The sequence below is a fragment of the Hordeum vulgare genome, chromosome 4H (genome assembly GCF_904849725.1).
Source record: "Hordeum vulgare subsp. vulgare chromosome 4H, MorexV3_pseudomolecules_assembly, whole genome shotgun sequence".
Lineage (NCBI taxonomy): Eukaryota > Viridiplantae > Streptophyta > Magnoliopsida > Poales > Poaceae > Hordeum > Hordeum vulgare.
This window is the reverse complement of record NC_058521.1, coordinates 572094289-572165857: the sequence shown is the minus strand read 5'-3', so window position 1 is coordinate 572165857 and position 71569 is coordinate 572094289. Positions and strand designations below refer to the sequence as shown.

Here is a 71569-nt window from a genome sequence, read left to right as displayed (position 1 = left end):
AGAAGCACTTAGTCTCGGGTTTGGGTTTAATCTTGGGTCTCTTCATTAGTGCAGCAACTGTTTTGCCGTTTCACGAAGTATCCCTTCTAGCCCTTGCCTTTCTTGAAACTTAGTGGTTTTACAAACCATCAACTATTGACACTCCTTCTTGATTTCTACTTTCGCAGTGTCAAACATCGCGAATCGCTCAAGGATCATTGTATCTATCCTTGATATGTTATAGTTCATCACGAAGCTCTCACAGCTTGGTGGCAGTGACTTTGGAGAACCATCACTATCTCATCTGGAAGATTAACTCCCACTTGATTCAAGTGATTGTCGTACTCAGACAATCTGAGCACATGCTCAACGATTGAGCTTTTCTCCTTTACTTTGTGGACAAAGAATCTTGTTGGAGGTCTCTTACCTCTTAACAAGGGCACAAGCATGAAATCACAATTTCATCTCTTTAGAACATCACTTATGTTCCGTGACGTTTTACAAAGTTTTCGGCGCCTTGCTTCTAAGCCATTAAGTATTTTGCACTGAACTATCGTGTAGTCATCAGAAACGTGTATGTCGGATGTTCATAGCATCCACAGACGACGCCCGAGGTGCAGCACACCGAGTGGTGCATTAAGGACATAAGCCTTCTACGTAGCAACGAGGACAATCCTCGTTTTTACAGACTCAGTCTGCAAAGTTTTCTACTATCAATTTTCAACTAAATTTTCTCTAGGAACATATAAAAACAGTAGAGCTATAGCGCAAGCTACATCGTAATTCGCAAAGACCATTAGACTATGTTCATGACAATTAGTTCAATTAATCATATTACTTAAGAACTCCCACTCAAAAAGTACATCTCTCCAGTCATTTGAGTGGTACATGATCCAAATCCACTATCTCAAGTCCGATCATCACGTGAGTCGAGAATAGTTTCAGTGGTAAGCATCTCTATGCTAATCATATCAACTATACGATTCATGCTCGACCTTTCGGTCTCATGTGTTCTGAGGCCATGTCTGCACATGCTAGGCTCGTCAAGCTTAACCCGAGTGTTCCGCGTGCGCAACTGTTTTGCACCCGTTGTATGTGAACGTTGAGTCTATCACACCCGATCATCACGTGGTGTCTCGAAACGACGAACTGTAGCAACGGTGCACAGTCGGGGAGAACACAATTTTGTCTTGAACTTTTAGTGAGAGATCACCTCATAATGCTACCGTCGTTCTAAGCAAAATAAGGTGCATAAAAGGATTAACATCACATGCAATTCATAAGTGACATGGTATGGCCATCATCACGTGCTTCTTGATCTCCATCACCAAAGCACCGGCACGATCTTCTTGTCACCAGCGTCACACCATGATCTCCATCATCATGATCTCCATCAACGTGTCGCCATCGGGGTTGTCGTGCTACTCATGCTATTACTACTAAAGCTACATCCTAGCAAAATAGTAAACGCATCTACAAGCACAAACGTTAGTTATAAAGACAACCCTATGGCTCCTGTCGGTTGCCGTACCATCGACGTGCAAGTCGATATTAACTATTACAACATGATCATCTCATACATCCAATATATCACATCACATCGTTGGCCATATCACATCACAAGCATACCCTGCAAAAACAAGTTAGACGTCCTCTAATTTTGTTGTTGCAAGTTTTACGTGGTGACCATGGGTATCTAGTAGGATCGCATCTTACTTACGCAAACACCACAACGGAGATATATGAGTTGCTATTTAACCTCATCCAAGGACCTCCTCGGTCAATTCCGATTCGACTAAAGTTGGAGAAACTAACACCAGCCAGTCATCTTTGAGCAACTGAGTTACTCGTAGCGATGAAACCAGTCTCTCGTAAGCGTACGAGTAATGTCGGTCCGAGCCGCTTCGATCCAACAATACCGCGGAATCAAGAAAAGACTAAGGAGGGCATCAAAACGCGCATCACCGCCCACAAAAACTTTTGTGTTCTACTTGAGAAGACATCTACGCATGAACCTAGCTCATGATGCCACTGTTGGGGAACGTCGCATGGGAAACAAAAAATTTCCTACGCGCACGAAGACCTATCATGGAGATGTCCATCTACGAGAGGGGATGAGTGATCTACGTACCCTTGTAGATCGTACAGCAGAAGCGTTAGTGAACGTGGTTGATGTAGTGGAACGTCCTCACGTCCCTCGATCCGCCCCGCGAACAATCCCGCGATCAGTCCCACGATCTAGTACCGAACGGACGGCACCTCCGCGTTCAGCACACGTATAGCTCGACGATGATCTCGGCCTTCTTGATCCAGCAAGAGAGACGGAGAGGTAGAAGAGTTCTCCGGCAGCGTGACGGCGCTCCGAAGGTTGGTGATGACCTTGTCTCAGCAGGGCTCCGCCCGAGCTCCGCAGAAACGCGATCTAGAGGAAAAATCGTGGAGGTATGTGGTCGGGCTGCCGTGGAAAAGTTGTCTCAAATCAGCCCCAATACCTCCGTATATATAGGTGGGAGGGAGGGGACCTTGCCTTGGGGCTCAAGGAGCCCCAAGGGGGTCGGCCGAATCCAAGGGGGGAAGGCTCCCCCCCCCCCCCAAACCGAGTTGGACTTGGTTTGGTGGGTGGGAGTCCTTCCCTTCCTTCCCACCTCCCTTTTTTTTCTTTCTCTTTGATTTTCCTTTGTATGGCGCATAGGGCCCTTTTGGGCTGTCCCACCAGCCCACTAAGGGCTGGTGCGCCACCCTTATGGCCTATGGGCTTCCCCGGGGTGGGTTGCCCCCCCCCCCCCCCCCCCCGGTGAACTCCCGGAACCCATTCGTCATTCCCGGTACATTCCCGGTAACTCCGAAAACCTTCCGGTAATCAAATGAGGTCATCCTATATATCAATCTTCGTTTCCGGACCATTCCCAAAACCCTCGTGACGTCTGTGATCTCATCCGGGACTCCGAACAACATTCGGTAACCAACCATATAACTCAAATACGCATAAAACAACGTCGAACCTTAAGTGTGCAAACCCTGCGGGTTCGAGAACTATGTAGACATGATCCGAGAGACTCCTCGGTCAATATCCAATAGCGGGACCTGGATGCCCATATTGGATCCTACATATTCTACGAAGATCTTATCGTTTGAACCTCAGTGCCAAGGATTCATATAATCCCGTATATCATTCCCTTTGTCCTTCGGTATGTTACTTGCCCGAGATTCGATCGTCAGTATCTGCATACCTATTCCAATCTCGTTTACCGGCAAGTCTCTTTACTCGTTCCATAATACAAGATTCCGTAACTTACACTAAGTCACATTGCTTGCAAGGCTTGTGTGTGATGTTGTATTACCGAGTGTGCCCCGAGATACCTCTCCGTCACACGGAGTGACAAATCCGAGTCTCGATCCATACTAACTCAACGAACACCTTCGGAGATACCTGTAGAGCATCTTTATAGTCACCCAGTTACGTTGCGACGTTTGATACACACAAAGCATTCCTCCGGTGTCCGTGAGTTATATGATCTCATGGTCATAGGAACAAATACTTGACACGCAGAAAACAGTAGCAACAAAATGACACGATCAACATGCTACGTCTATTAGTTTGGGTCTAGTCCATCACATGATTCTCCTAATGATGTGATCCCGTTATCAAGTGACAACACTTGCCTATGGCCAGGAAACCTTGACCATCTTTGATCAACGAGCTAGTCAACTAGAGGCTTACTAGGGACAGTGTTTTGTCTATGTATCCACACAAGTATTGTGTTTCCAATCAATACAATTATAGCATGGATAATAAACGATTATCATGAACTAAGAAATATAATAATAACTAATTTATTATTGCCTCTAGGGCATATTTCCAACAGGTGGCGGTGATGGGGCCGACGAAGGTGGCGGCAGGGCTGGCGAAGGTGGCGGTCGGGCCGACGAAGGTGGCGACGGGGCCGGTGAAGGTGGCGGTGATGCGAGAGAGGGGATCGAGCGAACCAGACCTGTCCGTGGAGGAGTTGGGCTGGGGGTGCGGTGGCATTTGCCTCGTATAACGGGAAGAAATTGGCCCAAAGTTGAGACGGGGTAAGTGGCAGCTCGGGAATCAGCAAAGTCGCTGATTCCAGCTTCCGGGCATGTCTAGTGCATTTTGGAAAATCTGATTCTACACAGGTAAGGTAGAATCTGACTCTTTGTTTGTAAATCCGATTTTGACTGTGCTAGAATCCAGGAATCACTATCTATAGCCCAAACAAAGGTCACCTTAGTGACGACTTCGTTTGTGAAATGTGTTTTGGTGACCGAGCTACCTGCATGCCGTTAGCACATCTGTTGTGTGCCCGTCATGATCAGCGCCAGGCAACCGTATTTTTAGCACAGGCTGTTGCACAGTGTCGTATTTCCTACTCACATAAACTAGTCGGCACAGCAGTGCGGACAAAGTTGACATGCGCGGTCGCACGTTGTAACATGACATAGACACATGTGCACGACATGGTATTGACTCAGTTAGAGCAAGTACAATAAGGTACAGTCAGCAGACTGTAAGGATTAAAATACTATATTTTTGCTGAGTTGGATGAGAGAGAAGAGGAGAGAGAAGGGAAGCGGGCTTTTCATGAAGAGCCAGCTCTAGCACATGCTCCTAGATGCTTTGTGAGAATGAAAGGTGAGTCATATATGATAAAGTAGTACTCTTCTATAGCTAACTATTGTACAAGCTAGCTATAAGATGGGCTATAAGATGGCTTATAGTCAGCAGTTGGCTATACTATTAACCATGCTCCTATGCGAAAACGCACAGCCATAAACTGATTCGTGCATTTTCTTTTTATTTTAGCCACGACGGGTGTCCATTTGCAGGGTACAAAAACGTGCGAATTAATTTAGAGACCAATAGAAAGCAGTTGAACAGGTGAAAATAGCTGAAAAAATAAAATACAAAGGACCCTGGGAATTTTCCAGAAAGGATTAGATAATCATAGGCTTGCAAAATTCATCCATACAGCCACATATACAGGCGCTGTTCTTTTCAAGTGACAAACATCAGATTATTCAGTCTGATGTTCGATTTCAAATACAAATAAAATCCTCAATCACATCGAATCCTAAAATAAAACCTACCAGGGGCGGTCATTAGCCACAAAAATGTAGAAACAAGCTAGCATCACTCGCTCAAAAAATAGTCCTCTTTTCCATCAGTGGCAAGAGTTTATTAATGTCGAGTCCAGCAGGAGCCCTTTGCATTGGAGACGGCCCCACCCTCTGCATCTCCATCCTCTCTGACAGCGGCATTGCTCGTATCCTCAGGAGCACGTCGTGTGAGTCGGGAACCCTCCTCGCTGTGTCGCCCTACTCAAAACTACTCTGAAGCAGTAAAATAGATTGGTAGCAAAATAAGATTGGAAATACCTGCTAAACACATTTTTTGTTCAAAAGCACGAGAATAAGAAACATAAATTGCGAATTTCGGCAGTTTTTTAACCCTGATTCCGCTTCTTCAAAGAACTCAATGCCATCCATGACGAATCATCGGTCGCCCAGCTACCAGGGAGAAGGGGATGAATGGTCACACGAGAACTAATCACTGCCTGAAAGTTCAGCTATCTGCCCATGAAATCAAATTTCAACATCCCAGTCAGTTCGCGACACGCATGCATGTGCGATCTTCAGAACAGCCCCAGCGGGCACATGCCGTGCATGCATAAATGATGTGTACCCGAGGCCCTCGTACAATCATAGCACTGCAGCCCATGGCTCCACTGTATTGCGTTTTACGTATTAGCCAACGTATAAACACGCGAAAACAAGGCAGCACACATCGCATTGCTATACTACACGGCAGAGATTCCGGCCTCCAGTACCTCGGCCACCAAAATGCCTCTCTCAGTAGAAGGTGCTTATATAAGTACAATGTGTGCGTGTTGCGTTTTTAAGGTTGAGTGTATGTGCGTGTATACATGCATCTGTGCTTGTACTCCCTCCTTCCTGATTTACTCGGTTCGAATCTGAAATCTCATCAACCAACGCATATGATGAGTGGAGGAATATATCTCATACTTTTTAAAACTATCCAAATTAAATTGATGCATTAATTTGGATTAATTACAGTGCATGCATGGTTGGCCACTACTCCTTCCGTTCCTAAATATAAGCCTTTTAAGAGATTTCACTAATGGTCTACATACGGAGCAAAATGGATGAACCTATATTCTAAAGTATGTATATATACATTCGTATGTAGTTCACTAGTGAAATCTCTAGAAAGACTTATATTTAGGAACGGATGGAGTAGATCATAGCTAGTAGTATCATGCATGTCACTACACAATTTTGATGAGGTGGCATGATATTAAATAAAGAAAGAGATGATTGAGTATCATATCATGATACCGTATCACAATAAATAATATACTATATGTGTCATGCATGACAATAATTAAAGTGATCTATGAAACTAATATATAATACTCCCTCCGTAAACTAATATAAGAGCATTTAAATTACTAAAGTAGTGATCTAAACACTCTTACTCCCTCCGTCACGGTTTAGAAGGCACAGTTAAACTTGCGTGCGTTTCCAAAATAGACCAAGTTTAAGGCGCGAAAGCAATTGCTCCAATTAATTAGTACTAGTATTATTCATGCATGCGCCCTCCAATTTGCTGCTCACACATTAATACTAGTATTTTTCTTAGTTGATTAGGCGCATTAGCATCTACACCTGCTAGATCTCACAACCAATCGGTGACTACCTTGGTCCAAGAGATTTTCCAAGCGTGCCTTCTAAACCGTGACGGAGGGAGTATATTAGTTTACAGAGGAGGTACTATACATTAAGGGAGTACTATCTGTTGGGGAACGTCGCATGGGAAACAAAAAATTTCCTACGCGCACGAAGACCTATCATGGTGATGTCCATCTACGAGAGGGGATGTGTAATCTGCGTACCCTTGTAGACCGTACAGCAGAAGCGTTAGTGAACGCGGTTGATGTAGTGGAACGTCCTCACGTCCCTCGATCCGCCCCGCGAACCGTCCCGCGATCAGTCCCACGATCTAGTGTCGAACGGACGGCACCTCCGCGTTCAGCACACGTACAGCTCGACGATGATCTCGGCCTTCTTGATCCAGCAAGAGAGACGGAGAGGTAGAAGAGTTCTCCGGCAGCGTGACGGCGCTCCGGAGGTTGGTGATGATCTTGTCTCGGCAGGGCTCCGCCCGAGCTCCGCAGAAACGCGATCTAGAGGTAAAACCGTGGAGATATGTGGTCGGGCTGCCGTGGCAAAGTTGTCTCAAATCAGCCCTAAAACCTCCGTATATATAGGGGGAGGAGGGGAGCCTTGCCTTGGGGTCCAAGGACTCCCAAGGGGGTCGGCCGAGCCTAAGGGGGGAACCCTCCCCTTCCAAACCGAGTCCAACTAGGTTTGGAAGGAGGAGTCCTTCCCCCTTTTCCCACCTCCTCTTTTTTTTTCTTTCTTTTCTCTTTGATTTTCTTCCTATGGCGCATAGGGCCTTCTTGGGCTGTCCCACCAGCCCACTAAGGGCTGGTGCGCCACCCCCAAGGACTATGGGCTTCTCCGGGGTGGGTTGCCCCCCCCCCCCTGGTGAACTCCCGGAACCCATTCGTCATTCCCGGTACATTCCCGGTAACTCCGAAAACCTTCCGGTAATCAAATGAGGTCATCCTATATATCAATCTTTGTTTCCGGACCATTCCGGAAACCCTCGTGACGTCCGTGATCTCATCCGGGACTCCGAACAACATTCGGTAACCAACCATATAACTCAAATACGCATAAAACAACGTCGAACCTTAAGTGTGCAGACCCTGCGGGTTCGAGAACTATGTAGACATGACCCAAGAGACTCCTAGGTCAATATCCAATAGCGGGACCTGGATGCCCATATTGGATCCTACATATTCTACGAAGATCTCATCGTTTCAACCTCAGTGCCAAGGATTCATATAATCCCGTATGTCATTCCCTTTGTCCTTCGGTATGTTACTTGCCCGAGATTCGATCGTCAGTATCCGCATACCTATTTCAATCTCGTTTACCGGCAAGTCTCTTTACTCGTTTCGTAATACAAGATCCCGCAACTTACACTAAGTCACATTGCTTGCAAGGCTTGTGTGTGATGTTGTATTACCGAGTGGGCCCCGAGATACCTCTCCGTCACACGGAGTGACAAATCCCAGTCTCGATCCATACTAACTCAACGAACACCTTCGGAGATACCTGTAGAGCATCTTTATAGTCACCCAATTACGTTGCGACGTTTGATACACACAAAGTATTCCTCCGGTGTCAGTGAGTTATATGATCTCATGGTCATAGGAACAAATTACTTGACACGCAGAAAACAGTAGCAACAAAATGACACGATCAACATGCTACGTCTATTAGTTTGGGTCTAGTCCATCACGTGATTCTCCTAATGACGTGATCCAGTCATCAAGCAACAACACCTTGTTCATAATCAGAAGACACTGACTATCTTTGATCAACTGGCTAGCCAACTAGAGGCTTGCTAGGGACAGTGTTTTGTCTATGTATCCACACATGTATATAAATCTTCATTCAATACAATTATAGCATGGATAATAAACGATTATCTTGATACAGGAATTATAATAATAACTATATTTATTATTGCCTCTAGGGCATAATTCCAACACTATCATATAATAGTGTCATATGCATGATACTAATTTATAATATTATCCATTACAACCAGCCTGACTAGGAACATTACATGCATTGATGTGTTTCTTATTAACTTTTGCATGAGAAGATTTAATGCGTCTAAGAATCTGAAAATGAAATGGAGATAAACCTTTTAAATCATAAAAAACAAAAAATTAAGATAAGTCATATAAATCAAAAAAGAGGAAGTACTATGTTAAGAAAAAGGACAATGATAGAATAATCCATATGTACTCTTTTAGTCTTTTCCCTCCTTTTCGAGAGAGCATCTTGTACGAGTCCGGATGTGCACCGGATACCGTGATAGACGTAGTCTTGACGGGCGCCCGACTCTAATATGCTCTTTTTACCATGACGTTGCACTAATCACATAGCGAAGCCTTAGGACAACGCCCGACTCTAATATGCTCTTTTTACCATGACGTTGCACTAATCACGTAGCGAAGCCTTAGGACAACGCGGTTCATCAAAATGCTCGTAAATATTCGGATCATCGACACTTTTTGTCATTCAATGAAGACATCAAATATCCGTGGATCAGTGCGGACCGTAAATCTCCTCTGAACCGGAATCAAATTTGAGGAGCTTTGAGGAAGTCCGGACAATGTGTTTGGATGCACAGAGTTGGAGCTGCCCTAGCGCAGCATTCTGGGTTAAAAAGTTAAAATGATTCGGTGCTGACTGGTGACGGTACAAAGCTGCAGGTTATTTTTGCCCTGTTGATGCTTTTGTTCTTTTATTATCCGCTTCAGCTACAGCCCATCCATTCCAGACAATCCCCATACAGGCTACAGCTAGCAAAGCCATGCCAGGATGAGATACTATGATCCGCCTTTTTCGAAAAGGAAAAATAAAATGATATGGCCTACTAGCAGCTCAGATATGTATGGCCTACTTGCCATTCATCTCCTGTTGATATTGTCCCAAAAAAAAAATCTCATGTTGATACATATCACAGGAAATATCTAGCAAGTACTCCCTCCGTTCCTAAATATAAGTCTTTTAAAAGATTTCATTAAAAGAACTACATACGGATGTATATAGACATATTTTAAAGTATAAATTCATTCATTTTGCTCCGTATGTAGCCCTTTAATAAAATGTCTAAAAAACTTATATTTAGGAACCGAGGGAGTAGTTGTGCTACATACAATTATAGAGGCACCCTCAAAGAATATCTTGAGAGCCCGGTCCAGCCTGTGCACCCCCTTCTGAAAATCGCAGCTGACCAAGCACGTCAATATATCCACGCAGGCAAAAGATCTTAGATATCATTAGGATTTCTCTCCAAGATTTTTCTTTTATCGTTAGGGTATCGTCCAAGCTTCCTTCTCCGTTGCTGGCACAAACCTTGGGTTTTACTCCAGGGGACATGAAAAGCAATCGGTTACTGCTTCGGTTTCCAGCAGCAGACAAGATGATAACAATAATATCTAAGATTCCTTTCTGCGCCTTTTGGCCTTCTGCAAAGGTCTTCTTTGTTTTACAAATCCCCTTTTTGTTCCAATACATGGTTACCAGCTCAATTCACTGGTGGACTCTACAACAATGTGACGATGACATAGGAAAATGCTACAAAAAATCGAATAGCCCTAACTATCTACAACTGGGAGGCGACCGGGGTTTCGGATTGCAGGCTTTCTTGGCTCCTGCGAGACAGCATCTTAGAATCCTGCAAGCAGCGACGTGATATCATTAGACTAGGATAACGGCGTACAATAATGCAGGAAGACGGCTGTGTACGAGTTTTGACGCATCTACGAGCAACCAGAACCACAGAGAGATCATGTACCTGCACTATGGACTGAGCGCAAAGCTTCCCGGATAGAACCGCGCCTTCCATGGAAGCCAGGTATTTCTGCTTCGTGTAATCGCCAGCCAGATAGAACCCTTCGATCGGCGACCGTTGCATAGGTCGGCAAGGTTCGCAGTTCGGGACGGTCTTGTAAACAGACCTGTAACAGCGGGCCAGAGAAGTGTAAACAATGTAAGAGAAGAAGAGCACATCAAGCCTTCTTTTGATTAATTATCAGGAAGGGTGTTAGCAAAATGTCCTGCCTTGGTGTCTTCACAACATGGTATTTAAGAATCTTCGCTTTACTCTGGTCAGCAGCAATTTCATCTGGAAACAACTTGGCTAGCTCTAGCATAGTTGCTTCGATGATTTCCGTGTCACTCCGTCCAATCCATTCCTCTGCTGGAGCAAAGACCAACTCCAACATCGAACGGTTTGGATCATAGTACTCCTGTAATAAACAGTTGAAAAAAAAAGATAAATAATGAGGTTGAGTTCATGCCCTTGGTTCTCTGTTCCTAAGCTATGACGGTTATTAGCAAAGAAAATTGCTATGATGATTCGTAAAATCAGGAACCAGCTGACATGTAAGCAATGACAAAAGGATGCTGCACTTCAATATTTGTCTATCTGAGATAACTAAAATCGGCAATGTCAACGATCATTATTGTTTCATACTCACTTCCTTCTGTGGCACATACATATATTTTACATATAAGCATATACACTTTTGGGCATTTGGTCATAGTCAGTAAAATATAATTCAGGATGCGACACTTAGAAGCGAACTACAAACTGAGCCTAAATCGTCAGGTTAGTACCTTGCATGCTAAAGACATGTCTGCATAGACGCTTAAAAGTGAACTCCTGAAACAAAACAAAAAACAAGATTGATATAAGGGACATATGGTATTTAGTAGTACCAACCAAGAATTCAAACATGGAGTAGGAAAGAATGCACCCAAGTTGAATACTAGACAACAAATTCATTAGGCGTCAACAATAAGATCAGTATGACCAGAACACACACCTGCTGAAAAGAAGGTGGTCGTATGTGTTTTTCAGTTTTCTGTCAAACCTGAAATATTCAAATCAACAGAAACACTAAGAGGTACGTATTTCAGAAATTCATGGGGCACATGGGTAGAAGTAGAATCAAAACACACAAATGACGTATTAACTTCCAGCCAAATGTTTCAATCAACTTACCATATATGAACATTGATGACAGGAACTCCCACTAACTTATCCAGCCTTTTGAAGTAAGAGATCTCTCTCCACTCTTGTGGTACAAGAAGCTTGAAGATATCGACTGAATCACAAGCTAGTCAATTAAACTGAATAGGTGCAAAGGAAGCATGATTCTTAAAAATAAATAGCACCTGGTGCTGCACAAACATATGCATCTCCAGTTATTTGAGTCCCGTCAGTAAGTGCAAAGTGCTTCACAGTTCCGTCAGGGTTCAGTTCAATTTTCTGAATACGAGAATTCAGCCGGACCTCACCACCCAAAGACTGAATGTGGTTAACAATAGGCATGCATAGCCTTTCAGGAGGATTACCATCCAAGAATGCCATTTTCGAGCCATGCGTCTCCTACACTTTTACACAGTTTTTTCATCAAGTAATATCCCCAAGTTGTCGTTATGGTGTGAATGAACATTTGCATCTTCTAAAGGTAATAAAGGACAGAATATGTCAGTTGTGTCTACAGGAGGAATAGAAAACTGAAGTTGTACCTGGAGAAAGCGGTTTAGAGCAATCAGAATGCACTGCATGGATAACTCGTCAGGGTTTATGAAATTGAGTGCCTTGGACATTGCAATAAAAACCTCATCGTTGACTCGATCAGGAACACCCTGTGCTGATTAAATAACTGTATCAGAATCTGTATTGACTCAATTACCGAGAACAACAAAAGAAAGAAAATAGCAGTTATCAACATTTTGGTACAAATAAGAAAGGTGAACCTGCTGTGTATTAATTAACAAAGAAGAACCTGAATTCTCTTTGTTTGCTCACTTGGGATTTAACTTGAAAGATTCATAAAACTATAAGCATTGTTTAAGCCTTAATTTGCATGCTAAAGGGCGTGGTTGAAGATGAAAGATGGAAGCTTGAGCATTTATGGACCAAAGAATATGACAATAAAAGGCAGCAATGTATTACTAGCAAACAAAATATTTTCTCGTTACAACATAGCCTCATAGAGCTTGCAATATGTTTACTACAGTGGCGAGTCTAAATGACATAGTGAGTTCATACCTGCTTTTCCATCCATTCTGAAACAGTTAAGCCGTCTTGAGCTTCAACGTAAGCTTGGCCACCAAGCATTGCTGGAAGAAGCCCAATAGCAAACTTCACCTTCTCCGGCCAAGTAAGCATTTCATTGTTTTTCAGTATGGCCCACACTCCTGTTAAATGCATGCATGGTCAATGATAACCTGACATTGATTTGCAGAGTAGCTCAACAGCCATGATCAAAGTTGTTTGTATTTACTAATATACCCACTATTTGATTCATATATTAGCACTTCAAGAACTAACACTAGGATGCATTTCTGGGTTCTCTTGGCATTCTTTATTCTCTTGACCAGGGCTTTGTATAACCTTACCATTCAAGGGCGCCGGTAAAGTCTCCGGGAAATCAAAACGGCTGTATTCCCCTGGTTTGTTTGGCATGGCAAATATCATGGAGTGTTCCTTCCATTGCAAGCGATCACTAATACCAAGCTCAGCAAACAAATTCTGTACATTGGGATAAGCTCCAACTGAAAAGAAAAAAAGCATATGGTTACATATATGCACAGAATGAAAAGTATCTTACACATGCTACAGAAAGGGAAGAGAAGGCTGGTAGATATAGATAAAAAGACACTATTCAACCAGGCAAACCGGGACGTATGGAACATTAAAATCTAAGCTGTTGTATGTGATATTGATCTGCAAACTTCCAGGCTTAAACGAGTATGGGACCCATCTTTACTTCCGCAAGAATTCCTTTCTTGATAAGCGCCATGTATTTCCTTTTTTATTTCATTTTTTCTTGTATAGTTAGTTCCCCTGCCTTGTTTCCCTGTTCTTCTTCTTCCTTTTTCCTTCCTTTTAGGGTTTATCTCAAGCCCTGTTGTACTTGCTTCGTCCTTGAACTCTTTATTAGTAAAAACTGCAGTGGGATTTTACCCTACTGTTTATAGTAAAAAAATATTTTAAAAAAGTAAGGCCCATCTAGTAGAAATTCAAACAACATTAAAAGTTGACAGAATGAAACATTATCCTTCTTTTTTGCAATTTCAGAACCTGAACATGACTCCTCGGAGATCAGTTTGTACTTCACTCACGGTGTTTTATCATATTTTTCTGAAACATCTACCTATACAGTGGTAATGGAAGTAGCCTAGATAACACACAGAAGCAGAAAGAGAACCACAAAGAACCAGAAGCAGAGCTTACAAAAAATATGAAGGCCAGTCTCATACCAATCACCATCTTCATCCTTCCAAGCAGCTAACTGTTCAAGGCATACAACAATAGGAACAATAAGAAACAACAACGATTACAGTGAATGTGAGCTACTTAGGCTGAAGACAACAAATGAAAATTAAGATCACATAACGAGCACAATTTTAGAGATGAGATAAGCAAGCATGTAGGTGACAATCAGACCTTTCCGCCCAAGACATCTCTTGCCTCAAGCACTATGGGTTTATGGCCAGCATCTGCCAGGTATTTTGCAGTTGATAGACCAGCCAGTCCTGCAAAATTAACACCAGAAACTAGTAATGCTAAGAGGCAATCATGACTCTCTCAAGGGTATCTGTTGTGCGAAAAATTATACATGTTTTAATTTTGGAGTTACATCGGACTTCAGACCTGCACCAGCAATCACGACCTGTAATGGTTTACTGGGGCGTTCACTGCCTCTAAACGATGAAGAAAGCTGGCCAGCTTCCAAATAGTTAACTGTGTTTTCAAGTGGAGGCCTTGGAAAATCTTGGCAAACAACCTGCAAAGAAGGCAAGCAATTATTTCAAAAGAAATGCTATGCCGTGGGGAGACAAAACAACGAATAAGCTTTTCCGAAAATAGAAACAGAGGCAAAATCTTAACCTGCAGAGCACGAAGCCCACGGCGTGATCCTTTTCCTTTATTCCTTAAGCCAAGGGAGGTCGTACGATGGCTAGTTTTCAGTGCTTGGACACTGCTACTTGTGAAGCACCTCTGCGTATGAAGTTGTCCGGCAAAAGAGCCCGCTTGCTTAGCTCCAGCTATGTTCATAGATGATAGACAGCCGGTGTCCATAGCGAAGTAACTACTGATAGATTCTTGTCAACCCTGATTGCGCAGGAGGAAACTGCATGATGAAGAAGGGCGGTTAAGCTCACAGCTCGCAAAGAGTTATCAAAAGACAGCAGGTTGCGTCACAGGTCAGTTGATCTGGACTGCCATAACCGACGCGGCATACATATGATTCCACTCAAAGTGGAGCGGCCTTTCAATCCGAGGAAATGGGCATAGTATATCAAGTACATATATGATAGGTTCGCATAAGCCATTAATTATTTTTTTTGCAGTAGAAGTATGATGAGCTCATTAGTAATAGAGAGCATCTCTATTTCTAACAGTAGCCGGTGTGTTTCCATGCGGTCGTGGCCCGTTGGAATTTTCTGTAGCAAAAGGCATGAAATGGGCGGGCGGATGAGGACATGGCCGCACGGTAAGTAGATGAAGTAATGATAGTCGAGCGAGCAAGCAGGCAGAGCATCCAGCGAAAAGCCTAGTTCCCCAGCCGATCGGGAATTCCCAGCGCCTCTAAAGCACTACTGTACTGCAATAGGCCCTGACGAAACTCCCCGATTCGAGCGAGGGCTAATCCCCGCCCCGCCCCGCCCCGCCCCAACCCTTGCCGCGCGGGTTCCTAGGGGCAGGGCGCGAACTCCGAGCAAGAGGAACCGCGCCGGCGCAAGAGAAAACTAACGGAGAGCGGCGAGGAGAGGAGACTTACCGGGGGGGCGGGGGCGGGGGCGGAGGAGATGGACGGAGCGGCGAGGCGGATGGGAACGGGAGGGAGGAGGGGGGCGGCAGCGTTTATGTAGGGTGCGGGATAAGGCTCGTCGCCGGTCGGGGGTTTGGGGCGGTGGGAAAGGGACAAAGGCGGGGAAGGTGTGGTGGCGGAGGATGCCTTTTGGCGCCTGGTGCGCTCTACGTTTTCCGTGGAATATACCGCGGCCACCTCACCTCACCTCACACGTTTTTGGTTCCAGTCCGAAGCCGTGCCTGGCCTGCACGAGTTGCAGGAAGACGGTTGCTTGGTCGCTGTCGCGGAGAATTCTCTCGTAAACTCGTCGGCCTGCATAATGTAATTCCGACGGATATAGCGTTTTTTACCATTTTGTGGCTTGCACAGATACGTTATATTTTGTGGCTTGGGACATCCGTATTTTGATTTACGCCGCGTCCAAGCGTGGCCTTATATCTACATGAGGGAAGGCGATTTAGGGTTCCCGTACGTCATTTTATCCTCCACCCCCTTTTATACCACTGACAAGAGATTTCGGAGTTTTTCGACTGAGCGATGGCAGTATCCATGCGCGATCGTGAAGCCCGTGGTCATGGCGGGGCGCCGTCGTGCAAGATCTTGTGTGACGACCAGGAGGAAGGCAACTGTACCACCGCCCCCCCCCCCCCCCCACCCTCCCCCGTCGAAGCAAGCACGGCTGCATGACTGCGTCTCCCGTATCGACAAGTGTTCAATTTGGGCCGACTGCTTCAAGGCCAACCCTCAAATCACCCACAAATGACCGAAGTGGGTTGTCCGGATACGTAATTTGTGCGTGCATCGTCCATCTGTTGTACGGCGTGCGGCTGCTTCGCATGTTGTGAGGCATGGCATCATCCAAATTCAAACCCGCCCCACGAGAGACAGAGGCTAACGTACAATTATTTTGAATTGTCGGCGACAAAACCGGCCGATCGAAGAAGATCGGCTTTCCTATGACCAGCCCCGTGCTAAAGGTCGTTGAAGACAAACAAACCACCTGCGCCATCGATCGAGAGATGTGCAAAACCCCACTCTGGACGCCAACTGTCGGTGTGAATTCTGAAAGAAAGAGAGGGGAGGAATGAGGCATCATCACATGAGACGCATGGGAGTTGACATAAGAGCATCTACAGCCGGATCTTGCAAATCTGGCTCCTCAAACGCCCGCGGACGCGCTCGGTCGTGTCCGTGGACACTTGCCGACGTGACTATGTGTTGGAAGTATGCGCTAGAGACAATAATAAAATAGTTATTATTATATTTCCTTGTTCATAATAATCGTTTATTATCCATACTAGAATTATATTGATTGCAAACTCAAATGCATGTACAAATACATACACAACACACTGTCTTGAGTGAGACTCTAAAGGACTAGCTCGTTGATCAAAGATGGTCAAGGTTTCCTGACCATAGATATGAGTTGTAATTTGATAACGGGATCACATCATTAGGAGAATGATGTGATGGACAAGATCCAAACTATGAATGTAGCATATGATCGTGTCAGTTGATTGCTATTGTTTTCTACATGTCAAGTATCCGTTCCTATGACCATGAGATCATGCAACTCCCGGACACTGGAAGAATGTCTTGTGTGTATCAAACGTCACAACATAACTTGGTGGCTATAAAGGTGCTCTACAGGTATCTCCAAGGGTGTTTGTTGGGTTGGTGTGGATTGAGAGTGGGATTTGTCACTCCGTATGACGGAGTGGTATCTCTAGGGCCCACTCGGTAATACAACATCACAATAAGCTTGCAAGCAATGTGGCTAAGGAGTTAGTCACGTGATCTTGTATTACAGAACGAGTAAAAAGACTTGCCGGTAATGATATTGAACTAGGTATCCAGATACCGACGATCGAATCTCGGGCAAGTAACATATCGATGGACAAAGGGAACAACATACGGGATTAACTGGATCCTTGACATGGAGGTTCAACCGATAAAGATCTTCATAGAATATGTAGGACCCAATATGATCATCCAGGTCCCACTATTGGTCATTTACAAGAGTGTCCCGGTCATGTCTACATAGTTCTCAAACCCGTAGGGTCTGCACACTTAAGGTCCGGTGATGTTTCGGTATTATTGAGTTATGTGTGTTGGTTACCGAAGGTTGTTTGGAGTCCCATACGAGATCCTGGATGCCATGAGAAGTTCTAGAATGGCCCGGAGGTAAAGATTTATATATAGGAAAGTGGTATTTGGGTTTCGGAAAGGTTTCGGACACTTCCGGTAGTGTACCGGAAGTGACGAATGGGTTCCGGGGGTCCACGGGAGGGGCCCACCCACCCGGGGGGCACATGGGCCGAAGAGATGGTGCACCAGCCCCCTGGTGGGCTCGGCATCCGACCCCATAAGGGGCCCATGCGCCCAAGAGGAGAAAATGTGGAGGTGGAGGAGTCCTTGTTGGAGTAGGACTCCTCCACACGCCCACCGCCTTGTAGGAGATGGACTCCACCTCCTTGGTCGATGGCCAAAGGCCCTAGGAGAAACCCTAGGGCGCCTCCCCCACCCCTTCCTCCTATATATAGTGGAGGTTTTGAGGGCAGCCACCACCTGAAAAGCTATGTGTTGCCCTCTCCTCTCTAGATCGTCTCCCTCTTCTAGATTAGTTTAGTAGAGCTCGGCGAAGCCCTGTCGGATTAGTTCACCACCACCGCCACCACGTCGTTGTGCTGTCGGAGAACTCATCTACCTCTCCACCCTCTCTTGCTAGATAAAGGAGGTGGAGATCGTCATCGAGGTGTACGTGTGCTGAACGCGGAGGTGTCGTCCGTTCGACACTATATCGTGATTGGATCGCGGTACAACTTGCCATTTGGATCGTGAAGACATTTGACTACATCAACCGTGTTTCTTAACGCTTCCCGCTTAGCGATCTACAAGGGTATGTGTGTCACGCCCAAGATGCGACCCTATCCTTAATTTGGCACGAAGGCCTTGTCAGGGATAGAAGCGCATCTCGTCGTGTCGCAAGAATGGATATCGTTACAAGTACATGTACTGAAAAGAAGAGATATATAAATAGAATTGGCTTACACTCGCCACAAGCTACATCAGAGTCACATCAGTACATTACATAATCATCAAGACTAAGAGCAGGGTCCGACTACGGACGAAAACAAACGAGAAAAGAAGAACGACGTCCATCCTTGCTATCCCAGCCTGTCGGCCTGGAACCCATCCTAGATCGATGAAGAAGAAGAAGAAGAAGAAGCAACTCCAAATGAACAATCAACGCGCTCGCGTCAAGTAACCTTTACATGTACCTGCAACTAGTGTTGTAGTAATCTGTGAGCCACAGGGGACTCAGCAATCTCATTTCCAAAGGTATCAAGACTAGCAAATCTTAATGGTGAGGCATGGTTAAGTGGTGAGGTTGCAGCAGCGATTAAGCATATATTTGGTGGCTAAACTTACGAGTACAAGAAATAAAAGGGGGAAGATCTACGCATAGCGGACGTGAACTATCGATGATCAAATGAATGATCCTGAACACCTACCTACGTCAGACATAACCCCACCGTGCCCTCGATCGGAGAAGGAACTCACGAAAGAGACAGTCACGATTACGCACACATTTGGCATATTTTAATTAAGTTAACTTCAAGTTATCTAGAACCAGTGTTAAACAAAGTTTCCACGTTGCCACATAACCGCGGGCACGGCTTTCCGAAAAGATTTAACCCTGCAGGGGTGCTCCAACTAGTCCATCACAAATTGCCACAAGCCGCATAGAAATCCTCAATCACGAAGCTCGCGATCTCGTCGGATTCCCTAGTGGAAAACCTAAACTCTGAGATTACCCAAAGCATCACCGGAATCCCGATGCACAAGATATCTCGTCAAAGGTAAAACTAATCCAGCAAGGCCGCCCGACGTGTCGACGAACCCGATAGGAGCCGCGTATCTCATTCTCAGGACACGACGGATGGAAAAGACTACAGGTGCCAAACCTCGAGTTGCCCCGTGGTGGCCCCGCAGTCTGTCCAGTTTGGATCAACACTCATGAGGAGCACTGGCCCGGGGGTTGATTAAATTATCCTCGGGGTCCGGAAAGTCCCTATGCAATTTTATTAGGTGATTAGGCAAATGTAGTACCAAAGTTGGGCCTTGCCAGATCAGCTTTAATCTAAAACGAATTATCAAGGGGGTCCCCATAACAACCCCGATCGTGTTAGGAGCACTCAATTATGGAACATAACACCGGTAGCCGAAACTAAGGGGGCAAAGGTGGAACAAAACACCAGGCTAGAAAGGCCGAGCCTTCCACCTTTTACCAAGTATATAGGTGCATTAAATTAAATAACATTTAATATGGTGATATAACAAGGAACCCATGTTGTCACATGGAAGCATCTGCACCTGCAACTAGCAACGCTACCAACAGGGTTAAGCAAGCAGTAACATAGCCAATCAGTGGTTTGCTAGGTTGAACAGGTTGAAGGTTTTCATGGCATTGTTGAGAGGCTAATATTTAACATGTGGTAGGCAACGAGACATAAATGGTAGCAACGGTAAAACTAGCATGGCAATGATAGTAATGGTATCTGGGGAAATGGTCATCTTGCCTGAGATCCCGCTTGGAAGAAGAACAACTCGATGAAGCAGACGAACCAACGTGGACGAACGGGTCTTCACATTCCGACACGCTTGCGGAACTCTATCGAGACGGGCAAACCGGAAACAAACATCAACACAAATATTTACCACACGATGCACAACATGATGCATAACCTACAATGACGCGTGATCAGTTCAATGATGCAAGGGATGGCATGGCAATTCACCCCACACAAACTCTACACATTAAGTGAAGCTCGATATGCAACGGGTTGCATATCGACAAAACTCCACGATTAATTATTTAATTCACTCCCGATTATTTAATACACAATATTAAATGTTGTTAACATGGCAAGGGGTGAAGCGATGATCCTACGTGTCATCCTAGTCGATTTACACGTATAACTCGTCTCCAACGGAGCTACGGTTAACTAGCTACGAACAACACAAGATCATCCGGCATTGTTGCAACATGCATGCAAAAAAATATGATGAGGATGTGCAAGCGAACCCAGATCAGTGTGTGTGTGCAAAAGGATAAAAAAACTACACATGGCAAAATTGGGGTGCATGGGTTTCGAACCACAGACCCCTGTGTGCACAGGCCTAACGCAAGCCAGTCCAGTTGTCTACTTGCAAGAGAAACATTGGGTCTTGATTAAAATAAATGGAGCCAGGACCTCACTCCCGTGAGACTAAAATGTAGAAAACAAAATGTTGCATCCATGGGGTTTCGAACCTAGGATCTCCTGGCTGAAATCTAGAGGGATGACCAGCTCGACTACGCTTCTTCACGTGACAAAGGTGCAGGTGATTGCTTCTATTTCTATGATAGCAGCGGTTCTTCTTCCCCACAAGTGCACGGGAGTCTTACCAACAGAGGAGCAGACAAACGCGGTGTAGATGCTCGTTGAGGAGGTCCAGAGTGCGCGACGGTCGGGGACGGGCGCCGATGAGGAAGCGGGGGATCCGCCACATCCGGAGGCAGGGAACCCATTCCCCAAGGGAGGGAGCTCTGATTCGAGGCGCTGGGTTGGGTCGCTGGTTCCTGTCGTGGCAAGCAGAGGGAGGTGAGAGAAAGAGAAGAGAGAAAAAAACAGAGGGAGGAGAGAAGCACAGCAAGGAGAGGGCAACGGGATCCTGCTGCAGCGGGCTTGGCGCGCTGGCCAACGACTGCTGGCGGCGGGGCTGCGCTGGGAGGCCGGTCGAGGTGGTCGCCTCGGTGCGCTGCACTGCCCACGCGCGGGGAGCCGCCTCGTCAACGCGAGCCGGCGGCTGTCAGCACACGGGACGAGCGGGAGGAGGAGTTGCGGCTCGGGCAAGGTGCGGCCTTGGTTGTGGAACTACTTGAGGTGGTGCGGCGGCGGGAAGGAACGGGGGTCGGCTCTCAGATCGAGGGAGGAGGGAGCTTGCGGGCGAGCTGGTTGGGGAAAAAAATCTGGGATGATCCCGAGGGGAATTTTGTAGTGGGTGGCGGCGGCTGAATCGGGTTGGGGAGTGGATCAAGGTAGAGGCTATGGTTAGGTCTAGGTTTAGTACATATAGCACTTGGGTCGGTCTAATGGGCATTTGGACCCTCCGATTAAATCGGCCGGTCGGAAAAGACTAGGTTAGGGAGTCCAGTTGACAAACCGGTGACAGTTTGCGGTAAAACGGGGTTGATCCGGATCCAACGATCACGATCGTATGATTCAGGTTTCGGGAGGTTTTCGGACTAGGCAGCGCAGAGGTCGGTGTACTGTGTAGAGGGGCTAGGCGGGGATGAGAGGGAAAACGGGCGACGCGGCAACGCAATTTAAAACACCGGAACACAACTGCCGGTAGACCGAATACGGTACCGCTACGGTCGATCGTTCAGGTACCAAACGGACTCCGATCGCGACAAAACTTGACAGGCGGCCTACCTATATTAAATTAGGACCGCACGTCAAATCTCAATCCAATCAGAGAAAGTTTTACGCACACTTTTAAAACATGGATTCGACGGTGCCGCGGGCGCGTGCGAGTGCGGTCGGGCTCAGAACGGACAACGACGAGAACCGGCAACTAACAACGGATGCAAGTTTGAAAATTGGCGACAACGGAGATGCCGATGCAATGCAGATGATGCGCATGATGCGATGATGATGCGACAAGTAAAAATAACCACACGACGAAAACGGAAATAAAGGGAAATCTTCTGGAACGTCGGCATCGGGCTGTCACAACTCTCCTACACTACAAGAGGATCTCGCCCCGAGATCAAAGAATGAAAGGGGGAGAGGATGAGAAGGAACAAGAGGTAAAAACTTAGTCGCTTCATGACAAGGAAGTGAAACCAACGATCCTTGAAGGTAGCAAAGCGATGAGGAATGATATGAGAAGAAGCAAGAATTCATGGAAAATTTTGGCAGCACTTCGGTAGGAAAATGGGACAAAAAAATCGATAAGAAGAGAGAATTAGACAATATTCATAAAAAACAACTAAATAGAGCAAGGGAACACCATGAACTTGGTAGAACAACATAATAGACCCAAAAGAGCAACATCACAATGCCTCCGGAACAAGAGGATATGAACTAGCTCATACGGAAGAAGAGAATGAAGAAAAAAAATGACAACTACTATCTCAAATGAACTTGGCACGCATCCTTGCAAGAAGAATTGAACGGAGTTGTTGACAAAACAACAACGAAAAGAACAAGACAGTAGTGGGCTTATGAAAATCATCTCAACATTTATGAGGTGACAACCAACCACTAAAAGAAACAAGGATTGATTGGGAGAAACAAGATATGAACAATTTCTTATACCAAGAGGATACATTGAGAACTTGGATTAATGACAAGCACCATGATAGCAACAATCCATAGGAAAAGCTTTAGGTGAAATCCAAACCAAGATAGCTCAATGAAGAAATCATGGGCTAAGAATAATCTCATGATCAAAGGATTGGTGGGTTTAATTATCTCATTCTTGAAAGGAAAACTCGTCGAGGCTCCTACACTAACAAGAATGCTATAATACCACCTCAAAAGATAAAGGAAGAACAAATGCACTCGGAAATGCAAGATGAGAAAACTTGAGGTTCTCCAATAAGAATCTTGAAGAACACTTGAGAATGGATTGAAACCTTGATGAACCACCATGAAGGACCTCCGTATACAAATGAATGATGCAATGATATGAAGGTAGAAAAGAATAAGATTATGACATTTCCAAGATTTAGATGAAGTCTCACAAAGAGATACTTGATAAAACTTGGAACTCCGGAAAAGAAAAGATAAGAACACTTGAGAAAAGGAATTGACATAATGAGCCGCTCCGGAGAAGAATTCAGATTACAATGAACAAGAATAAGAATTATGTTATGCTCATCCTTCATCAAATTAAATTGATGACAAGCAACAGATCTAGCATACAACTTATTCCTCTAGAAATGATTTTGGAGAGATAAGCACCACTTGAAGCATAAATGAAGGAAGCACCGGTAAGAATTGGATTGAATGGGGATACCAATAATTAATGGAGATAGAAGAGACGAATAGATCATAATCCACGTGAGAGAAAACTTGAACAAGGCACCGAATAAACGAGAGACGAACGAAGAGACAACAATTGAGAAGAATTGAGGGTGAAAGCTGAAAGTTGAGAACGAAGAGTCTTCTGAAATGATGGCCTTCGGAGGATCGAGAATGAAAACAACTCAAAAATGCACCGGATAGCGAGAAAGGATTGCTCATGACTGACAACAATTAAGAAGATGGCACCAAGCTGAAATGATGAATCTCCAAGAGAATGAACCAAGATTGAGAGAAACACTCCTTCGAATCTGCAAGCTGAGAATGATGACGAGGAACAACACCAAGAATAGCTGAGACACTCCGGAATAAAGAAGAATGAAAGGTTGAGCCAAAGAATGAACTAATTGAAATAGATCTTGAAGAAGGGATATGACTGATGAAAATCATACTTACGTCATAGTTGAAAAGATTTAGAGATCTCCAGAAAAGATTAAAAGAGTCAGGAAAGATCCTGGGAAAGAACCTGTGGGTTATGGGCCCACTCAAAGAAACCACCGTTAGAAAAGATTGCTAGAACGAGAGATATTGCACAGGTACAAGAAAACTAGATGAGGTTAGCACCTCGAAATAACTAAAGGATTGAAAATCAGAACTTCTGAAATATCTTTAACACTCCGGATAGAAAGAGAGAGGAATTAATAAACAAGATAGGGTCATCAGAATCTCCAATATAGGAAAGAATTAACAAGGATGAAAAGGATATGATGACACGGATACTGAATTAAATTCACCGGAAAAGAACAAAATGAAGAAATGACGAACTCGACTCCTGAGAATCTTCACAATGAACCACCGGGTACGAGAGAAAAGAACAGACAGCGGAAGCACAATGAAAAGAAAACTCTTGGATGAAAATTGAATCACTCAAGAAAAGGGTGGGAGGGCGGGAAAAACAAAGACAACATGGGGCAGATGAGATGAACTCCGGAATAAAATGAGAGAATGATCTGCAACAACTGAAGAAGATTGAATTCAGTTGCAGAGAAGCACAACGGTAAAATGGAATTGATACGACGACTCCGGTTGACAAGAATTGATAAGACAACTGATCTGAGCAAAAGAATTAGCATTCACATAAAAATATGAGAACACCTCTTAGGAAAGATCTGAAATTACCACTTGACATCGAAGCAATTTGAATTACCATATTCAGCAAAAACAAGGGATGAGGCTTATGAAACAAGCCAGAACAAACTCATGAGAAAGATTTCGTCTGATATTTTCGTGGACAGGAATCCACTAGATGTCGAACCCCAACCTAACATCATGCATTTGTTGGAAGATTGTCCTATAAGTAACTACTTGAATTCCCACCTAAGAATTCCCGAAATATCTGGTCATGCAATCTGGTACACGGATACAAGGAGTAATGTCACACAACTCCTATACTAACCCGTCACCTGTATCACATCCGTCAACACACAACCAGAATCTCGGACCTTCATCTACTACAGACCCTCGTGATCACTACGATACAAAGTATGGCAGTACTCCCGAACAATCGGCAACAGTACTGGGGACATCGGGGTTATCTCGTCACTACTAGTATTGAAGCAACTACGAACATCCTTCGTTCTTAGATACTCAGAAACCTGAATGATAACGATGTGCTCAAGAATCCCCTGGAGCTCAACTCCCCTGAAACTCAAAGCAGATAGGAGGCACCAAGACAGAACTCCGTCACATTGGCATCATATAGATTCCAAGAATATCCACATGATCCTAATTTTTTTTGAGTGAGAAGAGAAGTATACTAAATTATTACGTGAAGATTCCTCACTAGAGCATAGAAGAGGAGAAAAAAGAATCCTACTCTCCGATATATAACTAGACTCAAAGTATTTTTTCACTAGACTCGACTCGGCCAAGTTCGATCAATCAAGGGGGCTCCTAGGTCGGTACTGCTGTGATACCAACTTGTCACGCCCAAGATGCGAACCTATCCTCAATTTGGCACGAACGCCTCGTTAGGGATAGAAGCGCATTTCGTCGTGTCGCAAGAATGGATATCGTTACAAGTACATGTACTAAAAAGAAGAGATATATAAATAGAATTGGCTTACACTCGCCACAAGCTACATCAGAGTCACATCAGTACATTACATAATCATCAAGAGTAAGAGCAGGGTCCGACTACGGACGAAAACAAACGAGAAAAGAAGAATGACGTCCATCCTTGCTATCCCAGGCTGTCGGCCTAGAACCCATCCTAGATCGATGAAGAAGAAGAAGAAGCAACTCCAAATGAACAATCAACGCGCTCGCGTCAAGTAACCTTTACCTGTACCTGCAACTGGTGTTGTAGTAATATGTGAGCCACATGGGACTCAGCAATCTCATTTCCAAAGGTATCAAGACTAGCAAAGCTTAATGCTGAGGCATGGTTAAGTGGTGAGGTTGCAGCAGCGATTAAGCATATATTTGGTGGCTAAACTTACGAGTACAAGAAATAAAAGGGGGAAGATGTTGGAAATATGCCCTAGAGGCAATAATAAAATGGTTATTATCATATTTCCTTGTTCATGATAATCGTCTATTGTTCATGCTATAAATGTATTAACACGAAACAGTAATACATGTGTGAATAAATAGATCACAATGTGTCCCTAGCAAGCCTCTAGTTAGCTAGCTCGTTAGTCAATAGATGATCATGGTTTCCTGATCATGGGCATTAGATGTCATTGATAACGAGATCACATCATTGGGAGAATGATGTGATGGACAAGACCCAATCCTAAGCCTAGCACTAGATCGTATTGTTCGTATGCTAAAGCTTTTCTAATGTCAAGTATCTTTTCCTTCGACCGTGAGACTGTGTAACTCCCGGATACCGTAGGAGTGCTTTGGGTGTATCAAACGTCACAACGTAACTGGGTGACTATAAAGGTGCACTACGGGTACCTCCGAAAGTGTCTGTTGGGTTGGTACGAATCGAGACCGGGATTTGTCACTCCGTGTGACGGAGAGGTATCTCTGGGCCCACTCGGTAGAACATCATCATGAGCTCAATGTGACTAAGGAGTTAGTCACACGATGACGTGCTACGGAACGAGTAAAGAGACTTACCAGTAACGAGATTGAACAAGGTATAGGTATACCGACGATCGAACCACGGGCAAGTTCTATACCGACAGACAAAGGGAATCGTATACAGGATTGATTGAATCCTTGACATCGTGGTTCATCCGATGAGATCATCGTGGAGCTAGTGGGAGCCACCATGGGTATCCAGACCCCGCTGATGGTTATTGGCCAGAGAGGTGTCTCGGTCATGTCTGCCTGTCTCCCGAACCCGTAGGGTCTACACACTTAAGGTTCGATGACGCTAGGGTTATAGGGAATTGTTGTACGAGGTTACCGAAAGTTGTTCAGAGTCCCGGATGAGATCCCGGACATCACGAGGAGCTCCGGAATGGTCCGGAGGTAAAGATTGATATATAGGATGGATGGTTTTGGACACCGGAAGTGTTTCGGGCGTCACCGGTAACGTACCGGGACCACCGGAGGTGGCCTCGGGGGACCACCGAAGGGGGGCAACGACCCCGGGAGGTAAGGTGGGCCAAGTGGGGGTGGGAACCAGCCCCTAGGTGGGCTGGTGCGCCTCCCCACTCAGCCCATTGCGCAAGGGAGAGAAAAGGGGGGCAAACCCTAAGCCAGGTGGGCCTAAGGCCCACCAGATGGTGCGCCACCCCCTCCTCCCTCTTCTGGCCGCCGCACCTCCCATCTGGGGGGGCTTCCGCACCCCCTAGGGTGGGAAACCTAGGGGTGGCGCCCCCTCTCCCCTCCCCCTATATATATTGGGCACTTTTGGCCATTGGAGATCAGACTTTTCCCTCTCCCTCGGCGCAGCCCTGCTCTTCTTCCTCCTCCTCTCTGCCGGTGCTTGGCGAAGCCCTGCCGAGAGACCTCGTCTCTCCATCGACACCACGCCGTCGTGTAGCTGGAGTTCTTCCCCAAACTCTCCCTCCTCCTTGCTGGATCAAGGTGCGGGAGACGTCACCGGGCTGCACGTGTGTTCAACGCGGAGGTGCCGTAGTTCGGCACTAGATCGGAATCGCTGCGAGTACGAGTCCATCAACCGCGTTCTAGCAACGCTTCCGCTTAGCGATCTTCAAAGGTATGAAGATGCTCTTACCCCTCTCTCGTTGCTGGTCTCTCCATAGGAAGATCTGAATATGCGTAGGAAAATTTTAAATTTATGCTACGTTACCCAACAGTGACATCCGAGCCAGGTTTTCTATGCGTAGATTCTATGCACGAGTAGAACACAAAAGTTGTGGGCGATGATTTGTCAATTTGCTTGCCGCTACTAGTCTTATTCTTTTCCGGCGGTATTGTGGGATGAAGCTGTTGGAATTATGCCCTAGAGGCAATAATAAATGTATAGTTATTATTATAATTCCTGTATCAAGATAATAGTTTATTATCCATGCTATAATTGTATTGAATGAAGACTCATTTACATGTGTGGATACATAGACAAAACACCATCCCTAGCATGCCTCTAGTTGGCTAGCCAGTTGATCGATGATAGTCAGTGTCTTCTGATTATGAACAAGGTGTTGTTGCTTGATAACTGGATCACGTCATTGGGAGAATCACGTGATGGACTAGACCCAAACTAATAGACGTAGCATGTTGATCGTGTCATTTTGTTGCTACTGTTTTCTGCGTGTCAAGTATTTATTCCTATGACCATGAGATCATATAACTCACTGACACCGGAGGAATGCTTTGTGTGTATCAAACGTCGCAACGTAACTGGGTGACTATAAAGATGCTCTACAGGTATCTCCGAAGGTGTTAGTTGAGTTAGTATGGATCAAGACTGGGATTTGTCACTCCGTGTGACGGAGAGGTATCTCGGGGCCCACTCGGTAATACAACATCACACACAAGCCTTGCAAGCAATGTAACTTAGTGTAAGTTGCGGGATCTTGTATTACGGAACGAGTAAAGAGACTTGCCGGTAAACGAGATTGAAATAGGTATGCGGATACTGACGATCGAATCTCGGGCAAGTAACATACCGAAGGACAAAGGGAATGACATACGGGATTATACGAATCCTTGGCACTGAGGTTCAAACGATAAGATCTTCGTAGAATATGTAGGATCCAATATGGGCATCCAGGTCCCGCTATTGGATATTGACCGAGGAGTCTCTCGGGTCATGTCTACATAGTTCTCGAACCCGCAGGGTCTGCACACTTAAGGTTCGACGTTGTTTTATGCGTATTTGAGTTATATGGTTGGTTACCGAATGTTGTTCGGAGTCCCGGATGAGATCACGGACGTCACGAGGGTTTCCGGAATGGTCCGGAAACGAAGATTGATATATAGGATGACCCCATTTGGTTACCGGAAGGTTTTCGTGCATTACCGGAAAAGTTTCGGGCTCATCGGTAGTGTACCGGGAGTGCCGGGAGGGGTGCCGGGGACCATCGGGAGGGGTGTCACGCCCCAAGGGGTCTCATGGGCTATGGGAAGAGATAAACCAGCCCCTAGTGGGCTGGAATAAGTTCCCACTAAGGCCCATAAGGTTTGAGAAGGAAAAAACACAAGGTGGAAAGAGTTTCCAAGTGGGAAGGTGGAATCCTACTCCAAGTAGGATTGGAGTAGGACTCCTCCACCTCCAATTTCGGCCAAACCTTGAGGGTTTGAGGCTGCCTCTTCCCTCCCCCTCCCTCCTATATATACTAAGGTATTAGGGCTGATTTGAGACAACTTTTGCCACGGCAGCCCGACCACATACCTCCATAGTTTTTCCTCTAGATCGCGTTTCTGCGGAGCTCAGGCGGAGCCCTGCTGAGACGAGATCATCACCAACCTCCGGAGCGCCGTCACGCTGCCGGAGAACTCTTCTACCTCTCCGTCTCTCTTGCTGGATCAAGAAGGCCGAGATCATCGTCGAGCTGTACGTGTGCTGAACGCGGAGGTGCCGTCCGTTCGGTACTAGATCGTGGGACTGATCGCGGGATTGTTCGCGGGGCGGATCGAGGGACGTGAGGACGTTCCACTACATCAACCGCGTTCTCTAACGCTTCTGCTGTACGATCTACAAGGGTACGTAGATCACTCATCCCCTCTCGTAGATGGACATCACCATGATAGGTCTTCGTGCGCGTAGGAAAATTTTCGTTTCCCATGCGACGTTCCCCAACAGTGGCATCATGAGCTAGGTTCATGCGTAGATGTCTTCTCGAGTAGAACACAAAAGGTTTTGTGGGCGGTGATGTGGGTTTTGCTGCCCTCCTTAGTCTTTTCTTGATTCCGCGGCATTGTTGGATTGAAGCGGCTTGGACCGACATTACTCGTACGCTTACGAGAGACTGGTTTCATCGTTACGAGTAACCCCCTTTGCTCAAAAGATGACTGGCAAGTGACGGTTTCTCCAACTTTAGTTGAATCGGATTTGACCGAGGAGGTCCTTGGATGAGGTTAAATAGCAACTCATACATCTCCGTTGTGGTGTTTGCGTAAGTAAGATGCGATCCTACTAGATACCCTTGGTCACCACGTAAAACTTGCAACAACAAAATTAGAGGACGTCTAACTTGTTTTTGCAGGGTATGATTGTGATGTGATATGGCCAATGATGTGATGTGATATATTGGATGTATGAGATGATCATGTTGTAATAGAAATATCGACTTGCACGTCGATGGTACGGCAACCGGCAGGAGCCATAGGGTTGTCTTTATACTAACATATGTGCTTGCAGATGCGTTTACTATTTTGCTAGGATGTAGCTTTAGTAGTGATAGCATAAGTAGCACGACAACCCCGATGGCGACACGTTGATGGATGATCATGGTGTGGCGCCGGTGACAAGAAGATCGTGCCGGTGCTTTGGTGATGGAGATCAAGAAGCACGTGATGATGGCCATATCATGTCACTTATGAATTGCATGTGATGTTAATCCTATTATGCACCTTATTTTGCTTAGAACGACGGTAGCATTATGAGGTGATCTCTCACTAAAATTTCAAGACGAAATTGTGTTCTCCCCGACTGTGCACTGTTGCTACAGTTCGTCGTTTCGAGACACCACGTGATGATCGGGTGTGATAGACTCAACGTTCACATACAACGGGTGCAAAACAGTTGCGCACGCGGAACACTCGGGTTAAGCTTGACGAGCCTAGCATGTGCAGACATGGCCTCGGAACACATGAGACCGAAAGGTCGATCATGAATCATATAGATGATATGATTAGCATAGGGATGCTTACCACTGAAACTACTCCCGACTCACGTGATGATCGGACTTGGGATAGTGTAGGTGGATCATGAACCACTCAAATGACTAGAGAGATGTACTTTTTGAGTGGGAGTTTAGCATCTAATTTGATTAAGTTGAACTCTAATTATCTTGAACATAGTCTAAGTCCACTTTGAATATATTTGTGTTGTAGATCATGGCTCACGCAAGTGTCATCCTCAATTTTAATACGTTCCTAGAGAAAGCTAAGTTGAAAGATGATGGAAGCAACTTTGTAGACTGGGCTCGTAATCTTAAGCTAATCTTACAAGCTGGAAAGAAGGATTATGTCCTTAATGCTGCGCTAGGAGATGAACCACCCGCTACGGCTGATCAGGATGTTAAGAACGCTTGGTTAGCGCGTAAGGAGGACTACTCAATAGTTCAATGTGCAGTCTTGTATGGATTAGAACCGGGACTTCAACGTCGCTTTGAGCGTCATGGAGCATTTGAGATGTTCCAGGAGTTGAAGTTCATCATTCAGAAGAACGCCCGGATCGAGAGGTATGAGACCTCCGATAAATTCTATGCTTGCAAGATGGAGGAAAACTCGTCTGTCAGTGAACATGTGCTCAAAATGTCTGGGTACTCAAACCGTCTAGCTGAACTGGGGATTGAACTCCCGCAAGAAGCTATCACTGACAGAATCCTTCAATCACTGCCGCCAAGCTATAAAGGCTTTGTGTTGAACTACAACATGCAAGGGATGAACAAGTCTCCCGGCGAGTTGTTTGCGATGCTGAAAGTCGCAGAGTCTGAACTCCGTAAAGAACATCAAGTGTTGATGGTGAGCAAGACCACTAGTTTCAAGAGAAACGGCAAAGGCAAGAAGGGCAATTCGAAGAAGAGCGGCAAGCCTGTTGCCAATCCGCCGAAGAAACCCAAGGCTGGACCTAAGCCTGAAACAGAGTGCTTCTATTGCAAGGGTATGGGTCACTGGAAGCGCAATTGCCCCAAGTATCTGGCAGATAAGAAGGCGGGCAAAGAAAAATCAGGTATATTTGATATACATGTTATTGATGTGTACTTAACCAGCTCTCGTAGTAGTGCCTGGGTATTCGATACCGGTTCTGTTGCTCACATTTGCAACTCGAAGCAGGAACTGCGGAATAGACGAAGGCTGGCGAAAGACGAAGTGACGATGCGCGTAGGAAACGGTTCCAAGGTTGATGCAATCGCCGTCGGCACAGTGTCACTTCAACTACCATCGGGATTAGTGATGAACTTAAATCATTGTTATTTAGTGCCTGCGTTGAGCATGAACATTATATCTGGATCTTGTTTATTGCGAGACGGTTACTCTTTTAAGTCTGAGAATAATGGTTGTTCTATTACTATGAGTAACATCTTTTATGGTCATGCACCGAATGTGAGAGGATTGTTCATATTGAATCTTGATAGAGATACGCATATACATAACATTGAGACCAAAAGAGTTAGAGTAAACAATGATAGCGCCATATTTTTGTGGCACTGCCGCTTGGGTCATATTGGTGTAAAGCGCATGAAGAAACTCCATGCTGATGGACTTTTGGAGTCACTTGACTTTGATTCACTTGACACGTGCGAACCAAGCCTCATGGGCAAGATGACTAAGACTCCGTTCTCCGGAACAATGGAGCGTGCAAGTGACTTGTTGGAAATCATACATACCGATGTGTGTGGTCCAATGAGCGTGGAGGCACGCGGCGGATATCGTTATTTTCTCACCTTCACTGACGATCTAAGTAGATATGGTTATGTCTACTTGATGAAGCACAAGTCTGAAACATTTGAAAGGTTCAAGCAATTTCAGAGTGAAGTGGAAAATCATCGTAACAAGAAGATCAAGTTCCTACGGTCTGATCGTGGGGGTGAATATCTGAGTTTCGAGTTTGGTACTCACTTAAGACAATGTGGAATTGTTTCGCAGTTAACACCGCCCGGAACACCACAGCGTAATGGTTTGTCCGAACGTCGTAATCGTACTTTATTAGAAATGGTGCGATCTATGATGTCTCTTACTGATTTGCCGTTATCATTTTGGGGTTATGCATTAGAAACAGCTGCATTCACTTTAAATAGGGCACCATCGAAATCCGTTGAGACGACACCATACGAACTGTGGTATGGCAAAAGGCCAAAGTTGTCGTTTCTTAAAGTTTGGGGATGTGATGCTTATGTCAAAAAGCTTCAGCCTGAAAAGCTGGAACCCAAAGCGGAAAAGTGCGTCTTCATAGGTTACCCAAAAGAGACAGTTGGGTACACCTTCTATCTCAAATCCGAGGGCAAAGTGTTTGTTGCTAAGAACGGAACTTTTCTCGAGAAGGAGTTTCTCTCGAGAGAATTGAGTGGGAGGAAGATAGAACTTGACGAGGTTGTCGAACCTCTCATCCCTCTGGATGGTGGCGCAGGGCAAGGGGAAACCTCTGTCGTTGCGACGCCGGTTGAGGAGGAAGTTAATGATGATGATCATGAAACTCCAGTTCAAGTTTCTGTTGAACCACGCAGGTCGACGAGATCACGCGCTGCTCCAGAGTGGTACGGTAATCCCGTCTTATCAATCATGTTGTTAGACAACAATGAACCTGCAAATTATGAAGAAGCGATGGTGGGTCCAGATTCCAACAAATGGCTAGAAGCCATGAAATCCGAGATAGGATCCATGTATGAGAACAAAGTATGGACTTTGGAGATACTGCCTGAGGGCCGCAAGGCTATTCAGAACAAATGGATCTTTAAGAAGAAGACGGACGCTGACGGTAATGTGACCGTTTATAAAGCTCGACTTGTGGCAAAGGGTTTTTCACAAGTTCCAGGAATTGACTACGATGAGACTTTCTCTCCTGTAGCGATGCTTAAGTCCGTCAGAATCATGTTAGCAATAGCTGCATTTTTCGATTATGAAATCTGGCAGATGGATGTCAAAACGGCGTTCCTTAACGGTTTCCTTAAGGAAGAGTTGTATATGATGCAACCCGAAGGTTTTGTCGATCCTAAAAATGCTGACAAAGTGTGCAAACTCCAGCGATCCATTTATGGACTGGTGCAAGCATCTCGGAGTTGGAACAAACGCTTTGATGAGGTGATCAAAGCATTTGGGTTTATACAAGTGGTTGGAGAATCTTGTATTTACAAGAAAGTGAGTGGGAGCTCTGTGGCGTTTCTAATATTATATGTGGATGACATATTACTGATTGGAAACAACGTAGAGCTTTTGGAGAGCATAAAAGGTTACTTGAATAAAAGTTTCTCTATGAAGGACCTAGGAGAAGCTGCTTACATTCTAGGCATTAAGATCTATAGGGATAGATCAAAACGCCTGATAGGACTTTCACAAAGCACATACCTTGATAAAGTTTTGAAGAGGTTCAAAATGGAACAGTCCAAGAAAGGGTTCTTGCCGGTGTTACAAGGTACGAGATTGAGTAAGACTCAGTGCCCAGCAACTGATGAAGATAGAGAGCATATGCGCTCCGTCCCCTATGCTTCAGCCATAGGTTCTATCATGTATGCGATGCTGTGCACTAGACCGGATGTTAGCCTGGCCATAAGTATGGCAGGCAGGTTCCAGAGTAATCCAGGAGTGGATCACTGGACGGCGGTCAAGAATATCCTGAAGTACCTGAAAAGGACTAAGGAGATGTTTCTCGTGTATGGAGGTGACGAAGAGCTCGCCGTAAAAGGTTACGTCGATGCAAGCTTTGACACAGATCCGGACGACTCTAAGTCACAAACCGGATACGTATTTATTCTTAATGGGGGTGCAGTAAGCTGGTGCAGTTCCAAGCAAAGCGTCGTAGCAGATTCTACATGTGAAGCAGAGTACATGGCTGCCTCGGAGGCGGCTAAGGAAGGTGTCTGGATGAAGCAGTTCATGACGGATCTTGGAGTGGTGCCAAGTGCACTGGATCCAATAACCTTGTTCTGTGACAACACTGGTGCCATTGCCTTAGCAAAGGAACCAAGGTTTCACAAGAAGACCAGACACATCAAACGACGCTTCAACCTCATCCGCGACTACGTCGAGGAGGAGGACGTAAATATATGCGAGGTGCACACGGATCTGAATGTAGCAGACCCGCTGACTAAACCTCTTCCACGGCCAAAACATGATCGACACCAGAACTGTATGGGTGTTAGATTTATTACAATGTAATTCACATGGTGATGTGAGGGCTAGATTATTGACTCTAGTGCAAGTGGGAGACTGTTGGAATTATGCCCTAGAGGCAATAATAAATGTATAGTTATTATTATAATTCCTGTATCAAGATAATAGTTTATTATCCATGCTATAATTGTATTGAATGAAGACTCATTTACATGTGTGGATACATAGACAAAACACCATCCCTAGCATGCCTCTAGTTGGCTAGCCAGTTGATCGATGATAGTCAGTGTCTTCTGATTATGAACAAGGTGTTGTTGCTTGATAACTGGATCACGTCATTGGGAGAATCACATGATGGACTAGACCCAAACTAATAGACGTAGCATGTTGATCGTGTCATTTTGTTGCTACTGTTTTCTGCGTGTCAAGTATTTATTCCTATGACCATGAGATCATATAACTCACTGACACCGGAGGAATGCTTTGTGTGTATCAAACGTCGCAACGTAACTGGGTGACTATAAAGATGCTCTACAGGTATCTCCGAAGGTGTTAGTTGAGTTAGTATGGATCAAGACTGGGATTTGTCACTCCGTGTGACGGAGAGGTATCTCGGGGCCCACTCGGTAATACAACATCACACACAAGCCTTGCAAGCAATGTAACTTAGTGTAAGTTGCGGGATCTTGTATTACGGAACGAGTAAAGAGACTTGCCGGTAAACGAGATTGAAATAGGTATGCGGATACTGACGATCGAATCTCGGGCAAGTAACATACCGAAGGACAAAGGGAATGACATACGGGATTATATGAATCCTTGGCACTGAGGTTCAAACGATAAGATCTTCGTAGAATATGTAGGATCCAATATGGGCATCCAGGTCCCGCTATTGGATATTGACCGAGGAGTCTCTCGGGTCATGTCTACATAGTTCTCGAACCCGCAGGGTCTGCACACTTAAGGTTCGACGTTGTTTTATGCGTATTTGAGTTATATGGTTGGTTACCGAATGTTGTTCGGAGTCCCGGATGAGATCACGGACGTCACGAGGGTTTCCGGAATGGTCCGAAAACGAAGATTGATATATAGGATGACCCCATTTGGTTACCGGAAGGTTTTCGTGCATTACCGGAAAAGTTTCGGGCTCATCGGTAGTGTACCGGGAGTGCCGGGAGGGGTGCCGGGGACCATCGGGAGGGGTGTCACGCCCCAAGGGGTCTCATGGGCTATGGGAAGAGATAAACCAGCCCCTAGTGGGCTGGAATAAGTTCCCACTAAGGCCCATAAGGTTTGAGAAGGAAAAAACACAAGGTGGAAAGAGTTTCCAAGTGGGAAGGTGGAATCCTACTCCAAGTAGGATTGGAGTAGGACTCCTCCACCTCCAATTTCGGCCAAACCTTGAGGGTTTGAGGCTGCCTCTTCCCTCCCCCTCCCTCCTATATATACTAAGGTATTAGGGCTGATTTGAGACAACTTTTGCCACGGCAGCCCGACCACATACCTCCATAGTTTTTCCTCTAGATCGCGTTTCTGCGGAGCTCAGGCGGAGCCCTGCTGAGACGAGATCATCACCAACCTCCGGAGCGCCGTCACGCTGCCGGAGAACTCTTCTACCTCTCCGTCTCTCTTGCTGGATCAAGAAGGCCGAGATCATCGTCGAGCTGTACGTGTGCTGAACGCGGAGGTGCCGTCCGTTCGGTACTAGATCGTGGGACTGATCGCGGGATTGTTCGCGGGGCGGATCGAGGGACGTGAGGACGTTCCACTACATCAACCGCGTTCTCTAACGCTTCTGCTGTACGATCTACAAGGGTACGTAGATCACTCATCCCCTCTCGTAGATGGACATCACCATGATAGGTCTTCGTGCGCGTAGGAAAATTTTCGTTTCCCATGCGACGTTCCCCAACAGAAGCGGCCTGGACCGACTTTACACGTACGCTTACGTGAGACTGGTTCCACCGACAGACATGCACACCGTGCATAAAGGTGGCTTGCGGGTGTCTGTCTCTCCTACTCTAGTCGGATTGGATTTGATGAAAAGGGTCCTTATGAAGGGTAAATAGCTTTGGCATATCATCGTTGTGACTGTCACATAGGTAAGAAGGCGTTCTTGCTAGAAACCCAAATCAGCCACGTAAAACTTGCAACAACAATTAGAGGACGTCTAACTTGTTTTTGCAGGGTTTGACATGTGATGTGATATGGCCAAAGTTGTGATGTTGCATGTATGATGTATGAGATGATCATGTTATTGTAATAGGTTTCACGACTTGCATGTCGATGAGTATGACAACCGGCAGGAGCCATAGGAGTTGTCTTAATTTATTGTATGAGATGCAACGCCATGTGCTTACTACTTTTACTTCATTGCTAACGGTTAGCTATAGTAGTAGTGATAGTAGTAGTTGGCGTGACGACTTCACGGAGACACGATGATGGAGATCATGATGATGGAGATCATGGTGTCACGCCGGTGACGATGATGATCATGCGATGCCTGAAGATGGAGATCGAAAGAGCAAAGATGATAATGGCCATATCATGTCACTATATGATTGCATTGTGATGTTTATCATGTTTTACATCTTATTGCTTAGAACGACGGTAGCATAATAAGATGATCCCTCTTAAAATTTCGAGAACGTATCCCCCTAGGTGTGCACCGTTGCGAAGGTTCGTTGTCTCGAAGCACCACGTGATGATCGGGTGTGATAGATTCTAACGTTCGCATACAACGGGTGTAAGCCATATTTACACACGCGAAACACCTAGGTTGACTCGACGAGCTTAGCATGTACAGACATGACCTCGAATACAAGAGACTGAAAGGTTGAACATGAGTCGTATGGTTGAATACGATCAGCATGGAGTTGCTCACCATGGTGACTAGTCCGTCTCACGTGATGATCGGACACGGGTTAGTCAACATGGATCATGTATCACTTAGATGACTAGAGGGATGTCGATTTAAGTGGGAGTTCTTACTTAATTTGATTAAATGAACTTAATTGTCATGAACTTAGTCTAAAAGTTGTCTTTATAAATATTGTAGATGTCCAACGTCAACCTCAATTTCAACGCATTCCTAGAGAAAAACAAGCTGAAAAATGATGGTAGCAACTATGCGGACTGGGTTCGCAACTTGAAGCTCATCCTTGAAGCAGCTAAAAGGGCTTATGTCCTTGATGCGCTGCTAGGTGACCCTCCAGCTCCCGTAGCAGCCCAGGACATTCTGAACGTCTGGCAAACGCGGAGTGATGACTACTCTCTGGTCAGGTGTGGCATGTTATATAGTTTAGAAACGGGGCTCCAAAGGCGTTTTGAGCAACACGGGGCATATGAGATGTTCCAAGAGCTGAAGCTAGTTTTTCAAGCTCATGCCCGTGTCGAGAGATATGAAGTCTCCGACAAGTTCTTTAGCTGTAAGATGGAGGAGAACAGTTCTGTCAGTGAGCACATACTCAAAATGTCTGGGTTACACGGTCGTCTGACTTCACTTGGAGTCGAACTTCCGGATGATGCTATAATTGACAGAATCCTCCAGTCTCTCCCACCAAGCTACAAAGGCTTTGTGCTTAACTACAACATGCAAGGGATGGAGAAGACCATTCCCGAGTTGTACTCGATGCTCAAGTCTGCAGAAGTAGAAATCAAGAAAGAGCATCAAGTGTTGATGGTCAACAAGACCACTAGTTTCAAGAAAGGCAAGGGTAAGAAGAACTTCAAGAAAGACGGCAAAGCTGTTGCCGCGCCCGGTAAGCCAGATACCGGGAAGAAGAAAAAGAACGGACCCAAGCCTGAGACTGAGTGCTTCTATTGCAAGGGAAAGGGTCACTGGAAGCGGAACTGCCCCAAATACTTAGCGGACAAGAAGGCCGGCAACGTTAAAGGTATATGTGATATACATGTTATTGATGTGTACCTTACCAGCACTCGTAGTAGCTCCTGGGTATTTGATACCGGTGCTGTTGCTCACATTTGCAACTCAAAGCAGGAACTGCGGAATAAGCGGAGACTGGCCAAGGACGAGGTGACGATGCGCGTCGGGAATGGTTCAAAGGTCGATGTGATCGCCGTCGGCACGCTACCTCTACATCTACCGTCGGGATTAGTTTTAAACCTTAATAATTGTTATTTAGTACCAGCTTTAAGCATAAACATTGTATCAGGGTCTTGCTTAATGCGAGAGGGCTACTCATTTAAGTCAGAGAATAATGGTTGTTCTATTTATATGAGTGATATGTTTTATGTTCATGCTCCGCTGGTGAATGGTTTATTCTTGATGAATCTCGATCGTGATGTTACACATATTCATAGTGTGAGTACCAAAAGATGTAAAGTTGATAATGATAGTCCCACATACTTGTGGCACTGCCGCCTTGGTCATATCGGCGTTAAGCGCATGAAGAAGCTCCATACTGATGGACTATTAGAGTCTCTTGACTTTGAATCATTTGACACATGCGAACCGTGCCTCATGGGCAAGATGACTAAGACTCCATTCTTAGGAATAATGGAGAGAGCAACCGACTTATTGGAAATAATACATACTGATGTGTGTGGTCCAATGAACGTTGAAGCTCGCAGTGGTTATCGTTATGTTCTCACCCTCACCGATGATTTGAGTAGATATGGTTATATCTACTTGATGAAGCACAAATCTGAGACATTTGAAAAGTTTAAGGAATTTCAGAGTGAGGTTGAGAATCAACGTGACAAAAAAATTAAATGTCTACGATCTGATCGTGGAGGAGAATATTTGAGTCACGAGTTTGGCACACACCTAAGGAAGTGTGGAATCGTTTCACAACTGACGCCGCCTGGCACACCGCAGCGCAACGGAGTGTCTGAACGTCGTAATCGCACTTTATTAGATATGGTACGATCTATGATGTCTCTCACCGACTTACCGCTGTCATTTTGGGGATATGCATTAGAAACTGCAGCATTCACTTTAAATAGGGCACCTTCTAAATCCGTTGAGACGACACCGTATGAAATATGGTTTGGCAAGAAACCTAAGTTGTCGTTTCTTAAAGTTTGGGGCTGCGATGCTTATGTGAAGAAACTTCAACCAGAAAAGCTCGAACCCAAAGCGGAGAAATGCGTATTCATAGGATACCCTAAGGAAACTATTGGGTATACCTTCTATCTTAGATCCGAAGGTAAAACCTTTGTTGCCAAGAACGGATCCTTTCTAGAGAAAGAGTTTCTCTCGAAAGAAGTAAGTGGGAGGAAGGTAGAACTTGATGAGGTAATTACATCCCCTCTCGAACAGGATAGTAGCGCAGCGTGGGAAGTTGTTCTTGTGGCGCCTACACCAACTGAAAAGGAAGTTAATGATGATGATCATGAAGCTTCAGATCAAGTTACTACTGAACCGTGAAGGTCCACAAGGGAACGCTCCACACCAGAGTGGTACGGCAACCGTGTGATGGAAATCATGTTGTTAGACAACGGTGAACCTTCGAACTATGAAGAAGCGATGGCGGACCCTGATTCCAATAAATGGCTTGAGGCTATGAAATCCGAGATAGGATCCATGTATGAGAACAAAGTATGGACTTTGGTGGACTTGCCCGATGACCGGCGAGCCATAGAAAATAAATGGATCTTCAAGAAGAAGACTGATGCAAACGGTAATGTAACTGTTTACAAAGCTCGAGTTGTCGCAAAGGGTTTTCGACAAATTCAAGGAGTTGACTACGAAGAGACTTTCTCTCGTGTAGAGAAGCTGAAATCAGTCCGAATCATGTTAGCAATTTCCGCCTTTTATGATTATGAAATTTGTGAAATGGACGTCAAAACAGCGTTCCTTAACGGGAACCTTAAGGAAGAGTTGTATATGATGCAACCAGAAGGTTTTGTCGACCCTAAGGGTGCTAGCAAAGTGTGCAAGCTCCAGCGCTCTATCTATGGGCTGGTGCAAGCATCTCGGAGTTGGAACATTCGCTTTAATGAGGTGATTAAAGCGTTTGGGTTCATACAGGTTTACGGAGAAGCCTGTCTGTACAAGAAAGTGAGTGGGAGCTCTGTAGCTTTCCTCATACTGTATGTGGATGACATATTATTGATGGGGAATGATATAGAGATGTTGGAGAGCATAAAGGCCTATTTGAACAAGAGTTTTTCAATGAAGGACCTTGGAGAAGCTGCATACATATTAGGCATCAAGATCTATAGAGATAGATCGAGACGCCTCATAGGTCTTTCGCAAAAGTACATACCTTGACAAGATATTGAAGAAGTTCAATATGGAAAACTCAAAGAAAGGGTTCTTGCCAGTTTTGCAAGGTATGAGATTGAGTAAGACTCAGCCGCCGACCACGGCAGCAGATAGAGAGAAGATGAGTTTTGTCCCCTACGCTTCAGCCGTGGGCTCTCTAATGTATGCCATGCTGTGTACCAGACCTGATATAAACCTTGCCATAAGTTTGGTAGGGAGGTACCAAAGTGATCCAGGTATGGAACACTGGACAGCGGTCAAGAATGTCCTTAAGTACCTGAAAAGGACTAAGGAAATGTTTCTCGTTTATGGAGGTGACGAAGAGCTCGTCGTAAAGGGTTACGTCGACGCTAGCTTCGACACAGATCCGGATGACTCAAAGTCACAAACCGGATACGTATATGTGTTGAATGGTGGGGCAGTGAGCTGGTGCAGCAGCAAGCAAGAAGTCGTGGCAGCATCTACATGTGAGGCGGAGTACATAGCTGCTTCAGAAGCGGCTCATGAAGGAATTTGGATGAAGGAGCTCATCACCGACCTTCGAGTGGTTCCAAGCGCGTCGGGTCCTATGACACTCTTCTGTGATAACACTGGAGCCATTGCCATAGCCAAGGAGCCCAGGTTTCACCGAAAGACGAAGCACATCAAACGCCGCTACAACTCCATCCAGGACCATGTCCAGAGTGGAGTGATAGATATTTGTAAAGTACACACGGATCTGAATATTGCATACCCGTTGACTAAACCTCTTCCACGAGCAAAACATGATCAACACCATAATGCTATGGGTGTTCGATACATCACAATGTAACTAAATTATTGACTCTAGTGCAAGTGGGAGACTGTTGGAAATATGCCCTAGAGGCAATAATAAAATGGTTATTATCATATTTCCTTGTTCATGATAATCGTCTATTGTTCATGCTATAAATGTATTAACAGGAAACAGTAATACATGTGTGAATAAATAGATCACAATGTGTCCCTAGCAAGCCTCTAGTTAGCTAGCTCGTTAGTCAATAGATGATCATGGTTTCCTGATCATGGGCATTAGATGTCATTGATAACGGGATCACATCATTGGGAGAATGATGTGATGGACAAGACCCAATCCCAAGCCTAGCACTAGATCGTATTGTTCGTATGCTAAAGCTTTTCTAATGTCAAGTATCTTTTCCTTCGACCGTGAGATTGTGCAACTCCCGGATACCATAAGAGTGCTTTGGGTGTATCAAACGTCACAACGTAACTGGGTGACTATAAAGGTGCACTACGGGTACCTCCAAAAGTGTCTGTTGGGTTGGTACGAATCGAGATCGGGATTTGTCACTCCGTGTGACGGAGAGGTATCTCTGGGCCCACTCGGTATAACATCATCATGAGCTCAATGTGACTAAGGAGTTAGTCACAGGATGACGTGCTACGGAACAAGTAAAGAGACTTACCAGTAATGAGATTGAACAAGGTATAGGTATACCGACGATCGAACCTCGGGCAAGTTCTATACCGACAGACAAAGGGAATCGTATACAGGATTGATTGAATCCTTGACATCGTGGTTCATCCGATGAGATCATCGTGGAGCTAGTGGGAGCCACCATGGGTATCCAGACCCCGCTGATGGTTATTGGCCAGAGAGGTGTCTCGGTCATGTCTGCCTGTCTCCCGAACCCGTAGGGTCTACACACTTAAGGTTCGATGACGCTAGGGTTATAGGGAATTGTTGTACGAGGTTACCGAAAGTTGTTCGGAGTCCGGATGAGATCCCGGACGTCATGAGGAGCTCCGGAATGGTCCGGAGGTAAAGATTGATATATAGGATGGATGGTTTTGGACACCGCAAGTGTTTCGGGCGTCACCGGTAACGTACCGGGACCACCGGAGGTGGCCCCGGGGGACCACCGAAGGGGGGCAACGACCCCGGGAGGTAAGGTGGGCCAAGTGGGGGTGGGAACCAGCCCCTAGATGGGCTGGTGCGCCTCCCCACTCAGCCCATTGCGCAAGGGAGAGAAAAGGGGGGGGGCAAACCCTAAGCCAGGTGGGCCTAAGGCCCACCAGATGGTGCGCCACCCCCTCCTCCCTCTTCTGGCCGCCGCACCTCCCATCTGGGGGGGCTTCCGCACCCCCTAGGGTGGGAAACCTAGGGTTGGCGCCCCCTCTCCCCTCCCCCTATATATATTGGGCACTTTTGGCCATTGGAGATCAGACTTTTCCCTCTCCCTCGGCGCAGCCCTGCTCTTCTTCCTCCTCCTCTCTGCCGGTGCTTGGCGAAGCCCTTCCGGGAGACCTCGTCTCTCCATCGACACCACGCCGTCGTGTTGCTGGAGTTCTTCCCCAACCTCTCCCTCCTCCTTGCTGGATCAAGGTGCGGGAGACGTCACCGGGCTGCACGTGTGTTGAACGCGGAGGTGCCGTGGTTCGGCACTAGATCGGAATCGCTGCGAGTACGACTCCATCAACCGCGTTCTAGCAACGCTTCTGCTTAGCGATCTTCAAAGGTATGAAGATGCTCTTACCCCTCTCTTGTTGCTGGTCTCTCCATAGGAAGATCTGAATATGTGTAGGAAAATTTTGAATTTATGCGACGTTACCCAACAGATATCTCGTCAAAGGTAAAACTAATCCAGCAAGGCCGCCCGACGTGTCGACGAACCCGATAGGAGCCGCATATCTCGTTCTCAGGACACGGCGGATGGAAAAGCCTACAGGTGCCAAACCTCGAGTTGCCCCATGATGGCCCCGCAGTCTGTCCAGTTTGGACCAACACTCATGAGGAGCACTGGCCCGAGGGTTGATTAAATTATCCTCGGGGTCCGGAAAGTCCCTATGCAATTTTATTAGGTGATTAGGCAAATGTAGTACCAAAGTTGGGCCTTGCCAGATCAGCTTTAATCTAAAACGAATTATCAAGGGGGTCCCCATAACAACCCCGATCGTGTTAGGAGCACTCAGTTGTGGAACATAACACCAGTAGCCGAAACTAAGGGGGCAAAGGTGGAACAAAACACCAGGCTAGAAAGGCCGAGCCTTCCACCTTTTACCAAGTATATAGGTGCATTAAATTAAATAACATTTAATATGGTGATATAACAAGGAACCCATGCTGTCACATGGAAGCATCTGCACCTGCAACTAGCAACGCTATCAACAGGGTTAAGCAAGCAGTAACATAGCCAATCAGTGGTTTGCTAGGTTGAACAGGTTGAAGGTTTTCATGGCATTGTTGAGAGGTTAATATTTAACATGTGGTAGGCAACGAGACATAAACGGTAGCAACGGTAAAACTAGCATGGCAATGATAGTAATGGTATCTGGGGAAATGGTCATCTTGCCTGAGATCCCGCTTGGAAGAAGAACAACTCGGTGAAGCAGACGAACCAACATGGACAAACGGGTCCTCACATTCCGACACGCTTGCGGAACTCTATCGAGACGGGCAAACCGGAAACAAACATCAACACAAATATTCACCACACGATTCAGAACATGATGCATAACCTACAATGACGCGTGATCAGTTCAATGATGCAAGGGATGGCATGGCAATTCACCCCACACAAACTCTACACATTAAGTGAAGCTCGATATGCAACGGGTTGCATATCGACGAAACTCCACGATTAATTATTTAATTCACTCCCGATTATTTAATACGCAATATTAAATGTTGTTAACATGGCAAGGGGTGAAGCGATGATCCTACGTGTCATCCTAGTCGATTTACACATATAACTCATCTCTAACGGAGCTACGAACAACACAAGATCATCCGGCATGGTTGCAACATGCATGCAAAAAAATATGATGAGGATGTGCAAGCGAACCGAGATCAGTGTGTGTGTGCAAAAGGATAAAAAAAACTACACATGGCAAAATTGGGGTGCATGGGTTTCGAACCACAGATCCCTGTGTGCACAGGCCTAACGAAGCCAGTCCAGCTGGCTACTTGCAAGCGAAACGTTGGGTTTTGATTAAAATAAATGGAGCCAGGACCTCACTCCCGTGAGACTAAAATGCAGAAAACAAAATGTTGCATCCATGGGGTTTCGAACCTAGGATCTCCTCGCTGAAATCCAGTGGGATGACGAGCTCGACTACGCTTCTTCGCGTGACACAGGTGCAGGTGATTGCTTCTATTTCTATCATAGTAGCGGGTCTTCTTCCCCACAAGTGCACCGGAGTCTTACCAACAGAGGAGCAGACAAACGCGGTGTAGATGCTCGTTGAGGAGGTCCTGGGTGCGCGACGGTCGGGGACGGACGCCGATGGGGAAGCAGGGGATCCGCCACATCCGAAGGCAGGGAACCCATTCCCCAAGGGAGGGAGCTCTAATTCGAGGCGCTGGGTTGGGTCACTCGTTCCTGTCGTGGCAAGCAGAGGGAGGTGAGAGAAAGAGAAGAGAGAAAAAAAATAGAGGGCGGAGAGAAGCAGAGCAAGGAGAGGGCAACGGGATCCTGCTGGAGCGGGCTTGGCGCACTGGCCAACGACTGCTGGCGGCGGGGCTGCGCTGGGAGGCCGGTCGAGGCGGACGCCTCGGTGCGCTGCGCTGCCCACGCACGGGGAGCTGCCTCGTCAACGTGAGACGGCGGCTGTCGGCACATGGGACGAGCGGGAGGAGGAGTTGCGGCTCCGGCAAGGTGCGGCCTTGGTTGTGGAACTGCTTGAGGTGGTGCGGCGGGTGAAGGAACGGGGGTCGGCTCTCAGATCGAGGGAGGAGGGAGCTTGCGGGCGAGCTGGTTGGGGAAAAAAATCTGGGATGATCCCGAGGGGAATTTTGAAGTGGGTGGCGGCAGCTGAATCGGGATTGGGGAGTGGATCAAGGTAGAGGCTATGGTTAGGTCTAGGTTTACTACATATAGCACTTGGGTCGGTCTAATGGGCATTTGGACCCTCCGATTAAATCGGACGGTCGGAAAAGACTAGGTTAGGGAGTCCAGTTGACAAACCGGTGACAATTTGCGGTAAAACGGGGTTGATCCGGATCCAACGATCACGACCGTATGATTCAGGTTTCGGGAGGTTTTAGGACTAGGCAGCGCACATGTCGGTGTACTGTGTAGAGGGGCTAGGCGGGGATGAGAGGGACAACGGGCGACGCGGCAACGCGATTTAAAACACCGGAATACAACTGACGGTAGACCGAATACGGTACCGTTACGGTCGATCGTTCGGGTACCAAACGGACTCCGATCGCGACGAAACTTGACAGGCGGCCTACCTATATTAAATTAAGACCGCACGTCAAATCTCAACCCAATCAAAGAAAGTTTTACGCACACTTTTAAAACATGGATTCGACGGTACCCCGGGCGCATGCGAGTGCGGTCGGGCTCAGAACGGACAACGACGAGAACCGGCAACTAACAACGGATGGAAGTTTGAAAACTGACGGCAACGGAGATGCCGATGCAATGCAGATGATGCGCATGATGCAATGATGATGCGACAAATAAAAATAACCACACGACGAAAACGAAAATAAAGGGGAATCTTCTGGAACGTCGGCATCGGGCTGTCACAATGTGGATCCGATCTCTCGTGTCGTAGATGATCATCATCATGGATAGATCTTGTATGTGCGTAGGATTTTTTTGTTTTCCATGCGACGTTACCCAACACTACGTATTATACTACTCTCCATCGTCTTTGGAGATGTCCTGATCCGCCTGCGTCGGTGCCTGAACCGCCGGCTCCGCAGCCGGAGCCGCCTGCGCTGGAGCCTGCACTGCCTTCGCTGCAGCCAGTGTCGCCTCCGTCTGCTGCCGACGAAGACACCTGGCTTCCGCAACCGACTCCGAGCAGATGGAGTTTAGGATGGTATGTTGCTCCGGTCACAGATCCATATGCTCCTCCATCACCGGCGCCTCCTCCTCCCCACATCCACCGGTGGCGCCTCCTCCGTCGGCTCCTGCTGGTCCTCTCCCACACGTAGTTGTGTGCCTCCTCCGTCGGCTCCTGCCCCTCCTCCTCTTCGTTCCCCGGATCCTCCTCCTCTTCCTCCTCCACCTCCTCATACTCCTTGAAATCTTCCTTCGGATCCAGAGGTAGCCCCGCGGCCCTCCGGATCCGGACCTACTCAAGGAGCCATAGACGATGCTGGATCATGTAGTGGCGGCAGCGTGAGGGCATGGCTAACTGGCTCGGGTGGCAGCAGAGGGAGGGAGGAGGTGGATGTGCTAGGACTAGGGGGCGACGGTCGGCTTAAATAGACCGCTATGGCCTCGGGCGGCGAGCCGAAGCGGCGCCACGCGACGTCCACACTGCGGCGACAATCAAGGCACCCGTTAGACCATCGGGTTTCCGGACGAGTCCGCATGGGGTCAGGCCAACGTGGCGGGCGTGACCGGGCGCGCCCATGCTCCCACATATTCGCCCGATATTTCGGCCGGATATGAGGGGTCCCGGTCATCGCGATGTTTGTGGCATGTTTGAAGGGGCCGATTGGGTCGATTTTCTATGACAGGTTAGTGATGGGGCGGCCTGCCCGGAAGTTTGGAGGTATGAGGGGTCCAACTGTAGATGCTCTAAGTAAGTATATAGGTTTAGACCCCTCGCGGTGAAGATAAAACTCCTAGTCCTGTTCTCGAGAGTGATCTTTGCGTAAGCTATATGGTAAGCTTCGACTAAAAAGAGGATATACTTGAGCCAACTATTGAAATTAAGATTGAGTTAACTAAGTTCAATATTTTATATGACCTAGATGCTAGTGTTTTTACTATCCCTAAGACTTTTATTATAACATCAATATTGATCCTTTTGTCACTAGTGAATTAAGTTGAATATGATCAATTCTATCTTTACATAAGAAGTGGAATTAAATATGGTGTATTCATTCCAACTAATGATTGTGGTGTCTCAGTACAAATAGTGGGTGCAAAATTTTCTATAAATGTATGAGGTGATAATGGGATGTGATCACATACTTCATATACATGATGCAAAAGTTTTTATTTTTGCAGTGAATCAAATCAACAACTATCCACACTATTTCAAAGACTTTACTTGACACATTGTTAAAATAAAAAACACAAAACATGATTGCTACTATGGCTTAATCATGTGAACACATAAAAATAGAAAGTTAAAGTGTTGGGTTGTCTTCCAACAAGCGCTTTTCTCTAATGTCTTTTGGGCATGATGATTTCAATGATGTTACATAGAGGTAAAGAATTGAAACATAAAGAGAGCATCATGAATCACATGGCAATCACACTTAAGTCTAACCCACTATGCATAGGGATTTTGCAAGCGAAAAAATTATTGTAGCAAGAATCAACTTTCATAGGAAGACAAAACAAGCATAACTTCAAAACTTTGAATACTTAGAGAGGAAAATTCATATTATAGCAACACCTACAAACATATATTCCCTTCTCATAATACTTTTTAGTAGCATCATGAAGGAATTCTACAATATAATCATCACATAAAGCATTCTTTTCATGATCCACAAGCATGATAGTGGGAGCGAACTCAACAAAATTTTCATTACTCTCCACATAAGCAATTTCCTTCTCATTCATAATAGCAGGAGCAAAGTCAACAAAATAACTATCATGGTATACTTGATTTACATAACCCGGAATGAAGTTTCGCCGGCAGAATCACTCTACTAGAGAGCAAAAGGGCCTCTCCCAGGTTTCCACCTCGAAACAGCCATGCTTCGTCCTGAAAGCAACATCTTATTTTTTCTAGGTCAAAAGCCATCTTATATCAGAAGTAGGAGGCCAGGGCACCTGGGAGGTGGTCCCAAGCCATCAGGGCGCGCCGCGCCCTGTTTGCTTGTCACCAACAGGTGGCCCCCCTTTGGTATATTTTTGCTCCATAAATTCCGATATATTTCAGAAAAATTCTTCATGAAGTTTCGGGTCATTTGGAGTCGAGTGAATATTCAACCTTTTTCTTGGTTGTCAGGTCCAGAATTCTGGTTTTCGGTAATTTCCCTCCTTGTGATGTACCTTGTATATTGTGAGAGGAAAATCATAAGAATTGTATCATGAAGTGAATATAATGACCAATAATAACATAAATATCAATAGGAAATCATGATGCAAAATGGACGTATCAGGACATCGAGGGACTTTCTCTTCCCAACGGTGGTTGCCACCTCCTTCACTGCCTCAGTCATTTCGGCAAAGACACTGATCTCCTCCTCCACCAGGCCGCCCCTCTTCGTCTTTCTATCGACCAAAGGGACATGCTCAAATGGCTTGTCATGGCCATCAAGGACTGCCTCTATGGCCAGGATGTGTGGGAACTTTGAGATGGAAGAATCGAGAGGCTCATCGGAGCCCATGGCATGCTTGTCGGTTGCCATCTCGAAGAGAAGATGCGTTGCATATGATTGTATTTATGGATGGGTGTGTTGAGGAACTCAACGTTTTTGGGGTGGTACTAAGAAAGAAGCACAACTGTTGTTATTTGCGAGTAGGCAATGCTTTGACATTGTGAAAAACAAGGGGACAGTGAGCTAACCACGACATGGCCGGTGTAGTGCTCTACCTCCAGAACGATCGAGCAAGTGTTTTAATCCCATGAGGCGACGCTAAGGTCTCTGAGCTTGGACACTTGGATCCATCGAGCTCTCCACTTCCTGGGGTGGTTGTATATCTGCGTGGCGGTCACCTCCTGGCCACAGAACTCGAACACCTGCTTTGCAATGATATTCAAGTGAACCTCCTGGAAGCCCTTGTCAGTCCTAACCCCACTAGAGATGAGCTCACACATCTTGTTCCACACGAACATGGACATGAGCGGCTGCCACTTCATATTGTTCCCCCTACCATCCTTATTTGCCTTTGCAACTGTCGTTAGTCCAGCGACAACACCAGTAGTAGCCGTTGGCTCAACGAGCACAACTGACACAAAAAGAGAACCACCGGTTGATACCTCGATCACCACTAAATCAGCAAGCATGTGCTCATCAAGGGGGAGGGCGGATCGGAATCCTCGTCATAGGACGTTGGCTGTCGAACATGACAAGGGACTGAGTAAGATCTTGTGTCTGCGTGGTCATGTCCTACAACCATATATAGCATGCATTGACAGTAAGCAGAGCACACAAAGTACCTGACGATCTATAAAAGGAGGAGTATCATCATAACTAGCTATGAATACATTGTGTTCATCACTATCATACTGCTCTATCATGCTATAAATCCACTACCAATAGCTACCACAACATCAAAATCTACCATCTGCTCACAGGTCGACGCATGAATCAACTCTACCACATGTTTGCACATCAAACCCTACAACCACATGCTCTCTCATATAGTTGCAACGAACAAAGATAAGGGGTGACTGAACTCACAGAGGCCATGACTGCAGATCGAGGGGACGCGTGAATGATCGGAGAAGTTGAGGACAGGAGTCACCGCAGCCGTGGACTGCTCGTCGGTGAAGGAGCGTCACTTACCTGCTCGTCGATGCCGATGAGCGTCGGCGGGAAACCTCAAAAGGGGGGAGAAGGGTGACGGGAGTTTGGACGGTGGAAGGAAGGGTGCCAAATAGGAGTGACCGAATCGGCGGGAGGTGAGCCGAAATCCTCTCGCCGCCTTTTCGAAGACGCGCGTGAACTCGCGTCATTTCCGTGATCGCACGAGCTCAACGCCGCGTTCCCTTTCCCTTCTTTCGCCGAGCCTCACTCTCCAACAACTGCCAATTCAAACGTTGCAGTTGGGCCTAGCACCAAGGTGCTTTAAACTTCATACGATGCATGCCAAACAGTGTATGCGAACAACCAAACAGATGGAATCATTCCCACATGAGTGGTTCCTCGACCACGAGTGGGTTGGCGCGGCTCTACCAGCGGAGAGTTTGCTGGTGGCTATATCGGTCGAGGGCCGTCGGTTGAGATCCAAAACCGGGGCATTTGTATAGGTCTCGGGGATGTTTGGTTGTAGGGCGACGTCTCTAGCAGTGGAAGGCGCGACGTTTCTGGGTGGAACATGCGTCTCATGTGCGGGCAGGCAACCATGGCCTCGCGGGTGGCGTGGTTGCGGGTGGTTGTACACGCAACCAACACGCCGTGTAAGATGCACACAGCCGAACACTTGTACAGCCGGCTGCTGGCTATCCTTGCTCTGAACCACCTGCTCGTCGTGTTTGGCATGATTGTTTTCGGTGAGACCTCCATCGCCCCGCGTTGATCCGTGCACAATAACAGATTTTAATGACCAAAACAACACTTGGATGGCATCCCCATGCCTGAAGCACCAGCGTCTTCTTCCTCTACTCGACCGGTTGGTTTGACGCGACCGTCGGCTGACTATCTGCCGTGGGAGTTTGAACGGTGGTTGTGGCTGGCCGAACCATGCTCCCAAATGGCGGGAAAAGGGGCAGCAGCCCCACCTCGTCCGTCCCACTTTACTCCTCACCGACAAGAGCCGCACACAGTAAACCTTCCCAACGCTGGCAGCCAGCTCCATTCCATCAGCTTCTTCAGCGGCGAGTCCCAAACTTCTTATTGAGACGACGAATGAGCAGGTCTGTTCACGAGTGATCTACTTCCGCTCCGCCGATCACCAACTGAAGGTCTCGGCGCCGCCGCCTTCGGAGCTGAAGCATGGATGATGACGGGCTGCGAAAGCCTCTGCTTGGACCCGAGAGTCTCTGCACTGAAGACATTGATCTGGTAAGTTCAGCACATCAGTTAAGGTACATACTGACATTAGCTTCACAATCCGAGCATGCATTGCATTCTGTGGAGATGTGGTTCATCATGGTAATGGTGTGTGTGTGCAGGGGAACCTGCCACTGGAAGAAGTCTTTGAGCAGCTGAGCACGTCTCGATGTGGTCTCTCCTCGGCGGATGCCGCGGAGCGGCTGCAGCTGTTCGGCGCAAACCGACTGGAGGAGAAGCGCGTAAATTCACCGCCTCTTGCTGCTTGCTCGTTGTTTTTCTTTTCTGGAAGATTTACATCCTCTGAGCTCCTCATTTTTGTTTTTGGCAGGAGAACAAGGTTCTCAAGTTCATCAGCTTCATGTGGAACCCTCTGTCCTGGGTGATGGAGGCAGCAGCCATCATGGCATTGGTCCTGGCCAATGGGGGTGTAAGTCAAGCACAATGCTATGTTCTGTGACCGATTCAGTCAAGAAAATCTCTGCAGTTTCAAGGGGAAAAGGCACTCTGTTTTTTCAACAACTAAAGGGAAGCGGTAGATTAATTTGGTGTCCACCTTTTCATTCTTCAGAGTCAGGGTCCTGACTGGGAGGACTTTGTGGGAATCGTCTGCCTTCTGATCATCAACTCGACGATCAGCTTCATCGAGGAGAACAATGCCGGCAATGCCGCGGCTTCGCTCATGGCTCGCTTGGCGCCTAGAACAAAGGTTGGTAGGATCAACATGAAAGTTGATGGATGCCTTGGTTTACTCTGATCTTGGTGTATTTCATGCATGGCTGTGCCTCCAGGTTCTTAGAGATGGGCAATGGCAAGAGCTGGATGCCTCTGTTTTGGTGCCCGGGGACATCATCAGCATTAGGCTCGGTGACATTGTCCCTGCGGATGCGCGGCTGCTCGAGGGGGATCCTCTCAAAATTGATCAGGCAATCGCATTTACTGCAAATCAGATGCACACGAAAGATATCAGATTGTTCTGTCAAATGATCTGGTATCTTTCTGTTGGGTTGCCATCTTGCAGTCAGCTCTCACTGGAGAATCACTTCCTGTGACCAAAAGGACCGGCGACCTAGTGTTCACTGGTTCAACATGCAAGCATGGCGAGATCGAAGCCGTCGTCATCGCGACCGGGATCCGCTCATTCTTCGGGAAGGCGGCTCATTTGGTGGACTCCACAAAGGTTGTTGGCCATTTCCAGAAGGTGAGTCGTCATCACTACATAATGTGATCAGATGTGCTAAGCATTTGTTGTAGAAAAGTGTCTGCAGCGTGAGCTGAATTCTTCTACTGAAAATTTCAGGTTCTTACCTGCATAGGCAATTTCTGTATCTGCTCAATTGTGGTGGGGGTTTTCATTGAGGTTATCATCATGTTCGCGGTCCAGCACCGACCGTACCGGGAGGGGATCAACAATGTTCTTGTTCTTCTGATCGGAGGGATACCGATCGCGATGCCGACGGTTTTGTCTGTCACACTCGCAATAGGTTCCCATCGCCTATCTCAACAGGTGTGTCTGGATATCGCCACCAACCTTCTTCAGTTAACAGATGATGCATTATTTATCACCGAATTTATTCTCAATTGCAGGGTGCCATCACCAAAAGGATGACAGCCATTGAGGAAATGGCAGGCATGGATGTTCTCTGCTGCGACAAAACCGGAACTCTCACTCTCAACCATCTTACCGTCGACAAAAACCTAATCGAGGCACTTTCTTATCTTAAAAGAAACAGTTTATTCATCCTAAAATTTCTGAGATTTATCAGCAGCGTAACACTTGGCATGCACGCTGATCCATCATTTTTGGTAATTTCAGGTTTTCAGTGGAGGAATGGACAGGGACATGATCATTCTGTTGGCTGCAAGGGCATCAAGGGTGGATAACCAAGATGCAATCGACATGGCCATCATAAATATGCTTTCTGATCCCAAAGAGGTTTCTGAATATCGTCACATGCTTAGAACCTGCACATTAATAATGGATCAGAAATCACAAATGTTACCTGTTCTTTCTCAGGCACGCGCAAACATCGCCGAAGTTCACTTTCTCCCGTTCAATCCGGTCGACAAGAGAACGGCCATAACATACATTGATTCCGGTGGCAATTGGTTCCGGGTCAGCAAAGGTGCTCCTGAGCAGGTTCTTCCTCTCCCCTACTGAAGAAGTTCAGCACTGTATCTCATCAGTACTGATGACTGTCATGTCATCTAACAGCATGGAACTTAATAATTTACAGTGTTGAGTCATAGAAATTCTGAGCATCCGATCTGATTTTGGCCATATTATAGATCCTCAACCTGTGCCACAACAAGGATGACATCGCCGAGAAGGCGCAGCGGGTCGTCGACAGCTTCGCCGAGAGGGGCCTCCGTTCACTAGCAGTTGCTTACCAGGTACTCCTTCCTAGCAACATACATTCTGAATTCTGAAGACTAGTTCAGTTGCTGCTGGTGAATGCACACTGCTGCATTCTGAATTGATGCCTGAGATCAGGAGGTCCCGGAGAGATCGAGGCACGGCGATGGCGGGCCGTGGGTGTTCTGCGGCGTGCTGCCGCTGTTCGACCCGCCGCGGCACGACAGCGCCGACACCATCCGCAAGGCGCTGGACCTCGGCGTGTGCGTGAAGATGATCACCGGCGACCACCTGGCGATCGCCAAGGAGACCGGCCGGCGGCTCGGGACGGGGACCAACATGCACCCGTCGGCGGCTCTGTTCGGCCGGCGCGACGGCGACGGCGATGGGGCGGCGGCGGTGCCGGTGGAGGAGCTGGTGGAGAGCGCGGACGGGTTCGCGGGCGTGTTCCCGGAGCACAAGCACGAGATCGTGCGGCTCCTGCAGGCGAGCGGGCACGTGTGCGGGATGACGGGCGACGGCGTGAACGACGCGCCGGCGCTGAAGAAGGCGGACATCGGCATCGCGGTGTCGGACGCGACGGACGCCGCCAGGGCCGCCGCCGACATCGTGCTCACGGAGCCCGGCCTCGGCGTCATCGTCTGCGCCGTCCTCACCAGCCGCGCCATCTTCCAGCGCATGAAGAACTACACGGTGAGTCTGGGTGCTCGATGCCAACGCCGTGGAATGTTCAGCTCCGCTACCATGATTTGCTTGTGACGATTTCTACCTTGCCGATGCAGATCTACGCCGTGTGCATCACCATACGGATAGTGGTAAGAATGCAGCAGCAAATCAACGATGCGTATGATGATCCAGACCAGTACAATTCCAGTGATCTTCGTGTATGTGTTGTATGACTGCAGGTTGGGTTTGTTCTTCTGGCGTCCATATGGGAGTACGACTTCCCGCCATTCATGGTGCTCGTCATAGCCATACTGAACGACGGTAATGCAGCATCTCTGAACTTTACCATGTGAATTTTCAAACCATGCTGAAACACATAGCCTGCCTGACCGAAATGCTACCGATTTTATGCGCTCTGATCAGGGACGATCATGGCGATATCCAAGGACCGGGTGAAGCCGTCGCGGAGGCCGGACAGCTGGAAGCTGGAGGAGATATTCGCCACCGGGGTCGTCATCGGCACCTACCTCGCGCTGCTCACGGTGCTCTTCTACTGGGCGGTCACCGGAACCACCTTCTTCGAGGTCAGTCAGCACGTCCAATCCAAGACTGAACCGACGAACATCTCCGTTGATCCATGTGGAGGGCTAACCAATCGCCGATGATCTCTGAAACGGCAGTCCCACTTCGGGGTGCGGTCGCTGAAGCTGGACGCGGAGGAGCTCTCGTCGGCGGTGTACCTGCAGGTGAGCATCACCAGCCAGGCCCTGATATTCGTGACGCGCAGCCGGGGCATATCCTTCCTCGACCGGCCGGGGGCGCTGCTCGTCTGCGCCTTCGTCGTCGCGCAGCTGGTGGCCACCCTGGTGGCCGTGTACGCGGCCGTCGGCTTCGCGTCGATCAGCGGCGTCGGGTGGCGGTGGGCCGGCGTGATATGGCTCTACAGCCTGGTGTCCTACCTCCCGCTGGACCTCATCAAGGTGGCCGTCCGCTACGCCCTCAGCGGCGACGCCTGGGGCCTGCTCTTCGACAGGAAGGTACGGCACAAGCCTCCGTTCATGTCTACATCTGTTCATTCTTCACTCTTCAGGCTGCATTTGCAAGGAGGAGGGACTACTACGGCGAGGAGGATCATCGGAGGGGGGCGGCGCTGTCGACGCGGCGGGCGCTCTCTGATCATCTCCTCAGCAGCCGGACGCCGCGCTCTGCCGTCGCGGAGCAGGCGAGGCGGCGCGCCGAGATCGCCAGGTACAAGGTTTCGCTGTTGGCTATGGCAGTTCCATGGAAGGGGCAGTGAAGAAAATGTATTCCACGGAAGGTGCTAACAGACCTTGTGTTTCCTTAGCAGGCTGGGAGAAACACACGCACTGAGGGCGCACGTCGAGTCTGCCATGAAGCTCGAGCCCGTCCGGTCGTCGTCCCACTCCGTTTGATGATCTGCTTCAGGGTGGTCTGTTGAAGCTTACTCTTCGTCCCACTCCGTTTGATGATCTGCTTCAGGGTGGTCTGTTGAAGCTTACTCTACTGCTGAAGCTTTGTTGCTTCCACTCATGTTTTTGCCTGAATGCATCCATACTGTAGTACTCAAAAATAAGGGATGGTGCATGATTTGCTTCCTAGAACAGGTTCAGTAATACCCAATGATCTTGTAGAATATGCTCAGTAACACCCTATGATCTGATGCAACTTATGTTCGGCTGATTCACGCGGCACCGACGACAAATTTTCTCACAAGTGATAATCATCAAGACAATTTTCATGAAAATCAGCGAAATATAATCAGCAGACCTGACGCCATGGATATCATGTTTATTTGGAGCATTTGTAGATATAGGTAAGTGTTAAATCTAACATGATGGCACCAATATGAGACCAGGGCGCTGATTTGTGGACATGACACAGCCAAACAACACTACTAATACTTGGGTATAATAAATCAAGCGAAACCTGTGTGATATGTACTGACGGAACAGGACAATATTTCTGTTCTCCTCTTCTTCCACTCTTCTCTCGGCCAGGCTAGGCGCTAGAAGAAATAAACGAATACAATCTCAGATGCTGCGATATCAGGGGATATATTAGAGTGGTTGTGCTTCCATCATATGAAATCCTGGTCCTGGTCATCGCCTCGCCGGGAAGCGTCGCCATCGAGCATTTTCTTCGTCATGTTGGCCCTCTGCACGAGACGGACCAGCGCCTGCACCACCTCCGACATCGGTGGCCTGAATTCCGGCTCAGCCTGAAAAAATAGTTCCAACGCTCGGGCGTTATTTGTATACACGTGATGTGTGTTTGGTTTTGTATGACAAATTTGTGTGAGATAGTTGTGGGGGGTCCTACCTGGACACACAAGGCAAGCACGTCGGCGAATCGTGAAAGAGACTTGGCAGGGTACAGACCCTTGAGCGCAGGATCGACCATCCTGTCCAACGCATCGATGTCGTGGAGCTGGGGAGACGCCCACCGCACAAGTGACTGCTCTGACCAAGGCTTGGAGCTGTAACGCAAGCAGTCACACAATCACATCTCGTATCATAATTTGCTAAATTTAGACGCATGCCCGAGCCGGAAACTGGTCATGGCTGATAAGAAGGTACCTGTCGAATGGTTTGCGTCCAGTCAAAAGCTCTAGCATGACAACCCCAAAGCTGTAGACATCGCTCTTCATAGTGTACTGGCCAGTCATGTCCACCTCTGGGGCAGTGCACCCGGCACTCTGTTCTGCTGTCTGCAGAGGTTTATTTGGTGGCAGCCGTTAGGCAATCATTATGCACCATAATGTGTAAAATGCTAAGCTAGGATTGTATATATTTCGTGCATATCGAAATAATCAACAATACATAGAAAACATAGCTTAGCAAGCCAAGAGCTATTTCCATGCAAAAAGAAAGAGCTATTTGTTTACTGAGTTCTAAAAGCATGCAACTATGCAAGCAATCCTTTAAAATGGGTCTTGGGAGTATATTGAACAAACCTGAAACTCAGCATCAGGAATAAAGCTAGCGAGTCCAGCATCTGAAAGGTGTGGATTGTATTCTGAGTCGAGCAGAATGTTGGATGACTTGAAATTCTTGTGAACGACGGATGGAGAACATACTTCATGAAGATACCTGCAAGTTATATTTGCAGTGGGAAATGGTAAGGCATCTACGAGTGATATTTCGGAACAAACATATATGTTACAATAGATTATGTACTGAACAAATCATTGTTGAAGAATATTCTTGAACCATTCAGTCAATAGTACATGACAATGTCTTGCTAAAATGTTGCACTAAGAGAACATGTATAAAAGACATTCATCGTTAAGTCCACACATAATTTGCGAAAAATGCCTACAGCTCAGAGAGATTCCAGCAGCACATGATATGGACAAGACAAGCATGTTAATTACTTAATTACTATCATTAACCAGAAGATGACAAATTAGTATTTTGAAGTTAGCAATAGTCACTCAGCTTGTCCAGTTGGATCTGGACACACAAGACACGACATCATACCAACCAGATCAAGATATGTAGTTCATTGCCACTTACTCCAGTGCACGGGCAGATCCTAGTGCGATCTTAATGCGAGTGTTCCAGCTAAGTGGCTTGCTGTATTCATCTGAAAGATGAAGTAGATCATGAAGTGATCCATTCCTGTGGAAATCATACACAAGCAAGTGTTGTCCATGTTCCATGCAGTAGCCCACAAGCTCATTGAGATTCGGATGGTGCAAAATCGAAATGTTTGAGACCAGTTCAACAAAGTCATCAGATGATTGGAATGGTATTACGGTACAATCCAGTTTCTTCACGGCCAAAACCTGAACAGAGTAAACAAGAACAGTGAGAACCATATATTTAAATGGCTCGATCTTCTGTTTTTCACTATCTAAACACATTTAAAGAAGGGCAACAATACAATATCAGGGAAAGGTATCATTAAGCGCCAAAAGAACATCCAAATTATGAGGGATGCTTCTATGCTCCTTCATTCTTCTCCATAACAAGACTGATGTTAATATGTTACGCTTGGAACACACAAATTCCGTCATTGATCAGTATAATTTCCACCCTTTCACTAATGTGAAGATCATGCATAGAGGAAATGTTACAGCAAGGACCTGTTGCAGACATGTTACCACATGACTACTTGAAACCGAGAACCGCAACCCAACAATAACCCCTGTTCCGAAGGCTTCAAGAATACAAGTAAAGAAAACATTCATGTGCTTTCAGAAATATACAGGGATCAGATATGATACCTTTCCATCGTTAAACTGTGACCTGTAGACACGTCCAAAAGTACCCTCTCCAACAAGGTTGTCCATGCTGAAGCTATCTGTTGCTATTTGTAGATCTGCAACTGAATAAACAATTGCCTTTATAGGTTTTGTATTGCTTTTCCTTGCGACGGGTTTGCTCAAGAAGTCATCATCGTCATCGAATGACTTGTTGCGTTCAATCTTGGCAGGTGGCTTCAGACCAACTGAAGCAGGGGAAGCCAAAGAGTCCACATCTATTGCGGTTGACTCTTCGAAAGGCTTCGTATCTGCAGTAACCGTAGAAGCAATCAGTCACAAGATTAGCCAACCAGAAAAAAACAACTCCCTAGTATGATAAACGTCAAGCTAACTGACCTTTAACTTCGTTTGAAGGGAATGAAGTGAATGGCTGGTGCTGTTCAAAGTGCTCCTCCCTCTTAGATTTGCGCTTCCTTTTTATCACAAAAAATGCAATAATTGCTCCGACGACCAGCAAAGATATGATAATGCCCGCTACAGCACCGCCACTTATTCCAGATTTCCCATCAGAAGTTGATGAACCATCGTCTTTTTTAGCTGGGCTCTTCCTACGGTTTGAAGGTGGAGCTGTAAATGGCGGTGGCGGTGGTGCTGGTCCCGTAGTCCAAGAATTACCATCAGTCCTAAAATAAGCACCATATTAGTTTAGGACATATCTCTACCAATTGCAAATTAGGAAATCAAGAGACTCACTGTAGACTATTTATCTTCTTAAGTTGACTAGGAATCCAACCAGTGAAGCGATTATTTGCAACATTCCTACAGGTAAGCAAGATATGAGATGATAATGCATAGGTAAATAAACCATCGATAAATTTCATGTTGGTTACTTACAGATCAGAAAGGGGAAGATTGGCTAGGACATTGATAGAACCGGTCAACTGATTGTTCTGCAAATATCTGAGAAGTACAAGACAGGGTTAGATACTTAGATGAATGGCACTCTAACAGGATATGTAGAGAGAGAATTTAAATCTATTTCTTACAGAGTTTTAACACTTGACAGTGAACTTAAACCTTCTGGTAGGTCACCAGTAAGAGAATTAAAGGAGAGATCCCTGCATCACATTGCACATGAAAATAGTAAGAGAACCGAAACATCTAGAACATGAGAGAGAGAGATTTTACAACACAAGTTAAGACACATCTGATAATTCACATAAAAATGTACTCACACTGTTGTCAAGCTGCCAAGGTTGGAAAATACGTCGGTCATTTTTCCTTGTAACTGGTTATGGTTAATATTTCTGCATACACCAAACAAACTTCACTTAGGCCTGCTAGATGATACAAACTCCAAGGCGAACTATTACTTCTGGCTGCAAAGATACCCACAAATACTTAAGATTATTCATCGAGAAAATCGAGTAGGGCAACTCTCCACCAAACTGGTTTCCTGCAAGATTGCTGCAAAACAAGAATCATTTAACAGCTAGAGACAACAATAGTTGAGAAAACAAATCAAATGTGTGACTTCATCTGAGGAACTTACAGCCTCTCAAGCTTAGCTGTGGGGAGATTATATTGTATCGCTTGTCCACCACCAAGGCTGTTCTGGCTCATATCACTGCATGAAATTTTGTTTTGTTCTGTTTAAGATGGTTATATCAACTGAACTCCCACAGCAAACAAGGTTGAGCATAAGATAAGTTAGGCGCTCACAGCTCGACCAATGAACTCATGGTATTCATATTGTAGCCCAAATTCCCGGACAGGCCCAAGCTTGGTAATTTGCTGCATCATCAAAGAAAAGAAAATATGCTAAGAGAGAGTAAGAAGTGAACACGGTTTAGCAACCTAGTTTGCTTCACTAGACTCACATTGCTGTAACCGACGATCCTGAGCAAGTGATGCCCTGCCATGATTCGCCGCAAGGGTCACCGCCATTCACTTGCCAGCCTTTGAGCTGCCCCGGAGAATTCAAGCTAGTGAAGAGCGTGTTGAGGGCAGTAACTGCATGTACGAAAGCGACGAATTACTACAATAGACAGGCCATGTCACTAAACAAGAATGTCTCATCTGCAGTCTGAAATAGCAGGAGATATGTATATCTATGCACGGATTATATTCAAACATCATGATGACCAAAAGGGGTAAATAGAAGGCAAACAAGAACTGGAAAGCTAATCTACTGATGATGAGCAAACCAATCGGACCCACGACGGCAATTTCAATAATCCAGCAAAATCTATAAATTAGAGGGAGGAAAGGAAGCGTCACATCTAGAAGGTAGGTGAGAAGAAAACGACTTCGGTCTTTTAGGGGGAAATCTAAACCAAAATTATTTGTCCCAGAAGAGCGCAGAGCTTTCCCCAGTCCGAAGCTCTTATTTTGCCCAGAATCCCTCCTTAATCCAGATTCAAATAGTAAGAGAAAGAATCCCTTGCTCAAATTACTCATCCAAGCTATAAAGAAATGCGCTAGTACCACCTAATAATAGCTGGAGTGGGAGGAAAAAACAAAAGTACTACCAAACTAAAATCAGCCAATCGCCTATTTTCACAACCAAAAACAGTCGGATTCACACATCATCTTGTTCACGCTGTATGGGGGATCCAAGAATCCAAATCTATGCGTTCTCGCGCAAATCCATCCAGCGCATCAAAAGCGAATAAGCAGAAGCATGCGGGGAAAGCCGGAGCGGGAGAAACCAAGATTTGGCCCCAAGAAAGCGGCCCAATCATGTCGCCCTTCGCCGAAAGATAAAAGACTGAATCTGCCCGTTCGCGGCTCCTAGGAGCAACCCCATCTGGCTGGCGGCGGAAGCACTTGAATGGCAACCCCATCTGGCGGCGAAAAGGATGCCTGCCCCCATTGCAGCCTAAATCCTCGCCCTTTTTCCCCTTGCTAAAACCATCGACCAGAGCTGTATAGGAGACTAGAAAGAAACCAGGAGAGAAGGGGCTTTGTAGGTTCTTGATAACTCACGGTCAGTGGCGTCGGTGGTGGCGGCGACCAAGATTTGCGTCCGGGGCCAGACGCAGCAGCAGCAGGCGGCCAGGAGCAGCAGCGGCAGCGAGGCCGCGCCCGGCATTCCGCCGCCCCTCCTCCTCCTCCCCATCTCCCCCCGCACCAAATGCTCTCCCCCCTCAATGCAGAGGGGAAAGGGAGGCGCTTTGGAAGCTGACCGAGAGAAGCTCCCCCCTCCTCTCTCTCTCTCTCTCTCTCTCTCTCTCTCTCTTTGGCCCCTCCAATCTCCAGTCCAAACCCGGTTGATTGATTTGATTTATGCCCTCGTTGCTGCTGCTGCTGCCGGTGGATGCCTACTCCCCTTTTTCAACCCCTCCGTGCGTCCGTGTTCTTGAACCGAGCAACGACGGAAAGCAGCGGGGCAGCAGCTGGCACCGGACCAGGCCGGGGTAGGGGGTGGGAGCCAGGGATGGAGACGAGAAGCCCGTTCACTCCCCCGGGTGTCATGAGGGTCAATCACCGGCGTGGGCGTCTTGGAAAATGGAAATACGCCGCCCCCGTTCGCTCAGGGGCATTTTGGGCAGGGATGGAGGGACCGGCTCAGCAGAAAATCAATCCCAGACAGCTTCTTCGGAATGAAAGCACCAGAGATTTGCTTGTAAGATAATAATCACCGACTGGACAACACGGCCCTCCAGTCGATTACCAGCACGTGGCAGCGATACCGTGTGCGTTTCTTTTTTATCTTCCTCCCGGAAAGGCAATGGAATTTTTTTCCATACCCACCGCGTACTATAATTTTATGGAAGCGTGCATAAAAGTACGTCTCCAACGTATACCTGCCCAAACGGGCCGGCCCGGCCCGCCCCGCCGTAAACGTGCCAGGCACGGCACGGTCCGCCTGGGCCCGATTAATATACGGGCCATGTCGTGCCGGCCCGCGTGCCTGGCAGCCAGGCCCAAGCACGGCACGGCTGGGTAAACGGGCCGGCCCGAGGCACGATTAGCACGCTGGGCCCGATTTTTTAAAGCATATGGGCTTATTTTTGGGCCTATTGAGCCATATTCTTGCACATATATATATTAAAAAAATCTGAAAATATATATAAAAAATAAACGGGTCGTGTCGTGCCGGCCCGCGTGCCCAGGCACGGCCCGAGGTGTGCTTCGTGCCGGGCCCGAGCACGATTAGCCTGTGCCGGGCCGGGCCCGTGTCGTGCCAGGCACGCGGGCTGTCGGGCCGGCCCATTTAATCGGCCCGTTTGGCCAGGTATACTCCAACGGACCAGCGAACCGTCGGCATCCGTTTGGACCGCACAGTCCGGGCATGTTCTGTCATCGGAGCGGTCATGTATCCGTTTGCTGGACGGTGTGGACGTCCTTCTGCTCGCAAACTAGAAGCAAATCAGGAGAGGGGAGACTTTGCGGGTGTCAGGACGCGTGCGTCCGACGATCTTGGTCCACACTGAACCCTTTTCCACGTCTCCTGTGCTTTTTATCCGACGCACGTTCCGCTTCCCGCGCCGCATTCGTGTCGGGCAAGAGCACGAAGGGGTCAACATCGATGTCGCGTGACGTGATCGGATGGGAGGATGACATTCATCGATGCGACCTTTCAGGCAACGCCGCTCCAATGTGGATGCAGCGTCCCAAAATAATAACTCTGGTCTTCGCGCCGCATTGAAGCGGGTTGACCTTTTGTTTGGCTAGCCCTCGTCGCACTATTTAAGGCCATTGGCGACGTCGTCCATAACGTACTCTTCGCACCGCATCGCCGCACGCCTCCATCACTCCCCCTCTTCCTCTACCAATCCGATAATGGGTAAGTCTTGGGCTTCAGCGCCAACAAGCGACTCAGGGTCAGGCTCCGGAGGCTCGTGGCGACACCGCCCTCATACTCATGGGTCATCTTGCTCATGGGCACCCAACTCCTCCACTAAGGAGGAGTTTGCCATCTCCTCCGACGACGAGGAGGACCAGCAGACGCCCGTCCTCTCGCAAGATGCGATGTATGTTGTGACGGAACAGACACCGATTACGAAGAGCAGATTGAGTTGATGCTCCGTCGCTCTCTCCTCCGTGTACATGGCATGGTGGCACCACGAGAGATGTTTCTTGTGGCGTCAAACTTGAGCCCATTTCCCCTTAGTGCTCTCCCATGCGCAACCAAGACGTCCAAATCAAACACCTCGCCAAGGAGGATGAATCTCATCACTACCCTGCTGCGTCAAGGAGGAGCGGATCTTGTCGTCGTCCCATCACGTCAAGGAGGAGCAACTATCGTCGCCATTCGTCGCACCGGTGGCAGTCTGCCCCACGATATTGCGACGAAGGAGCACGGTCGCATTCGACACTACCTCGGCAACAACATCAACGGAGGTCGTCCTTCCGGAGCGCCATTACGACGTATGAGTACACCACACATCCTTGCGGACCCGGAGTTGGCAACGGCTTAGGCCCTTGACCGGTTGAAGACCACGACGGACACGAGCAAACGTTGTCTCCGCCACCTCGACGAGGAGATGGTCAAGTACGGCCAAGAGTGGTATTTCCACGAGTCCACCACCATAGCCACGTCCACCAACTCCCGCCGCCCACTTCTATGGTGGCCGTTGCCGCATTGCGTATGGCACATGAGAAAGTGGAGAAGATCATCTCAGAGCAACAGGCGGGCGGCGGCCTCGGAGCCGTGCCACGACACCGCAACCTACTGGCGCCCGAAGCCTGATGACGGCGAAGATGTCGCCGGCCAGCCCGACATGGCCTACGAGGTCACCGTCAAGTATACATTAGTTTATTTTTAGTTTTGTATTTTTAGTTCATTGGACAAAATATCGAATAAAGATGGAGTTGCATATCGAAGACATCTTCCTTGTGGACAAAATGTTAAATCACGACAATCTAGTGTGCAATGATCAACATTTTATCCAACTCATCAACGCCTCTTCGAAAAAGGACGTTGACACGCAAGATTGTCGTAGCTTTGTAGGTGACAAAAAAATTCAAAAATCCTATGAAACATAGATAGGACACATAGATTCAGACTTTCCCCATCCTAGAGGACCCCGCAACATCGTCGATAGGTCAAGAGGGAGTGTTTGGTCACCTCCTTTTCATCGAGCCCTAGAAAAATGATTCATGTAATGTGTTCATGGTAATCTAATATTTCGGTGATGCTTTGAAATCATCTTCCCTTTCCCGCCTCCTTTATTGATTGCAATTTTTGTTGTTAGCTTATCAAACTGACCGTTTGGCCTTTCCCGTCTCCTTTAAACTCTTAGTGGTTTGTATTCCCGTTTGTTTTTTAGTTAATGAAAAGGAGTAATGCCCGGTTCATAAAGAAAAAACAAGTTGGATACATATCTTAAGTTGCTATTTTTGTAAACCAACTCAAAAAAAAGTTACTTGCTCCGTTTTAAAATAAATATCTTAATTTTATATTAAATTATATAAAGCTTGAAACATTTATTTTAGAACGAAGGGAATACATTTTAAAAGTATCTCGGTCATTTCGTAGGGTCAAGCTCCGTATTCTGTGTTGCCACGATTGCACGTCAAACCCGGCTTTTGTTCGTTTACAAAATAGAAAACAGTTTTTCCAGGATGAGAGAAAAGAAAGAAGAAACAAAGATATTAGTTGATCTCATTCTTTGTCGAAAGAATATATACGGAGTATTATTTGATCAGATCACAGGTCGAAATTGCGCGCAACGTGGTGGGACGCTCGCCGTACGTGCCATGGTCGTGCTTGTTGCTGATTGCCAATCTTCTCTTCGCATCAGCCAGGGAACAGTACGTAGTACAAGCGATTAGCAATGCCTGATTATCTATCACCGCTGCTAGAGATGGCCCGTTTCAGCGGAGAACCCCCACACACTTTCACGAACGGAATTACCGGAGATTTTAGTTTCGTAATACTTCCTCCGAAATTGCTTCACGTACGACGTTTTACGTCCGATAACTGTACGATTCCACCTGTACGCTCTGCCCCGGCTGAAACATCCTTCCGTGCTACTTATGGCAACCCAAGGTCCAGCCCAAACCCATACCCATACGGGACCCATATTACTCTGCCCTAAACCCATCAAAACTTCTCCACGATTCCACCTTCTCGTTCTGTATCTTTTCACGCCTCCTCTTCCCATGACGGCTCATCTTTCTTATCACATCTTCCCTGCCGATCTACAAATCCATCCCAGACAGACATGATCTGCACCACTGCAAAGAAGATCAATTAGAAGGGCAAATAATCAGGTCCAGACAACAGTACAAGGTGAGTATCTTATACATGTATTCGATCAAATCTGTTCCATGCCATCCTTCACGAGTTCTTCCCTGCTAATCTACAAATATGTCTCATTCACATGTAATCTGCACCTAATCAGAGGTGTGTATCTTTTGCATTGTTTAGATTTAATTTGTTCCTGGTTATTTCTTTTTTAAGGTCCTACGGCGGGTGTATGCTCACTGATCTGTTTTATTTTTGGCAATTTTACATAGATGATGAAGTCAAATTTAATTTCCGATGAAGTGGCCGAACAGAACATGATATTTCAAGAGGATGATGCAGATGTTTTCTTTGTGGAGGAGAATGGTGACCATTTGGAGGACCAACAAGTAGAACCGATCATGATGTTGGAACCTAAGAAGGGGCTCATGTTTGATAGCGAGGATGATGCTGTTAAGTTCTACAAAGGTTATGCAAGAAAGAAGGGGTTTGGTGTAGTAAGAAGAACCACTAGATACGATGAAGACAACAAGCTTCATTATTTTACTCTTGCTTGTAGTAGACAAGGGAAAGCTCAATACTTGTCAAAGAACTCATTTAAACCTAATCCATCGACAAGGATGCAGTGTCCAGCTAAGAGTAATTTTTCTCGCCATGGAGATAAGTTTTGCATTAGTTCTGTTACCGTTGGCCACAATCATCCAATAAGTCCAAGCAAATCCAGATTTCTGAGGTGTCATAAGAAACTTGACTTGCATGCCAAAAGGACACTAGAATTGAATGATCAAGCAGGAATCCGAATGAACAAGAATTTTGGTTCTCTTGTTATGCAAGCTGGTGGCTATGATAAACTTCAGTTTGGTGAAAAGGAGTGCAGAAACTATTTGCAAGAGACAAGAAGGTTGCAGCTTGGTGCCGGAGATGCACATGCGGTTTATCAATACTTCCTTCGTATGCAGTCAAAGGATCCAGACTTTTTCCATGTTATGGATGTGGTCGAGGACGGACGACTGAGAAATGTCTTTTGGACAGATTCAAGGAGTAGAGCTACATATGAATCTTTTTCGGATCTCCTACGATGATAGGTTGAATACACCAATTGTGCAACGTTACGATAATTTGTGCAAGCGTTCTCGTGAACTGGCAGAAAATGGGGTTGAGTCTGATGCATTGCATGATTTGGTTATGGATGGCTTTAATGAGTTACAGATAAAGATTGATACATACCGAACTACCCATAAAATTCTGGAGGAGGATCCTACTTCAAAACATGATGCTACAATGGTAAACAAGGAAAAAATTGTACTCAACCCAATCCATGTTCGCAGTGCCGGTCGCCCTCCCTCAAAAAGAAAGGAATCTAAAGTAGATCAAGTGGTCAAACGACTAAGAGCGAAGAAGCAACAGGTACCAAAAAGAACAAAAGCAGTGTCAAGTCAAAAAGGGAGAAAGGTATGTAAATTTAGTCTTTTTTGTAGGAAATTCTTTCTTACTGTTACTCCTTGCTGAAGTGTGAGCACTACATTATTGCAGAAAGACGGCAGCAAATCAAAAAATGGGCAAGAAAGTAATCCTCTTCCATCAAAACAAACCGAGGTAATATTTCATTCAACTATAGTTTATATGTTACTTCATATTCTTTGCCTTGTCACAAGGTTTTTTTTTTCTTTAGGGAAATACATACTGTGAGGGACGTGATGTTGGAAGCTTTTCTTTCTTTCCAAATGAGTATCAGGTATTTAGTTGTGGTGATTTTGCAATACTATACTAGATTACCAATATATGTGACAAACAAGATAACTACTTGTTTTTGTTCCAGCAACTCCAAACAAGTGAACCTGCTACATCAATTCAAATCAGCTCCTACATTGACATTCTACAGGTGCTAGAGTCGTACTATCAATTATTTGTCCAAAATTACTTTGTCAATGGCTAATTGGTTTTTTTAATAACTTTGAAGGGAAAGAAAGATGTCATGGAATTGCTACCTGCTAACTTGAATGGATGAGACAGACACACTCTGTAATGCTTCTGAACCGATCAATTTGGCTTATAGCACTAGATGCAAGCGTCTATATTGGTCATTGTAACCATGATTATACTTCTTTGTTGTGGGAGGAACCATGATTTTCCTTCAACGCTATTTATCAGCAATTGATTTATCAGTGTCACTATTTTTTCTAGTTCAGTATGAAGTCTGTATGACCAAAATATTTTCTGAAATCTCATATTTAATCAGTCATGATTTACATTGTCGATTACAGTATGGAAATAGCGCATTCATAGTCCACTGTCATATTTGCTCTCAGTTACCAGATACAATACAGGCCAGATTCAAGTATGCATCGACTACTAACCATTAAATTTCCTACAAGGGAGCTTCTAGAAATTTGGAACTAACCTGTGCCATTGGAGCTTGCAACGAGCTCCATCCCCAAGTATGTCCAAGCAAACTTCTGCGACCAACTGAGCCAAGCGGCTAGCGTCCCTTCCCTCTCCCCTCGTGCACACCCTGCTCAGCGTCCAGGAGCTCGCCATGACTTCCGCCTCCGATGAGCCTGCTGGCCTGCAAGCTCAATCGATGGGGACAGACCATGAGACCATGAGATCCTCCGCCTCTGATGAGCCTGCTGACCTGCCGTCGCTAGCATCTAACTTTGGTGAGATATTTGTACAGATTGGTAGCAAATCGATGGAGCAAGAGCTGGTACAAGCTAGAAGACTCCATTCAGCACACGGAGGGGATAAGATAAGGTAGCTTGCTTTGTAAAGAAAATTACACGTTACTATTTAGGAGGCGGGGCATACTGAACAGGAAACAGTTCGATCCAGCCCCGGCCCAAACTCGAACCCAGAACGTCTGTGAAGCATTTTCGCCTCAGTTTATCCGCGCGTCGCAAGTTTTGCCACGTAGGATCGGACGAAAATCGTACGTACTTTGTCGTACGTATAGCAGCGCCGTACTTCCTCCGTCCCAAAATAAATGTCTTAAGCTTAGTGCAATTTTATACAAAGTTAAGACAGTTATTTTGGGACGGAGGGAGTAATAACTAAACGATCAAGGTACGGACCAAAAAAAAATGAAGCCATCGCAGTTCCCAGTAGATCAGCACGTGGCAGCAATGGCGTGTGTCATGGCGTCGTCATGGGGCTCATGGCTCAGTTCGCGGGGGTCAAAGACTAAGCCGGGTATCCTGCATTGCACGTTAAAAAAACGGCTTTGGTTCGTCTAAACAGCTTTATCAGTTGGTCGCGGGTCGAAGTTGCGCGTAACGCCGTGGGATGCCCTCCTGTCAAAGCCACTTAACAACTCTACTTTATTAGAAGTATTGGATGAAAGTGATAGGAATTGCTACTCCCTCCGTTTCACTTTATAAGTCCGGTACGTGTATCTAGGTCGTCAATTTAACTATAACTTAATAAGAGGCATATATTACAAAAAATATATCATTAGAAACTTTAGATGTTCTATTTTCTAATGATGTAATTTTTATGTTAAATAATATATTTTATATAAATCAAATTAACGACCTAGGTACACGTGCATGTCTTATAAACTCTGATGGAGGGAGTATCTGGCGACCGTTCTCCAGAAGAAAATCCTCACGAATGGGCTCGTAGCCGCAGGATCGAGATCTGACGGTTGCAGTTTTCAGATGAAAAATGCATTAAAATTAACAAATTGTCATGCTTTCTGTCAGAAATGTCATCCCAAGAAACTAGAACTGCCAGACCCTGGTTGAGTAATTGGCGCAAGCTAGTTCAGGAGTGTCATAGAGACCTAGGACTCTCGGTAATTCACCAGCTCCTTAAAATTTAAGATCTATAGAGCATATGTACAACCGCTTCACGAATTTTAGCTACAACTCTGTCCGCTTCGGAAGCAGGGCCGTAGAGCGGAGGAACTCCAAACGGGCCCCTAAACGAAGATTTTTGTTTGGAAAAAAGAGCGGCCCCTCTGATTTCATTTCATTGAAACCATCATGTTCAACTAGACGAGCATCCTGGTAATAAACTAGCCCAATGTTGTGGGATACCAAACGAGAAATCTGCTCTTAAAAAAGCCCTTGTGAGTGCACATGACGCGCTTACTCGAATGGCAACCCACAATGGCAACCGATTCTGTTTTTACCAAAATCCGTTTAATTGTAACAGGGGAAGACACATGTGTTTTTCAAGAGGTTTGGGTGCATGAAAAAAATCCATACGAAATGGTGGGTAAATGAATTCTTACAAAAACTTTATATATAACTCATTTCTATCAAACAACCCACAATGGAAAAATGCCTGAGGATTTTAATTCTCCAATACTCGTAAGAACAAAATTGAATCAAAGATACCCTTAACTTTCAGATAACGGATCCAACGCCTTGATTGTTTGAAGCTGAGTTTCGGGCTTTTACAAAGATGAGATGTATAGTTTTTTTTTTCTGAAAAGGATGAGATGTATAGAAATATGCTTGATGGAATAGTTTTGGTCATAAAGATTAATCATTTGAAGTTGTGGTCTTCACATTTACATTCTTAATTACGAACTCGGTTAGATTTACACATTTGCTGTAGAATTTCGTTGGGTATAGTATGCGATGCTTCATGCTTGGATGTACAAAAATGATGTGTGTGTAAAGATATCACAACGTCCGTATAATAGAAAACAAAGTGACATGGCCCATGTAGCTAGAGATGAAAACATGGTATAAACAGATAAAACGGAATACTGCCATATTTGTTCCCACATTTTTTGAATGAAAGCAAAACGAAGATGTTGCCTAACACAAATACCAAAGCAAAAGTTTAGCCAAACTAAACATAAATTCTTGTAACATACAGAAGCATAACCAAACTAACAAATGTGTTCATCTGCGTGCCAGCGAAGAGGTGTCCCAACGAGTAGACGTGGTGGATGGGAGTGGGAGCCATGTAGTCGGAGGGACTAGGATCACATGACTAGAAAAAAACTCTACAATTAAAGGGGAGTCCACGATCGTGACTGTGAGTCGTGGTTTAATTTTGCTTCATATTTTTGTTGGTTTACGTTAATTCTGAACTATATCATTCTTTACATGAAAATATCACATTAATTATGTAGGGTACCTTTCTTCGTAGGAGATAATTGTGTTAATTATGAGGAGTATCATTCTTTAGACGAGAAATATAGAGTATCATTCTTTGGAGGTGAGAATCACGTTAATTAAAAAGTATCATCGAGCGTTGGATGGGATGATCATGTTAATTACAGAGAGTGCCATTATTTGAA

At 46.3% G+C, this 71569-nt stretch overlaps 3 protein-coding genes across 7 annotated transcripts; 1 reads left to right on the top strand and 2 right to left on the bottom strand.

Moving 5' to 3' along the window:
- Positions 1-10097: 10097 nt before the first annotated feature.
- On the bottom strand, positions 10098-15643 carry LOC123449634 (15-cis-phytoene desaturase, chloroplastic/chromoplastic). The gene is made up of 16 exons (XM_045126917.1): positions 15484-15643; positions 14663-14826; positions 14582-14632; positions 14345-14477; positions 14138-14226; positions 13925-13982; positions 13087-13242; positions 12737-12885; positions 12211-12330; positions 11854-12067; positions 11681-11783; positions 11502-11549; positions 11293-11338; positions 10735-10922; positions 10469-10631; positions 10098-10348 (listed from the first exon to the last, which is right to left on the bottom strand). The coding sequence occupies exons 2-16, from the start codon at positions 14771-14773 to the stop codon at positions 10277-10279; spliced, it is 1701 nt and encodes a 566-aa protein (XP_044982852.1). The 5' UTR covers positions 14774-14826; positions 15484-15643; the 3' UTR covers positions 10098-10276.
- Positions 15644-51662: 36019 nt separating this feature from the next.
- On the top strand, positions 51663-56580 carry LOC123449631 (ATPase 10, plasma membrane-type-like). 5 transcript variants are annotated; one of them, XM_045126914.1, is made up of 19 exons: positions 51663-51876; positions 51987-52106; positions 52196-52294; positions 52436-52573; positions 52656-52790; positions 52886-53065; positions 53165-53371; positions 53452-53571; positions 53681-53800; positions 53882-54004; positions 54154-54258; positions 54359-54913; positions 55003-55035; positions 55126-55207; positions 55310-55470; positions 55567-55923; positions 55977-56134; positions 56235-56336; positions 56391-56580. In XM_045126914.1, the coding sequence occupies exons 1-18, from the start codon at positions 51808-51810 to the stop codon at positions 56317-56319; spliced, it is 2847 nt and encodes a 948-aa protein (XP_044982849.1). In that variant the 5' UTR covers positions 51663-51807; the 3' UTR covers positions 56320-56336; positions 56391-56580. The 5 variants fall into 5 exon arrangements, 3 of the variants coding, with proteins under 3 accessions (XP_044982849.1, XP_044982848.1, XP_044982850.1); XM_045126913.1 differs by having other exon boundaries at positions 56232-56336; XM_045126915.1 differs by having other exon boundaries at positions 51809-51899; positions 56232-56336.
- Positions 56581-56689: 109 nt separating this feature from the next.
- Positions 56690-62584, bottom strand: LOC123449633 (protein STRUBBELIG-RECEPTOR FAMILY 6-like). The gene is made up of 16 exons (XM_045126916.1): positions 62103-62584; positions 60995-61127; positions 60837-60908; positions 60667-60741; positions 60510-60581; positions 60350-60421; positions 60161-60232; positions 60009-60074; positions 59868-59933; positions 59511-59797; positions 59136-59422; positions 58423-58694; positions 57861-57996; positions 57484-57614; positions 57227-57383; positions 56690-57125 (listed from the first exon to the last, which is right to left on the bottom strand). Exons 1-16 carry the CDS (start codon positions 62233-62235, stop codon positions 56985-56987), a joined length of 2172 nt encoding a protein of 723 aa, XP_044982851.1. The 5' UTR covers positions 62236-62584; the 3' UTR covers positions 56690-56984.
- Positions 62585-71569: the final 8985 nt, after the last annotated feature.

What these genes read in the sequence shown, in the direction of transcription:
- LOC123449634 (XM_045126917.1), bottom strand. Translation starts at nt 14,773, where the DNA reads ATGGACACCGGCTGTCTATCATCTATGAACATAGCTGGAGCTAAGCAA. An exon ending in GACTGGCCTTCATATTTTTT is followed by an intron (nt 13,243 to 13,924) that starts GTAAGCTCTGCT and finishes TTTTCTTTTCAG; the next exon opens with TTGGAGCTTATCCCAATGTA. An exon ending in CAGAATGGATGGAAAAGCAG is followed by an intron (nt 12,331 to 12,736) that starts GTATGAACTCAC and finishes TAATCAGCACAG; the next exon opens with GGTGTTCCTGATCGAGTCAA.
- LOC123449631 (XM_045126913.1), top strand. Translation starts at nt 51,808, where the DNA reads ATGGATGATGACGGGCTGCGAAAGCCTCTGCTTGGACCCGAGAGTCTC. An exon ending in TTGTTGGCCATTTCCAGAAG is followed by an intron (nt 53,066 to 53,164) that starts GTGAGTCGTCAT and finishes TGAAAATTTCAG; the next exon opens with GTTCTTACCTGCATAGGCAA. An exon ending in GCCTGCTCTTCGACAGGAAG is followed by an intron (nt 55,924 to 55,976) that starts GTACGGCACAAG and finishes TTCACTCTTCAG; the next exon opens with GCTGCATTTGCAAGGAGGAG.
- LOC123449633 (XM_045126916.1), bottom strand. Translation starts at nt 62,235, where the DNA reads ATGGGGAGGAGGAGGAGGGGCGGCGGAATGCCGGGCGCGGCCTCGCTG. An exon ending in ATGAATAATCTTAAGTATTT is followed by an intron (nt 60,422 to 60,509) that starts GTGGGTATCTTT and finishes TGGTGTATGCAG; the next exon opens with AAATATTAACCATAACCAGT. An exon ending in GGATCTGCCCGTGCACTGGA is followed by an intron (nt 57,997 to 58,422) that starts GTAAGTGGCAAT and finishes TATAACTTGCAG; the next exon opens with GTATCTTCATGAAGTATGTT.